Genomic DNA, 72,089 nt, shown 5'->3' with positions numbered 1-72,089 from the left:
TCAGGTGCTAAAGAAGATAAAGTCAAGCACATGTCTTCCATTTTCTCAACTTATCCTTCCTGGATTGAACCCGGATTGTCTTGACATTTGTACAAAACTGCTATCTCGAAATCCAGGTTTAGTATATTGTCTTATCAATTTACATGTATTCTTGCTGAAGCAACGCTTGCAAAGAAAACAATTCATTAATTTACTTCGAACCATATCTACATTTGTCCCTTACAGATTATGCATTGTTTCAGGGCAACGCCTGTCTTTCCATGAATTTTCAAGGCACAAATTCTTGAGATGACAACAATGGGGATTTAAAAGCCATGCAAATTCATATGCGGCATATAGTCTCCATTTAAGACTCTTTTCGAGATTAGCTGACATGGATATTAACAAAAAAGTTTTAAGTGAAAAATGAAAGAAGTGCCATTTTCCACTGCCTTTGCTTCATGTTTATCTAATGGAAGTGACGACATAGTTTTATGTCATTTGGTGACAGGATCTAGCAGATTGTCCTGGAGTTCTGTTGAATTGAGAAAGAGTCCTAACTAACGAAATTCGACTGTAATCTTAGTTTCATGCAATTGTAGATATGGTGATATTAATTTCATCTTCAGCATGGCATCTTAAGAAAACAAAGTATTCCCTACAATAATATTTTCTTATCATGTTTATTTGTAGTATGTAAATTCTGAAGCATTTCTTATGAAAATGGTAACATAAATACTATCGGTCAACTTTTCTGTAGTTGATAAATTGAATATTGGTTTCTAATTCTGTTATACTCGCAATAACTGTGGCATTTCGGAAACAAGTTCTTCAACTTTCTTATCCAATCATTTCAACGAGGAGTTATTTTGTAAAAAGGTTCCAGTATTTCAGGTGTTGAAAAGGAGGATAAAGAAAAAAGTAATTTTGCAGAAAAAAAAATTGGAAAAGATTTTTCCCTTTCAGTAAAATTTTTAATTGTTCTTCCTCATATTTGTTTAGTTTCGTTCAATTTATTTTACAAGTCATATCAATTTACATTTTATTACATTGGGGACGATGTAAGTAGTTGTGCTGTGCTTCCATTAATACCTTTTGCATCACTAAGCTCCCTGGCAATTTAGCAATGGCCCAAAAAAGTTTAACTATGGCCGCTGAGACTACCGATGACCAAAGACAATAACCTTAAAAGTTAGCAAATGGTATAATGGTAATATTTAATTAATTTATTTATTTACCTATACTTAAAAGTATTAAAAAAATATATAAATTAATAATATTTTAATACATATTATTATTAAATAAATAGTAAATCTTTTAATAACTATAATATTATTATTGGATAAAAAAATTATTTTTTTTCTATTTATCCTTTTTATTTTCCTTATTTTGCTTTATGTATAACAAAACTTTACACATAGATATATAAACTCGGTTTAGTATAACAAAACTTTACACATAGATATATAAACTCGGTTTAGTTATTAGCTGATTTAAAATGTACTTGTGTATTTATCCCCCAAAAAATAAATAAATAAATAAATCAACATCTACAGCGTTATATACTAGCTCCGTCTTCGTAAATCAAAATTTTAACTCCCTTAAGTCTAGCAACGGTGCCATTTGGTAGCCTATTCGTTTGTTATTAGGAGTTTTTATATTTTTAATATATTTATGTGTAACCTTCAAATATTTATTAATATTAGTGGTAGCTATGGTTTGTTAGACATTTCGATTAATTAAAAAATTGTGGAGAAAATATTGAGTACAATCTGAAATTGTTGTTTCAAACATTTGAATCAGGCAAATTATATATATATATATATATATATATATATAATTTAATATAAATCCAGCACCTGATACTACTCAATTTCAAATTGTTGTTTCAAACATTTGAGTTAGGCAAATTAATATAAATCCAGCACCTGATCCCTATTATTATTATTATTATTTTTTTTTTTTTTAAATTCGTAGGATATCATCAAATTGACCTTGGGAAGTCATGGAGTTAAGTTTGATTGGCGTCTGTGCTTTTTGAAAAACAAGCTACAATTGGCGCTTGAAAAGCAAAAAATTTATGGAGATGTACTTGTTGTAAAATGTATAAATACGTACTATGTTATTTGTCTGAAGATAAAAGTTTATGAGATACTTCACTATACCTGCACAGCCCGTACGAGAAGGAAAGGAGATCATAATCAATCGAGTGGTTTGTCGGCTATGTTTGGTCATGAGAAAAATAGGAGGAAGGAAATGAATGAATGAAAAAATGAAACAGCATGCTAGATTTATTAAAATATATTTATCAAATGATGTAAAAAATAATATGATATTAATATTTATTTTAATAAATATAATGACAATATGTATTCAATTAGTCTATGTTATTTATTTATTTATTCATTTAAAAGTTTATTGATTTAATTTTGATTATATAAATATGTTAACTAATAATATATTCATAAATATTTTGATGTATCTACTAAAAAAAGATATAAAATAATTTGCTTGAAGATCAATTACATTTTAGTATTCTATAGTTTGGGTAAGTTGCAAATTTCGTAAATAAATTTAAAACATTCTAATTTAAGTATTCAAATTTCAATTTATTACATTTTAATAATAAGTTTTTGGCAAACTATGCTTATGGTTTTGCGATATCAAAAGGCCTTTTTTTTTTTTTTTTTTTTTGGTTTTAAACAGAGAGCCTTAAATTACAATAATTTAACATTATAGGGCTTAAATGTAACAAATTGTATTTTATGATTGATTAAATATAATAAAACCATTAAATACGATAGAAAGCTCGTTTCGGTTAAAAAGATATACATATATATATACACATATTAATTATTATTTTTGTTGTTTCTAAGAAATGAAGAGAGAACAAGAAAAATGGTAGAAGGGGCAAGTGGAGATATAGAGATTAATAATATCAGGATTAAACATATTAAGAGGTATACCAAATACCAAATAATATTTAATTGGTTTATACTTATCACTTTAAGATTTCAATTATCCATAACTAAGTTATAATGATATATTAACTAATAAAATATTAACACATAATATTTGATATAAATTTTGATATATTATTTTGATATCCTTTATATTAGAAGTAGGATAGAAATACAATAAAATAAAACTAATAATCATTATTAGTATTATAAATATGATAATAAAATAACGGTTATAATATATTTTTTTTCAAGAAACACTAATAGTTATTATTATAATTATGATTTTTTTTTTCAGAAATATGATTATTGTTACTGTTGCTGGTTTTCCCTTTTACCGCATGCAATTTCAATAATTTTGTTCGTCTATATTTTGTGGTGCTCTTAGCCATGAAACAAAATAAATATTTCAAGGTAGGTAATTATTAAATGAGTGTATAATTTTTTGGTATACAGTAACTTAATGTGTGATAATTCCCCTCGCGCTGAAAATTATAATATAGATGATATAGACAGGACCAATTAATATCTATTTGTAGCATATATGTGTGTGTGTGTATATATATATGTATGGAGAAAAAAGCTGAAGAGACAGTGAAAGTCTACCTTATAAAATTAAATTTTGAGGGACCTGTTACCATTATCATATATATATTTTTTTTATCATTAAGATTAGTTTAACTCAAATCCTCACATATGAAATGTGGATATTGTGATATTGTTACTAAGCTATCTCAAAAGAAACATTGCCATCAATATTGTTATTAATATTATTTTGTTTTCTAAATAAAAAGAATATAATTTTGCAGAAAAAAAAATGGAAACGAGCTTTCCCTTTCAGCGAAATTTTTAATTGTTCTTCCTCGTATTTGCTTATTTTGGTTGTACAAGTCATATCAATTTACAGTTTATTACATTAGAGACGTCGTAAGTTGTGCTGTGCTTCCAGTAATACCTTTTGCATCGTTAAGCTCCCTGACAATTTAACAATGGTGGCCCGAAAAAGTTAAACAAGCCGGCTAGGATTACCATGGTTAAAATAATAAAATTATAATTTATCAAATTTATTAATTCAAATTCAAATTATAAAACTATATATAAATAAATTTGATGATTATTTTGGTATTTATATATTAATGGACCAAAAAAAATCATTATTTCTATTCTAATTATCCTTAGTAGTTTCTTTGTCTGGCTTTTTATATAACGAAACTCTGCATATAAATATATAAACTCAATTTAGTTATTAGCTATTTAAAATCTACTTGTATATAAATTCAATATATATATATATATATATATATATATATATATATATATATATATATATATATATATATATATCAGCTTGTATATCTTTATATAATAGCTTTAGCATTACAAATCAAATTTTAACTCCCTTAAAACTAGCTATGGTGCCATTTGGTAGCATGTTTGTTTTTTATTTTTGATTTTTGCATTTTTAATCTATTTGTATGTTACCTTCAAATGTTTGCTAGTGTTAGTATTATTAGACATATCAATCAACTATCAAGTTATAGGAGAAAAAATTGAGTACAATTTTAGATTGTTGTTTTAAAAAATTTGAGTTAAGCAAATTACACGTAATTAAATAGAAAAATAAACATAAAACCAGCACCTTACTAAATGATACCTGTGCTTTTATTTTTGGTTTTTGATTTTTTTTTTTTCATTTTTTGAATTCTTAGGATATGATCAAATTGACCTTGGGATGTCATGGAGTCCATACTGATCATTTATCAATCGACAGATATTTAGGTTAAATTTAACTGGCATCTCTGTATTTTTTGAACAATGAGCTACAAGTGGCGCGTGAAAAGCAAAAAAATTATGGGAACTTACTAGCTGCGTAAAATGTATAATTAGGCATGTTATTTGTCTGAAGATAAAAATTTATGCGACACTTCACTGTAGCTGTACAGCCTGTACGAGGGGAGGAGGAGATCACAATCAATCTAGTGGTTTGTACGCCATGCTTACTTGAGAGGACAGTAGGAGGAAGGAAATGGAAGAATGGAAAAATAAACATGTAATGCTAGATTTATCAAAATATATTTATCAAATTTATTTTTTTTAATGACATGGAGGATAAATAATATGTATTTTGATAAATGCAAGACAATATATATTTAATTGGTTTATTTTTTAAATTTATTTACTCATTTAAAAATTAATTTATCCATATTTAAGTTATACCAAATGTTAATTAATGATATTTAGATATATATCATTCATAAATGCTTTTGATAAACATTTTGGTGTCTCTTATAAAATGATCAAAAATAATTTGCTTGTTTAGTATGAAGATCAATTACATTCTAGTATTATATAGTTTGAGTAAGTTGCAATTTTGGCTTTCAAATTTGTAAGGTTTTAATTTAGGCATTCAAATTTCAATTTATCACATTTTAATTCAAGGGATTTTTGGCAAACTGCGGTAAGCGCTTTTGATATATCAAAATGCAATTTTTTTTTTTTCTTAAATAGAGAGCCTATATTTCAAGATTTTAACATCATAGCTTAAAGGTAACAAATTGTATTTTATGATTGATTAAATATGATAAAACTATTAATCACTCCTAGCTGAAAAGTCCAATTTGGTAGAAAATAAATGAAATAGAAGGCTTATTTTAATTAAAGAAAAAGATTATTTATTATGTTGTTGTTTCAAAGAAATAAAGAGAGAATAGAAAATCTGGCAAAAAAGCAAGGGGAAATATAGAGATGAATAATATTAGGGATGCAAAATAAATATTATAAGATGTGTATTAATTATCAGGTGTTAATATTGGATTGATTTACACTTATCTTTTGAGGGTTAACTTATCCATAATTAAAATTTTTATAATATATTAATCAATAAAATATCAAAGCATGAGATTTGATCCAGATTTTGAAATATTAATTTGGTATCCCTAATATTAAAGATAGAAAAGAAAAACAATAAAATAACACTAATAATCATTATTAGTATTATAATTATGATAATAAAATAACGCTAATATATATATATATATATATTTTGAAGAAACACTAATAATCATTATTAGTACTATAATTGTGATTTTTTTTTTCTAGAATTATGATTATTGTTACCGTTGCTGGTTTCCTTTCCATTTTACCGCATGCAATTTTATAATTTTTTTTTTTTAGTAATATTACCTCATGCTCCTAATAATAAACCAAAATAAATATTTCAAGGTACGTAATTGTTAAATGAGTGTATGAATTTTTTGGTATATACGATACAGAGAGGACTAATTAATAACTATTTGGACCGTGTATATATATATATATATAGTCTTTCTATGGTCAGGTCGAATCTAACCAATATGGTGCGATCCAACAACATGAAAAAACAACTAACAATTGGATTTCAACTTATCACACAAACAGCTCAAATTATTCCTTATCACATATGAGAAAAAATTACTTGACAAAAAACAATTCTTCTAACCTTCCCGCTCGCACCACTCTTTCACACAGATCTTATCGTTTACACCACCATCCTAGCCCACCATGAGTACCAACTTGGTTTTTTTCTTACACTTTGTCAACACCTTCTATTCTCAGCCCCTCCAACATATTTCATCCCATGTATACCTGTTGCTCCTCAAGTATACTTAGTTAGTTGGTCTGCTCCAAACCACTGTCAACTACTTATTTAATGTATTATTTATTTATACAAACCCCACGCATTCAATATTCTTTTTCTATTGGCTGGTAGGTGGTTTAAATAAGAAATATGTCATATTTCCTTCTGCTTTTACTTTGCTTACTCTTTCTCTTTGGGCGTCTTTATATTATTAAAGATGTGATTTTTAGGTTTTTATTAATGCAGTTGTACCAGATCTATAAATTGCCTCCAAGTGGTATTGAAGAAATTGACGCTGCGACAAAATTCACGGACTGGCTATTGGATTCGCAAGAACTGTAGCCCCTGCTTCCAGAGAACGTGGAAGCAAACCTAAAAGCATTGGCTCTGGTAAGCCACAGCCGAGGAGGGAAGGTAGCAAAGGAGGGAGTTCATCAAAGCATAGAGAGAAAAAAAATTACTTTGTGAGCAAAGCCGCCGCGTCTACATTGTAAAAGCGTTGGCTTTTGTAAATTTTTTTAATTTTTTAATTTTTTTAATTCCTTCGTAATTTTTTTAATTCCTTTGTAATTTTTTTAATTTTTTAATTTTTTAATTCTTTTGTAATTTTCTTAATTTTTTTTATATTTTTATAAGTATCATTTAAGATAATAAATTTTAAACTCAATAAAAAAAAATAATAATTGAAGGCCAATTAAAAATTACAAAATTAAAAGATAACAAAAGAAAATTTAGAGGCCAAAGCCGATGGTTTTACATTGTACCGTTGGCTTTAGTAAACTTTTTTAATTTTTTATTAGTTTCTTTTTTTGTAATTCTTTTGTAATTTTTTTCTAATTTTTTGGGTACTTTTATAGGCATGATTTAAAATAATAAAATTCAAATTTAACAAAAAAAATTGAGAATAAATTGAAAATTATAAAATTGAAAGATAACAAAAAAAAATTGGAAGCCAAAGCCGACGCTTTTACAAGCATTGGCTTTCGTAAATTTTTAAAATTTTTTTATTATTTTCTTTTTTTTATATAATTTTTGGTACTTTTATAATCATGATTTAAAATAATAAAATTTAAACGTAACCAAAAAAAATTAAAGATCAATTAAAAATTATAAAATTAAAAGATAACAAAACAATAAAAATCATATTTGTAAAAATATTAAAAAAATAATAAAAAGTTAAATAAAATTTACAAAAGTAACGCTTTTACGTTGCATCAGCTTTGAACTATAAAGCTCCAAACAGAGTGAAGACAATGATTAAAATTCATAAACCCATGTATTTATTTTTCTAATAAAAAAATCAAGATATACTAAAAAGGATTGGCTTTTTATACATGTGGCTACGGGAGAAATTAAAACATACTTAATGCATACACGTGGCTAGGAAATAAATACATAGTTTTGGTCTCACAAAAAGCTAAAACCATTAGTTTTTGGATTGAGCGTTTGTGTATATTAACAAAAATAACAAAAATAATAAACAAATAAAAAATTGAGATGTCAAATTCGACGCTTTTACAATGTAAAAGTCGTTGGTTTTTGTTAATTTTTTTATAATTTATTATTATTATTATTATTATTTTGTATTTTTATAAATATCATTCAAAATTATAAAATTCAAACTTAATTTAAAAAAAAAAAAAGACTAGTTGAAAATTACGAAATTGAAAGATAACAAAAAAAATTAAGGGACCAATGTAAAAGCATTGGCTTATGTAAATTTTTTTAATTTTTTATTATTTTTTATTTCTTTTGTAATTTTTTTCTATTTTTTTATATTCTTACAAGCATGATTTTTATTTTTATTATCTTTTAATTTTATAATTTTCAATTGGTTTTCAATTTTTTTGTTAAATTTGAATTTTATTATTTTGAATGATACTTGTAAAAGTATAAAAAAATATATATACAAAGGAATTTGAAAAAAGAAAATAACATAAAATTAAAAAAATTTACAAAACCCAACGCTTTTGCAATGTAGAAGTGTCAGCTTTGCTCACAAAGTAATTTTTTCTCTCTCTCTACTTTGATGAACTCCCTCCTTTGCTTCCTTCCCTCCTCTGTTGTGGCCTACCAGAGCCAATGCTTTCATGTTTGCTTCCATGTTCTCTGGAAGCAGGGGCTACAGTCCTTACGGATCCAACAACCAACCCATGACTTTTGTCACAATGTCGATTTCTTCGATCCCACTTGGAGGCAATTTATAGATCTAGTACAACTGCATTAATAAAAACCTAAAAATCACATCTTTAATAATATATACTCAAAAAGACGGCCAAAGAGAAAGAGTAAGCAAAGTAAAAGCAGAAGGAAATATGAAATATTTCTTATTTAAACCACCAAGCAGCTAGTAGAAAAAGAATATTGAATGCATGGGGTTTGTATAAATAAATAAATAATACATTAAATAAGTAATTGATAGTGATTTGGAGCCAGACCAATTAACCAAGTATACCTGAGGAGCAACAAGTATGTATCCATGGGACGAAATATGTTGGAGGAGCTGAGAATAGAAGTTGTTGAAAAAGTGTAAGGAAAAAAAGCAAGTTGGTACTCATGGTGGGCTGGGATGGTGGTGCGAGTGGTAGATGGTGGATTTGAGAATTTTGAACGATGAGGTCTGCATGAAAGAGTAGTGCGAGCGAGAAGGAAAAGAATAGCGGAAAGGTTAGAAGAATTTTTTTTTGTCAAGTAATTTTTTCTCACGTGTGACAAAAAATAATCTGAGTCATTCATATGATAAGTTGAAATCCAATGGTTGGTTATTTTTTCACATTTTTAGACTATATCATATTGATCAGGTCCTACCTGACCATAGAAAAATTCTAGATATATATATATATATATTAATGCACCTGTACCAAATTATGTATGTGCGTAAATACATATATATAATCTGCCACATTCACATGTGTAATACTACCCGTAGGGCTAGGGCCGCTGAGGGCTCAAATCCACCCAACTTCAAGAAATCAAATTGAGATCCACGTCACACTAATAGGAACTAAATGTGCTATTCATTTGCTGGATCTTATATATTTAATTTTATATATATATATATATATATATATATATATCTATATAATATATAAATGTAGAATAGTTAGTGTGTCATTCTCATTTTTTTATAATTTTTTGTCAAAATCAATAATAAAATATATATATATATATATATTTATTATTATTTATGATCTTATTAAAATATTAATCAATTTTAAATGGAACAATTATTAAAAAGTATAAAAAAATTTTATCTTTTATTAGTTGTATTAAAAATATATATTTTTACTATTATAATATTATATAATTGATTGAAAGATTATAAAATTTTTTAGCTTTTACAAATGTATCCAAAAATATATAAAATTTATTATTATAAAATAATAATAAATATATATTATTATTTATTAATAATAAATAACTATATATTTATTGTTATAATATTGTAAATATAATTACCATGCACGTGAAGAGAGCAACAAGTTGGTCAATTGATTATTATATATCTCAAACGTGAAGTGAAAGAATTAACTATATATTTTTATTACTATAATATTATATATGACACAAATCGTATTTAGATATACATGATTCTCTTAATTAAACGTATTTTAAATGTTTTTATATATAAAAATATGATTATAAAATTATATGTTATATATATTTTATTTTTATATATTATATAGATTGTTGCTAATAATATATATTATATAGTAAAAATTTTGCTGTAATGAATATTGACATGCACATTAAATGTATGTCATAATCAAATCATATATAATATTGAAATAAAATATATACAACACTCCATAAATTATATATAATTTGATATTGATATACATCATAATGTACAAGTTAACATATATGGAAGTGAAACTATATATTGTCAGGATCCGTCTAAAATTCCTCTCCGGAACCCTAGACAAGCCCTGATCCCAAGGAAATACCACCGAACCTTCCAACAAAAAATCCGACAGCACCTCCCCTAAATGTAGGACTAATCAAAAATTTTCTACACAGAAAACACACTCCAATAATATCTCCTTATTCCTCTCACCTTACTACAATTTGTATCCTCAAATTTTCAGCACTTCAAAATAAATTCAGGGAAATAAATGCATAATTTAATAAATACCAGTCCAATTAGTATACAGAGCATTTTGATAAATTCAGTAAATATGAATTTAATACAATAATAGAATAAGAAATGATACAAAGTGGAGAGGAAAGGAGTGAAATGGTTCTTGGGCTTCAGCAACAAATCGAGACGTTGAGTTCGCCCCCGGACGATCAACGTCGACTAGCCAGAACCTAAGGGAACGAAATTTAAAAACGTGAGATGCTAATTATCTCGGTGAGTGACCCTATCTACTGTACAAATATAAAGCAACGATAATTATAGTACATTTGATTAATTAAGAATGAATAAGTAAGTAAATAATAATTAATTGAAAATAATATTTTCTCTTAAAACCCTCACGATTCACTCGGTTGGAAAAGTTTTCCTTTTAAAACATTTTCGCAAAACCCAATATTTTATGTCCCACAAAACAAGTAATAATTAATTTAATAAATAATTAAATAGTCCAAATATGAATAAAATGTAATAAAATATAATAAATAAATTTGGAACACTTGCATTAAAGAAATATAACATAAAGGAAAAACTTTCAATATATCTAATTCATAAAATTTGATTTAATCAATCAAAATAAACAATGTCAAAAATGTAATTTAAATAATTATAATTAGATGGTAACACAAATAAAATACATTTAATTTAAATACGATTTTAAAACTTTTAGGATTTGAAATTTTTGTCTGAAAATTTATACTTGACGCACCACACCATATACCAGTGACGCCCTTCGATACCCAGCGTCCCGAGCACCGTCCGGCGGGAGGTTAAAGAGAGAAACTTGCATACGGTTGCTTCGGCATCCCGACAACACCGCTACTTAAACCGTCATCCCGGCCATGGAGGGGGCGGCTTATGTGCACTATATATAAAACTTGCCTACCATCGGTCCAGTGACAACTCACGGGAGACATTATAACTTGCGCGCTCATCCACATATACAGTACAGAACACCAGTACTGTATGAGTGCGTCTAAAATAAATAACTAAATTTTATTATAAAAAGATTCATAATTTTTTCAAAATTCACCGTGGGAATTATACCATTTTTCGAACTCAACCTCCCACATTTTTCTTTAACATTTCCAGCATAAAATCCACCGATAATAATATACAATTAATTTTTCCCCAAATCATAAAATCAATCAAATAATATTCTAAGGCATAATTATACAATTTGAAACCACTAAACTTAAACCAATATTTTCTTGAAATATTTAAAATCAAATCATATCCAAAAATAATATTAAAACCCAAATACAATTAATTAAATGAAAACACCTTACTCATGCGTAATAAATACAATTAAATCACAATTTCTTTTAATTTCCAAATATATTTTTGACACCCAAACATATATTAAAACAACATACATTGGCAATATAATTTAGATAGAAATTCTCTTAATATCAAATACATAAAACATATTTACCAAATATTTAATTATGAAATATTTTGACAATGAAATTTGATAATAATTACCAAAATCTCAAATTCCTTAAAACCCAAATATTTTATAATGCATAAATATTTAATTTCATTCAATTTTGGCATCAAAATTCCAAATATAACTTTACTAAATATTCAACACATCCAATATATTTTTCAAATAACCAATTAACACAAAATATATATATTTTAACATCCCAAAATAATTTTTAAGGTGGGTCACTCACCTGGAGTATGCAATTAATTCAAGATCCTCCATGGGATCAATTCCACAACGTACACGTGCTCCTAAAACAAAAATATTACACATCTCAAATAAATTAATATTTTATTCGGATAAATAATACTAGGTATCCGGGGGGTTTAACACAAACGTTAACCAAAATTGACGAATAATATATCGAATCGCAGCTGGTGGAACGAGGATCACAGATTAAGGCTTACCTCCCAGAGATCGGACTCGTGGTGGCCGAAATCTCGTTGGAAAACTTTTGGGATTCAATTCCTCGATTCTCTCAATCCGTTGAGATTTGAGGAAAGGGGACACCGGATTTGGGTTCAAAGGGTTAGAACTAGTGGGAAAGGAGGGGTGGTGCAGTCGGAAACTCGCCGGAAAGTCGATTTCCCGGCGAGCCGCCGTGGTCACCGGAATCCGCCACCGCCGGCGGTGCGTCCGGTGGCCACTGGCTGTGATTTTTGGTGGGAAGGTAGATCTGGTGATGGGTAACTCAACAGGACCAGCAGTGAGGCAAACGGTGGCCGGAATAGGAAGAAATCTAGGTTTAAAGAATCGGCACCGCTGCCGGAAAAAGCCTCGATCTGGGCGCATCGACTGTCGGTTGGACGTGATTTTTGGTTGGCCGGCCGGCTTTCAGGTGGGCTTCAAGCTAGGGTGACACATGTACTGTTCTGGTGGCGGGAAGTGGGTGAACGGTGGTGGCCGGTGGGTTTCTCTCTCTATCTCTCTCTCTCTCTCTCTCCTCCTCTTTTTCTCTCCTTTCCCCGCCGGCTCACGCGTTTTGCCAAAATAAAAGCCACCTATGGGTGACACTGTTCACTCACGGGATTGGATGAAATTGTGACACGTGGCACACACCGTTCACTCAAGCCAAATATGTTAAAATAATACTATATTCGGAAACTTTTGCATGTCCATAACTTTCAAACCACATGTCCAAATCGGACGTGCCACTAGTCTACGGACTCGTATTGACGAGTACTTCACAACCATGCATGAGTCAAAGCTCACCTTTGCATGAATAAAAAGTCAACTCGGACATCCCTTGGACAGTTTGGACCTAAACTTGTTTTGCTCATAACTTTCAAACCATAGCTCTGTTTTTGACGTGCTACTAGTATATGAACTCGTCACAATGTGTACTTCATAACGGTACCTCGGTCAATGTGAAATTCCATCAGAAGCAAAAAGTCAACATTTGACCCCTTCTCGATCAACGACGGTCAAACCCGGTCAACTTTGGTCAAATTTTAGAAATTTCTGATGTGCTTTGGGACGGGGTGTTACATATATGTATATAAATATATCTCTTTTTAAATTCAAATTTTTATTAACTAAGTTATAATAATAATAATAATAATAATAATAATAATAAGGATTTAATATAGGGAAATTAATTATTTGTAAAGAATCAAATAATATGTTTGAATTTGAATTTCATAGATAAATTACCTCATAAGATAAAAATATATTTATATGCTAAATAATAATAATAATAATCATTATAATTATTAAATTATATTATAAGAATTTAATATAAGAAAATTAATTATTTGCAAAGAATCAAATAATATATTTTAATTTGAAATTGAAATCCATATATGGAAAATATTATATCAATAAATATAAATTTGAATTTGAATTCTATAGATGAAACATAATCAACAAGGTATAAAAATTGTATATGTATGAGAAAAATTAAAGAGATAAACATTTTTAAATTTGAATTCCATATTTAAATAATATTATATATATATATGTCAAACTTTTAATTTTTGACAAACTTGTACGAGATATATTAATAAAAAATTTAAATTCAAATGTACTTAGTAATAATAATATTTTTAAATAAGTTTTTAAATATGGTCAGACAAATTGATTTTATCAACCAAATTAACGCTAACAAGATATAATGATTGCTCAAAGTTTGAGTCCCAAAATTTTGAGAGGTCCTAAGCTTTGACGGTAAATCAATAATTGATAGTGTTGAAATGGTTTTAATGGATGAACAAGTTTTTTTTTTTTTTTAATTTTTTATTATTATTTGTTTTGTTATATTTAATTTCTACTTATTATTAATTTGTTGTTTTAGATTATTTTTTAATAACAAATAATACATATAATATAATTTAAAAATTTTGTATGTAAACGTGCATGTAATATATAATAACATAAAAGCCTAAATATTATTATTTAATTATTATTTATGATATTATGTATATTATTTATATTATATATAAAAGTAAGATAGTTGATAAAATTTTTTTTCCACATACCATCATTAAATTTAAATATAATTAATTATTATATATTATTTTTTAAATCATTTATTATAATTACTTATGCCCTATATTATATAGGGATTCATGTTAATATATATATGCATATAAAATAATCTAGCTGGAGTTTATTGACTTAAAATTAAATTAATGCTTCTGGCTCCTCATTTAAATATTTATTTGACAGATAGCCCAATCTTAAAAAAACCTTGATAAGATACAGTGATATCAGATCAGGTACCATTTCAAAAGCTATTGTCCAACACACGTTAACAATTCACCGTGTGATCTTTTCAATTAATTATTTTACTTTTTGATATTAAAGTTGTGAAAAAAAAATACAATTGATATTTTTTAATAGTTGATCGATCTATTATAATAAAATTTGTAGAATTTATATTATTAAATATTAGACTTTTTCAGCTTTTCATTTTTTTAATTGTCAAACCTAAAAAAATGTACTTAATCTAAATTTTTCTGGTAGATAAAATAAAATAATATAATTAAATAAAATACATATTTTTCAATACTATTTTTTATTATATATCATTATAGAGGTAATGTTAAAATTTAATATTGACATTAACATTTATCATTACAAAAGACATATCAATATTAAAATTTGAAAATGACAATAACAACATACAATTTGACATTGGAGATTCCCCAAGTTTTTATTTTTATGTTGCTGTGGCTTCCATATACATTTGTACACAAAGATAAAAGATTTGCAATGATTTTTTTTTTTTTTAAATTATGTTTCTATGTTTTCGAAAGGTTAACATTGATGTTTTATTCAATTTGATTCTTATTTTCAGAAAGAAGAAGAAAATGTAGTCCATGAAGCTGGAAAAAAAGAAGAAATGTGCTGCAAAATGCGAACTACATGAAGCTGCAATTCTTTTTGCATGGAGGATGGTTATACTTTTTTGCTTTATTCACTGTGTTTTATTTCTTCGCTTATTCTTGTATATGGAGAAGAAGAAACTGTAGTCCATGGAAGAAGAAAAAAGATGAAGTAATGGGAAGAGATGAAGACCTGGGTTTGTACCGGAAGACGTTCAAGATGACGACGTTCCAATATTTGAATGCAATACTACCGATGGAAGTTGATGACGTGGCAGTGGGCGATATGAAATAAGTTTCGCGTTTCATCGCGTTGATCGATCCGCACCGTTTCATTAATGCTTGTGTGTCATGTTTTGTCCAATAAGGTTTCAGTATTAGTTAATGATCTGTATCATTATGTGTCCTCTTATAGCACTTTTGGGTTTTCTTTCTGGAGTTAGGTTAGCCCATTGAAAAAGCTTAAATGGATCCACATGAACCAAACTCGGTTATTTTCATTGAGCTGGAGTGTCCGAGTGGGCCATTCATTAAGGCTTCACAAAATGCTTCCCCTCACAAACCAAAACCAAAGGAAAGAAAAGATTAAAAATTTTATTTTCCATAAAATAAATTAAAATTTTTCTTCCAACTTTATATTTTTCTCATACCGGCATACTATTTATCCTAGTTAATAATTTCACAAATAATACATATATAATATGTGTAAATATGTATTTTTTTTTTAAATTCCATTTTTTGTATCAATCTCAAACGGTATAGAAAAATACAAGTTTTTTTTTTAAGTGAAAATTTTAAAATATGTATTAAACATATTATCGTATTTTGTAAGTTAAAGAAATATGTATTTTTGAAAAATAAATAATTTTAAGGCCAAAATATATTTTAATATCCTTTACTTTCAAAAAATTACATTTAGAGGACTGTGAAAAAAATATTTAACATCTAATGCCCTTTATAAATCAAACCATTAAATGTTAATATTTTCTGTTAAAAATTGATTAACTGAGTAGCACGTGACCAATATATTGATTTTTCTTTCTTTTTTTTGGGTAATTTCTGAAACTATATTGAGGAAAAAAATTATAAAACGTAAAAAAAAAAAAAAAAAAAAAAAAAAAAAAAAAAAAAAACTCAAACAAACAAATGACAAGAAAGGAAGAAAATGAAGGAGCTGGGCAGATGTCTCCAAACCTTTTCACCTTCTTACCAAATCCCAGTCCAGCTTGCATCGTAATAATCTCCTTTACTATTCACTTGTGAAGTTCTCAAGGATATCAAAGAGATTAAATCTTAACATCTTTAGCTTCTTGTCCATCGTGGTGGCAAGGTGGGTTTGAATAATCCAGGTTGTAACATAATGCCTCCATCGATAAATTTATCATTTTCTGTTAATATTGTCATCAATTTTACCATCAAATTTAATGTCATTTTCTATTGATATTATCTCAAATTTAACCACTGCACTTAGTAATCACACTCAATGTCACTTTCTACTGATATTATCTCAAATTTAATTATCGCATTTGGTATAAAAAAATTTTTATTAGAGTTTCCCAAAAGATCACCCATCTTTGAATTAGTCTTATATGAGCATGCTTAACTTTAAAGTGTTTTTTTCAAATCTTAAAGCCAACAGCTAGGGATGTCAACGGGACGCGGCGGGGCGGGGCCGGTTTTTAAAATCCCGTCTCCGTCCCTGCAGGGAATTTTACATCCCATCCCGTGGTTTTTCCCGTTTCTTTAGGTGCGGGGCGGAATCGGGGATTTTGTGGGGCGGGGATGGGACGGAACAGTTTTCTCCATTTTGTTTTTTAATTGATATTTTTTTTAGAAATTTATATAAAAAAATTATTTTATGATTAAAATATAAAGAAAATGACTACAATGCAATAAAAATATAATAAAATATATCAAGGAACAAATTTACAATTATAATAAAATACATATTTAAAAAAATAAATGAAAAGAAAAGAAGAAAATGATTTTACATAAATGAAATTTTGTAAAAAAAAAAAAATAAATATATATATATCGGGGCGGGTTCGAGACGGAATTATTATTCCCCGTCCCCCGCCCTTCCCCGACTCGATTTTTAGGCATTTGCCTCGAGTCCGTCCCGCATCCCCGAATTTTCGGAGAAAAACCGTCCCATTAGGGGCGGTGCACCTCGGATATCGGACCGTGCGGGGCAAATTGCCATCCCTACCAACAGCTTTGAAAAGACTTTGGCATTATAAAAATGACTATCATTATATTTAAACCATCTTTTAATCCATACCGAACTATATGGGATTGGACAACAAATAATCTGACGTCCAACAACCACCCATACTGTTCATCACATGTCTAGTGATCTTTCATTGCTAAAATGGAATGCCCAATTTGGTAGCAAGCTCAATAACTGCACGATTATTCTTCGAGCAAGTTCTCTTGAAAAAGAAAAAAATTATTCGCTGATTAACAAACAGACCAAAGAGCACAAAGAAAATAATGTGAAATTCAATAGTTTTTAAATGACAAGGAGCTTAAATTGAGAATAGTTTGGATGGTTTCATCATTGATTGATGGATTTGCAAGACGCCATTTGTAGAAACAGGTGGTTACGAGTTTTCGGACTCTTTCAGATGTGGTGATCACTGATGGGAACAGTCTAGGTAAGCTTTCCATGGCTAAAGAACAATTGGTTGAGTTAAGAAGCTCTTTGGACTTGTCCATGGTGTTTGAGTCATCGTTAGAGAGGAGTGCGATTCCAGATTTGAGCATGAAGCTATGGTATGCACCTTTGCTGGAGTTTCCTGGTTTTGGGTTTATGATGAAAGAAGCTGCATTGATCTCAATCAAGCCCCTTGATGTTGAAAAGAAAGGAAACAACCATGGTAATCTCTTGGTAGTTTCAAGTTTTCATTCTTCTTCCTCTCTTGTGTTGAAGCAACTGTAGAAATATTTGTGTCATTCGTTGATAGTAAAACAGTGAGTTTTTGTTTTGTTACATTTTATAATTTTTTTCCTCAATCAGTTTTAGAAATTATCCCCAAAAAAAAAAAAAAAAAAAAAAGCAAACTCAGTTTATTGGTCAAGTACTACTCACATGACTAATTTTCAACTGAAAATGTTAATTTTTATAGAAAGTATTAGATGTTAAATTTGTTTTTAACATCCCCTAAATTTAATTTTGTAAAAATAGGGGTATTCAAGTACATTTTGATATAATTTTAATTACTTTTTCTCTTTTACAAGAACATAAAAAAAAAAATGTATAAAATGATTTTTTTAATTATTTACTATTTTTTATTTTTTTGATATATTAAACTATTATCATCTCACTAATAATTATAATTTTATCATATATATTAAAAACAACTAAATTTAATATATATTTAGTATCGCATTTTTTATTTGTTAATTTGTTAATTTATAATATATTATACACATATTTATCAAATTTATAAATTTCCTATTTATATATATATTTGTTTACTGAATTTTTCTTCATATTTTTAATACAATAATTTATATATTTGCCATATATAACTAACTATGCTATTTATGATTTTTTTTTTTAATTAATGAGGAGGAACCGAGGGCCCAACCCAAAAAAAATTGGCATAAATGAAGTGAAGACCATGTGTTACACGAATCAGATGATTGTTAAAGAAAACCCTTCCTTCTTTTCCTTTATTATTTTGCTTTATGTCCCATAAAACTCAATGATGAATGTTGTGTTTTCCTTTTTCTCCGTTTTCTTATGTTACATTATGATTAATCATTTTTTATGCTTCTAAACAAAAAATAGCTCTGGGTAATATTATAGGCATTAGATCGTAGTCTTATGTTATACGGCATAGAATCATTCAAAATAATAATGGGATTTACTAAAATTTGAATTTTAACTTTCAAATTCACAGAATTGAAGATTGAGTGGCTTCATAGACGTTTGTCCATGCAATTTTACATTCTGGTGCTCCGGACCACTCTCATCTGGGGAACTCGCTAATGATTGAAATGGTACAATCTTTTCGACCAAAAAAGTCACCCACTTAATGAGGATTTCTAAATTTTCGTTTAATATAAAATTTTCTAAATCATAAAAAAAATAGTAAAATATTTCCATCTTTGTAAAACATCAATTTTCTCCACACCAATTTTTACTTATCTTTATCAGTTTGTTAAAAGAATGTGTTATATTAAATTTTTAATAGATAAATAATCGATAAATGAATAATCTTGCTAAATAAATGAATTATCTGGTCTAAATTTGGATCTATGTACCAAATACACAAAGACAATAAAATTTTAAAAAATTCTTTATACCCGATATGTAAATTAATAATTAATTAAACTCATAAAAAATAATATATACATATAAAGACATTTATAATACATATTAATGTGAATTGACCAACAACTTTTTTTTTTGGGGGTTAAATTTAGCTTTTTTTCAAAATATGCATTTGTTCCTTTTTTGTACCTAAATAGTATTGAATCTCATCTTTCATTTTTTGTAATGCATATACCACATTTGACATATTCATTTATTTGTAGTAAATAATTATTTAAATTATAATTAAATAATAATACTTTTTGTGCTTTTGTGAATGTATATTAATATTAACTTTTATTTACATGCACGGTTACTTTTAAGATTTTATATGCATATATTGATTTTTACTACATTTTTTGTATTATTAATAATTTAAAAATATGGTTTACTAAAATAAAAAATACATATATACTTAGTGAAATTATTTCTCTAAAAAATATAAATTCTTTTCAAATTAATAAATATTTATATCTGTCCATAAATTAATAAATTACTCATTTATAAGAAACAAATAACCCCCTTCAAATTAATAAATTTTTGTAGTCCTATAAAAGCTCATTTATAAGGATTTTAGTATAATGAATTTGGTCCAGTGATAAAATGGTTCAGAATACACTCTCAAACCAAAGTTTAGCTAGCTCTCTCTTGCTCTCAGCTTCTCTCCCTGGTTCCTTTTGGGCTGAAACTGTTTCTATTTTGGATTGAATTTGCTTATTCTGATTGTACAAGATTCGTTTGTAGGGTTAGTTCGACTCTAAAAGATGATAATGGGTTATCACAAAAAGAAAGTTGCTTTCATAAAAGGGAGGTCCAACGGATATGTATGGAATATGTCTATGATACTTGGTGTATATATATATATATATATATATATATTATTTCAGAAGCGAAAAGAAAAAAATAAAAAAATAAAATAAATGCAATCAAGAGATATTATACTCTTCCATGAGACTAAGTAACCACAGACGGTTATGACCTGCCCCTGACCTATTTTCCTTAGAAAAGAAAGATCGAAAACCTGCTAAAATGGAACCTAGTTCAAACGCCAGTGTTTCCTTTTGTCAACCATTACAATATGAATCTATTTTTGAATATCAATAATCAATTGCCTTTACATACACCAACATACACCAACTAATAAGAATATACTTATTATCCGTACGATTATTTAAAAAGAAGAAGAGAAAAAAATAAACCAAAAGCTCCCCCCACCTTAGAAACAAACAACTCTCAAAGTAAAAGCAAATCAATTCGTTGCCCAACCCAAATATCAACCAGAATCGTATCACTTAAATGGACTTCTTCTTCAAGAACTTTGGCAAACAAAGAGGCAAAAGATCTAATTTCTTGCACGTTTAAAACCAAACCAATCTCAACCCCTCCATTCCCATTCCTGCTCTCGGATAGACACACTGCTCCTGTTTTATCCATAGAAGCTATCTCCACCTTCCTTAGCCTTCCGAACCCAAAATCTGTACTGTAAACCTCAAACCGAGGTGAGCCTGCAACACTCATCATTCTCTGTTTGCTTTCACTCTGATCCACGGCATCATTGATGACCGAAATCCAAGTTTCTGCACCATTCAGGACTCCATTTTCAAGACCTTTTATGGACTCACTTATTGACTCTACCACATAGCATACCCCATATTTTTCCCTTAACACCTTTTCAGTCTCTGCCACTACAATGCAGCCTGATATGCAGTTCCCAAAATACGTTGGAGGGATTATAGGTTTCAGCCGAGACCTTGCATCGACGCCGAATGCAAGGATGGTATTTTTTTTCTTTTGCCTCTATAGCTCTCTGCAGACATACCAATGTATAGCCGTATACCAGCGAAAACGTCGATATACGTTGAACTTGATGCTTTGATCTATTCTGATCGTCAGACACAAAGTTTCTCAACTTTTGTATTTGCTCTCCACTCAATTCAAAAGTGGCTAGAAACTATACCTGGTTGAACTTGAGCTTTCCTTAACATTAGGCTTCTGTTATTGGGTCCGCCTTGCTTTAGCCACGCGTTCTAGCAAATCATTTCGAGTTCTGCAGGGTCTTTAATGGCTGCTTTGTCATAGAATGGCGTAAGATCCGGGGGCAAGGAAGGCGATGACGGCGGCGAGTCTGCAGATCCTGATCCGCCACTTTTATTGCATATGTAAGCCCATGACTTGACAAAAGAAGTTGAAATTTTACCGTCCAAAACTGCATGATGGGAAGTGATTCCAATGGAAAAGCCAGCGTTCGGAAACAGAGTAATCTGCTGTGCCGCCACAGCAACTTTTTCATGGGACTCTTCCAAGTGGGGAATAAGAGGACGGCATTCTGTGGCTTTGCGAAATCCATTGCTAGATAGATGATAAAAGTCCATGTTGGACTCGGCTATGGTAAGCGAAACTCAATCACCATCAACGTATCTGATGAAGGGTTTGTGAGAGTCTTGTGGCCAAACGAGGTTTCCTGCTAGAGTGAGATAGTGTTGGAGGGTGAGAGACAGAGAGTGTTTGAGTTTTGGAATGATGGAATCGAACAAGGGTGTGTTAGAGGAAGAGAATTCGTAGAAGAATAGACGCTCAACCGGTAGAAATCTTAACCAGATTATATCGAAGAAGGTCAAAGTGAGAGAGTTTGGGGAGGCCAAGTTTAGTATGTCTGGTGGTGGAGCTACTCGACAAACCTCGAGTACTTTCATAGACAAGGGCTCTGCCATGGCAAGCCTGGATTTGGATTTTGTAAAATTACTCAAAAGTGGAGAAAGCTTGTTGGAATTGGTAGCTAGTATATGACCCCTCCCTCTTTTATATTAGATGGAAGTAAAATGCGAGCCACATATTCTGAATTCAAAATCAGAGCCTGCCATCCTTTATGATTGATAGTTCAGCATATCTACTAATAGATATACGCAGGCTCACGTCTTTGTTCATCGTAGTAAATGGCAAAATTGGTTGACAAGTCAAGAGGCCTCGTACTCGCAAGTCTTTTCCCTTAAACAAACAAACCTACCTTCAATACCTTCGTGGATTTCCAGATATCTATATCATATCCTATACTAACAATTTTTATGCAACAGACAAAAGTGTAATAGGAATTGCATAGGACACTATTAATAAAGTTTCATTTTCCATAAAAATTTCAAATTTTTTATCAATTTAATATTTTTTCAGAAACCGTCAAATACTATCTATCGAACTTCCTTCTTTCCTTCCTTCCTCTATTATTCTACTTCATTTTCCATTAAAAAAAAAAAAAAAAAAAACTCAATAATGATGATTATTGTTTTTTTTATTTTTTATTTTCACGTTTTCATGTATAGCATTTAATTACTTGCATTCGTTCTCCGTGCAATAATTGAAATAAAATGCAGGCACTACATTATGGTGCTCTGAACCACTGTCAGCTAGAGAGCTGTCTAATAAATGAAATGGTACAATTTTTTGGTCCAAGGAAATGATCACACTTGATAAAACCTATAGACCAATTCTGGAGAGCTGTGGAGAATTTTATAGTACTGAAACCAAAGCATTTCCAGCAAATTGGGCACTATGAGCTGTTGGAGGAGTTGCTGTCTGCAAGGCCATTCTGTCAAAGACAAACAACAGAGAGGCTTGCCTTCCTCATTAGTATTGCTACTGTCTGGGGTGCCCGTGCTACTTGGTGCTGATGCTTCAGGCACTGATGCAGGTGCAGCTGATTCAGCAGGCTGATTCTCAACTTTCTTAGAAGACACATTTAAGAAATTAGTTGGCACATAAACTTGTGTTGGTCCTAAACTCCCCTTTGGTACATTTACCTATAATTGACATACATTAGATTTTAGAAACCAAATACATAAAAACTCATGGAAACAAAAAAAAGGAGCATTCGTCAACTCACAATTGAGGCATATAACTTTTTTGGAGCATCTTCTAGGGCTGCAGCAGGAGATGATTCGACGTCCACAGTGACATCATTCGCATGAGAATGAGATGTGATTTCTGCAACAGGCTTTTTTTCATTGACTAATTCTCTCTCATGCTCTGATGCATCATAGGCCTTCTCAACAACAATTTGATCTGCATCCTCATGGGCAGTTGCTGGGTCTGGTGCAGGAGGATCAGGAACATGATTTGGTTCTGCAAAAATTTTTTTGGGAACTATATAAGAGTTCAGGGTGAAGTACACAACAAATGACACAAGATAGCAAACCTGCCAGGTTCTGATATCAAGGAGGGTGCTGGGTGGTGCAGCAGCATCAACTCCATTAACCGTACCACTTTCCAACTGCTCTACCTCTTCTACATACCTAAACACATCATTTAAGACGTAATACCCATTGTCTTGAGGGGCAAGAAAAAATGATTGTGCAAATTTCCTTTTCAAGTTATCCTTGCCCGTTAAACATCCAGTTACTAGCACAGTGACCCCTTCCTTGTATGACTTCTGCGCATCTGCAGTCTTTATGTCAACCACGTAGTCCTTATAATCAAAGGAAAGGATCTTTTTGTTAATAACCTGCTCCAAGAAAAAAAAATGTAGCAATATTTTTGAAGTGAGTAATTCTAACTTCTAAGAGTCATTAAAATCACAATATTCAGTCCAATACTTGTTCATGAAACCTTCAAAATGGCGTACTACTATTACCAGTCAATTTCAAAAAAAAAAAAAGAAAAATGGAAAATAGGCATAACGCACTAACAAACTTTAATATTAGTTTATCTTAAGAGATATGACTGAGACCGATAACTAAGAAAGACCCACTTATTCTAGATCATAGCTTAACTGGGTAGATATGAACATTTAAGTATGTTCCAATAGAGTAGAAAAGAAAAGGGGGCCACAGATCAATGCAAACAACAAGTAGAGAAAAGTTCAAGGGCAAAGAAACAGAACTTTTGACATGTTTACGCAGGTTTCTGCAAAATCAAATATCTTCAAAATCAAGCATTAGTTATTTATGTAAATGAAAACATCGCAACTTTTTGCATTTCAATTTATATTTATAAACAAATAAAACAAAAAAAAAAAAAAAAAAAAAAAGAACCCAGAAAAAAACAAAACAATGACAATAACACAACAGTGAATTACTGGCCCAAGAAGCTTACTTGCATGGTAGTCACAGTATGTCATCACACCATTAGAATCAGGACGGCTGATCACACTTGAATCTTGATAAAACCTATAGACCAATTCTGGAGAGTTGTGGAGAATTTAATAATACTGATCAACGAAAGCATTTCCAACAAATTGGGCACTGTGAGCTGTTGGAGAAGTTGCTGTCTGCAAACATTCTGTCAAAAACCAACAACGGAATATTACTATCTCATACCTCCATAACTTTTGAAACCAAAACAAAGTTAGATAAACAAGGTCCAACTAGTAAGAGAGATGGAGAAACTAGCATTAGGCTCATTTAGTTTAACATAGATATCGACAGCATTACCAACCACCAACTTATTTCTAAGAATGATCAAAGTACAGAACCAGGTTGAATTTTAAAACAACATATATAGACGAAAATGTGGACTGTTTTGGATTAGCAAGATGGAAAATGAACAAGACAAGCACTTGCCATATTTTAATTTACCCACATTTTTGTTGAAAAGGGAAACAGCTTGATACATGAATAGCCGCATTCTAAGGAAACCCTAAAAAAAGAATGTTCTTATATCAACAGTGATATATTACTTGGATCTAAAAGGAGCAAAAGCTCAAAATCTAAACCCTAAATCGACCTCAAAACACCAAATGGTCAAAACCCACCAACAAAAAAAAAAATTGAGATATTGATAAATCAAATATAAATTCTGCCCAACATTCGTTCCCAGCAGTCTTAAACAATAAAAACCATAAAGTAAGAGGGAAAAAAAAAAAAAAATCGCAGTAAACCAGTCTAACAACCAGTGCGTTGCCTGATCATACGAATGATATTAAAAATTTGGACATTTATTTATTTACAAAGGACTAGAAGCACTAATGGGTAAATTTAGAAAGGGGATAAAACATAACAGAAGGTGGATCAGTTAAAGCTATCACAATAAATTAATAAAAGAATCCCTGCACCTGGCAATGGGATATATGCATATTAACACTAAACCAGATAATCAATTCTTAATTTTTAAAACAAAACAATATACCATGAGGAACATATCAACTTTATGGCTTTACACCACACTTCGAAGTGGTAAACCAGGATTTGAGTTCAAATATTCTTCCAAGTGTGATTAGAAGATTACTCAATGGTCCTATGACTCCTAACTGGGGTTTTCTTCCACTATGTGGAAGAAAGCTTAGTCTTAAATTTATGCCAAGCCAAAGATCCACAACAAGAAATGCTAGAAAATCTTATCGGTCAAAGGAAAACCTAATATGTCACATTACTATAAAAGATAGTAATACCTATCGGCAAAAGGTGAAAAAAAACCTTTGATAGATCTCCATGACAGGAAAAAATAAAATAAAATAAGAAAGGTGAAAGAGAGAGAAGAGGGGTGCATATAAGATAGAATGAAACAGAGCATTTGCTAAAGTACAATTACCAACAACCCCCATCCCCCCAAGGAAGAGTAAATGTCATTAACCGATAAACTTTCTTCGTAACTAATACAGAATTTTCACTGGTCATCAAATCTATTTTAGACATTCTATCCTTCAAATAGAAAAGTAATATGCTGCTGAAATCAATTTAATAGCCACTATATTTACAAGTGATCCTTCCACTGGATTGCTTCTAGACACATTCTAATGACCATAATCGGGAAAAGGAGCTCCAAAATAAATCAAAACATGTGCATTTGGAGCCTTTTGCTCAGTTATCAAGCTATCAGCAAAGGACAACAAACATGGTTCCCTTGCTTTCTGAAAATGGGTGCATTAGCTGTTGGAGAAAGGCCATGCAGGAAAATTAAAACAGATTTAGATGCATTTTAGTTGCAAATAGAAGGTCCAAACATGAAGATTATCATTCAAGTAGACGGCATTACAAGAATCTGCAGGAAGAAGACAAAAGGAATAAACGAAGATCCCAGAAATAATGAATATATAAATAACATATGGCGCTTTATAGTTGGTGGTTCAAGAAACAAGAGAAGATGGAATGCATTTATTCTATTCCCAGTACTTGCAAATGAAACTTTTAGAGAAACAGAAAGAAAAAATGGAGATACCTGTATGGCACTATTCATGGAGCCCAAAGATTGAAATTCTAAAACACCAGAACAGTATCCTTGTTGCTGCACAGACAGAAATGGAGAGGATGCCATGAAAAATTGTGTCAGAAAATACAGAGATCATGTCACAAATCATTGCCAAAAAAACAAGCAGCAGATTATCTTCTATGCACATTATTTGTCGATAACAAACCTTATTATTTCTGACTTGGATACCTCCTCGCTTTATTGGTCCAAATTTCTTAAATTCTGCACTAAAGGGCAAATTCCGTATGTAAATAGATATAAACCAAAATAAAAATTGGGATAATCGATACAATAACGTTGATATTTAACAATGAGCAAAGTAATGATTTTTTTTTTTTTTTTAATTTTTTACTTGATACAATACTTTAATGTTCAGAATTATTCATGATATACAATGGAAACATGAACATCACCATTTTGGTTTTTGAATGAGACAGTGTCTTTGTGTACCAGAAATTCATAAATTTTCTAGGCCCTGATGAAATAGAAAGCCAAAAAGCTCCATCTCATGCTTCTTCAAAACCAAACCAATTTCAACCCCTCCACTTCCGTCCCTTGATTCCGCCATAGAAAAAGCTCCATTTCTGTCAATGGATGTGATCTCCATCTTCTTAGGCTTTCCCCATCCAAAATCCAGACTGTACAAACCAAACCGATGAGACCCAGATACTCCAATCACTTGAGCTCCTGCTTCCAGCGAACCCCACTTGGATAATCTCTCTTCTGCTCCTTCAAGAACTCCATTTTCCAAACCCTTAATCACTTCGCCGATCTTCTCTGCAACAATGGCCACCCCATCTTGTAATTCCATGCACTCTGCTTCTTCCAAAGCAACTAAATGAGAACCGATACAGTTACCGAAATAGTTCTCGGGAACCGGAGGGTCTAAACGTGCCCTGTAGTCGGCGTTGAGTACCAGATAAATCTTCCTCTTGCTTTCCCTTGAATTTCCTTTCGCTTTAACCAAGCTAACCACAATATAGGCACAAACAAGCACAAATGTGCTCAAATGGAGTTTTGTTGTATTCTCTTGCCGAATTAACACCATCTTCCTGAGTTTTTCAACGTTTCCAAGGCTTAAATCGAAATCTTGTCGGACTAAATTGGATAGCAATTTCAATTCTGACCAAAACTTGAAGCAGCATGAATTGCCTTTATTAGAGCTCACTGTCTTCTCCAACCATCGGTTTAAGTACAAAATGTCGAGCCCAGATGGATCTTTAATGACTGTCCGATCGTAGAAAGGAGATAGATCAGTGGGGAGGATCGAACTTGAATACTTTTCTTCTCTGCTACGTGTGTAGTGCGCCCAAGACTTCAAGAACATGGTCAAAGATGTGCCATCAATAGCAGCGTGATGAAAAGCGATACCAATACAAAACCCAGTGTAGGGAAACAGTGTGATTTGCAATGCCAAAACCGAAGCCTCTGTATCTGATATGGTCAAGCTGGGCAGGAGAGAACGAGTGTCAATGGCTTGGCGCACATGTTTGCTTGAGACATGGTTGAAATCTGCATCGGACTCGGCGAATGTGAGAGAGACTGCATCACCTGGTTTGTAGAGAAGAAAAGGTTTTTGAGAATGGGGAGGCCAAGTGAGGTTTCCAGCCAGAGGAAGGAAACTGAGGAGGGTGAGAGAGAGGGAGTGTTTGAGTGTGGAGAGGACGGAAGTAAAGGTTGATGGATTAGAGTGGGTGAGGGAATAGAAGAAAAGAAACTCTCCTGGATGGAATTTGAGACAGAAGGTATCGAGGAAAGTGAGTTGGAGAATGAATTCGGTGAGTGAGTTGGAAGAAGAATCTTGTAAAGGAGCTACATGGGAGACCTCTACGATTTTCATCAAGTTGGCCATAATCTTTTAACACTAGCAGACTTATCACTCAGACTTGCTAACTGTTTTTTCTGGTAAATAAAAAAAAAAAAAATTATAACAAATTTGTCAAGAGTCAAATCATAATTTTCAAATTGATAGGCTTTCATTTCATGGTTGCTGAGATTTATAGCATTATTAGTTAAACAAAACACCAATTTCATTTACGTTTTTTTTTTTTCTACAGTAACGAAAAAAGTTAAATCCTACTTAATTTTTTTAACAGCCATGCCATTTAATCCAACTTAATTTACGTTTTTCTTTTCTTCTACAATAACAAAAAAAATTAAATCCTACTTAATTTTTTTAACAGCCATGCTATTTAATCTTGTTTACCCATTTTGGATTGTTTCCATAACATGTGTTTTTATTAATTAAGTTAAAATTTGCACTTACGGAATTTCTTTCTGGAATTCTAGAGTTGTAAAACACCAATAGATGGATCCACATGAACCAAATTTAATTATTTTTATTGTATTGGATTGGATTACTAAGGCTTCACAAAATGAATTCACACACGAATATCGAACCAACCTATCTAAGGAACTTCCTTCTTTCCTTCCTTCCTCCATTATTCCACCTCATTTTCCATACAAAAACTCAATAATGATGATTACTCTTTTTTTGCATTTTCACGCATTTAAATACTTGCATTCGTTCTTCGTGCAAAAATTGAAATAAAATGCAGGCACTACATTATGGTGCTCTGAACCACTGTCAGCTGGAGAGCTGTCTAATAAATGAAATGGTACAGTTTTTTGGTCCAGGGAAAATAAAACCTATAGACCAATTCTGGAGAGTTGTAGAGAATTTTACAACACTAATCAACGAAAGTATTTCCAACAAATTGGGCACTGTGAGCTGTTGGAGGAGTTGCTGTCTGCAAGGCCATTCTGTCAAAGACCAACAACAGAGAGGCTTGCCTTCCTCATTAGTATTGCTACTGTCTGGGGTGCCGGTGCTACTTGGTGCTGATGCTTCAGGCACTCATGCAGGCGCTGCTGATTCAGCAGGCTGATTCTCAACTTTCTTAGAAGACACATTTAAGAAATTAGTTGGCACATAAACTTGTGTTGGTCCTAAACTCCCTTTTGGTACATTTACCTATAATTGACATACATTAGATTTTAGAAACCAAATACCTAAACACTCTGCAAACAAAAAATGAGCATTCGTCAACTCACAATTGAGGCATATGACTTTTTTGGAGCATCTTCTAGGGCTGCAGCAGGAGATGAATCGATGTCCACAGTGACATCATTCACATGAGAATAAAATGGGATTTCTGCAACAGGCTTTTTTTCATTGACTAATTCTCTCTCATACTCTGATGCATCATAGGCCTTCTCTACAACAATTTGATCTGCATCCTCATGAGCAGTTGCTGGGTCTGGTGCAGGAGGATCAGCAACATGATTTGGCTCCGCAAAATTTTTTTTCAGGAACTATAAAAGAGTTCAGGGTGAAGTACACAACAAATGACACAAGATAGCAAACCTGCCAGGTTCTGATATCAAGGAGGGTGCTGCAGCAGCATCAACTCCATTAACCGCACCACTTTCCAACTGCTCTACAACTTCTACATACCTAAACACATCCTTTAAGATGTAATACCCATTGTCTTGAGCGGCAAGAAAAAATGATTGTGCAAATTTCCTTTTCAAGTTATCCTTGCCCGTTAAACATCCAGTTACTAGCACAGTGACCCCTTCTTTGTATGACTTCTGCACATCTGCAGTCTTTATGTCAACCATGTAGTCCTTATAATCAAAGGAAAGGATCTTTTTCGTTGATACCCTGCTCCAAGAAAAAACAATGTGGCAATATTTTTGAAGCGAGTAATTCTAACTTCTAAGAGTCATTAAAATCACAATATTCAGTCCAATACTTGTTCATGAAACCTTCAAAATGGCGTACTACTATTACCAGTCAATTTCAAAAGAAAAAAATAAATGGAAAATAGGCATAACGCACTAACAAACTTTAATATTAGTTTATCTTAAGAGGTATGACTGAGACCGATAACTAAGAAAGACCCTCTTGTTCCAGATCATAACTTAACAAGGTAGATATGAACATTTAAGTTACGTATGTTCCAATAGAGTGGAAAAGAATAGGGGGCCACAGATCAATGCAAACAACAAGTAGAGAAAAGTTCAAGGGCAAAGAAACAGAACTTTTGACACGTTTACACAGGTTTCCGCAAAATCAAATATCTTCAAAATTAAGCATTAGTTATTTATGTATATGAAACATTGCAACTTTTTGCACTTCAATTTATATTTATAAACAAAAAGACCAAAAAAAAAGACCAGAAAAAACAAAACAATGACAATAACACAACAGTGAATTACTGGTCCAAGAAGCTTACTTGCATGGTAGTCGCAGTATGTCATCACACCATTAGAATCAGGACAGCTGATCACACTTGAATCTTGATAAAAACTATAGACCAATTCTGGAGAGTTGTGGAGAATTTTATGATGCTTATCAACGAAAGCATTTCCAACAAATTGGTCACTATGAGCTGTTGGAGGAGTTGCTGTCCGCAAGGCCATTCTGTCAAAAACCAACAACAGTATATTACTATCTCATACCTCCATAACTTTTGAAACCAAAACAAAGTTAGATAAACAAGGTCCAACTTGTAAGAGAGATGGACAAACTAGCATTAGGCTCATTTAGTTTAACATAGATATCGCCAGCATTACCAACCACCAACTTATTTCTAAGAGTTATCAAAGTACAGAACCAGGCTGAATTTTAAAACAACATATATAAGCGAAAATGTGGACTGTTTTGGATTAGCAAGATGGAAAACGAACAAGACAAGCACTTGCCATCTTTGAATTTACCCACATTTTTGTTGAAAAAGGAAACAGCTTGATACATGAATAACCACATTCTAAGGAAACCCTAAGAATGTTCTTATATCAACAGTGATATATTACTTGGATCCAAACGGAGCAAAAGCTCGGAATCTAAACCCTAAATCGACCTCAAAACACCAAATGGTCAAAACCCACCCAAAAAAATTTGAGATATTGATGAATCAAATATATATTGTGCCCAACATTCATTCCCAGCAGTCTTAAACAATAAAAACCATAAAGTAAGATGAAATAAAAAACAAAAACCGCAGTAAATCAGTCTAACAACCAGCGCATTGCCTGATCATACGAATAATATTAAAAATATGGACATTTATTTATTTACAAATAGAAAAAAAAAATCGCAAGCTGTTGAGTAAAAAGTGTCAGTCCAGAATCAACTTAAAGGGCTAAACGAAATCAGTAAAAGAAAACAGAATCTGCAATAATCTAAGGAATTAATGGAAAAAGAACCTTTTTTGCGTGGAAATACAAAAGCTTGAAGAAGACAGAGAATGGAAACGCAGAGATGGTACAGTGGCTTAGCCGGAGCAGAGAGAGGGAGCGAGGAAGAGAAACAGTTTTGCGCACGAAAAAAAGGGAAGAGTTAAAAAGCTACCTGTGAACTATAATGTGTTTTCACTCTTGGTCATACGCAAGATTGGGTCAAGTTCCTAAAAGGCCCCAAAAAAAAAAAAAAAAAAAAAACTGTAATTTTTTTTTCCAAGCCTTATTTCTTTTGAAAATTTTTTAAATTTGTACAACATTTTCTTTTTTTTCTAAATGTTGTATCTAATCAGGCTACAAGTATAAAATGATATAAAATTTTTCTTTGTGAGATAAACTATATTTTTTTATAATATATATATATATATAGGGATAAATGTATTTCAATATCCTTTATAATTAAAATTTTTTTAATTAAATCTTATAAAATTAATTTTGATATATTCATATTTTCTAAATAAAAATTTATTTCAATATGATCCAATTATATTTAAATTAACGGACTTGGTCAAATTTAGATCACATGCACTTCACTTAGCCCCCCAAAAATATTTTTTTCCTTTTTTTTTCTCTGAATTTTCATCTCTCTAAACAAAATTATTATTATTTAAAAAAAAGAGAAAAAAGACCAAAATGTCGATGATACACCGTTAATTTAGTACTTCGGACAATTAATTTACCCATTTGTGTTGGATGGACGGAGGCCTTATATCCTCTGTTAATGCATTGATCTCCTGCATATAAAAAAAAGCCACTTAATTGCCGTCGAAGTTGCTCCACAGATAAATTAGGAGCTCGATATCCAGACACTTGATCTGCAACATTTCAGAGGAAGTGAGATTAGTTATGAACTCAGCATACATGTAACAAATTAATGGTGCATAGTATGGTCACCATGATGGATACGAATCACTGCAGCATGCAAAGCATTCATTCCATTGAAGCCACCGCAAGGAGCTGAAGGAAAATGTTGTAAAATGTGTGGTGCAATATCTAGAAAAGCCCCTTCAACAGCAAGAAAAAGTGGAGATTCATTAGCTTCATTCACCAAACCCAACAGCCCTGCATCTTTTTCCATCAGTAGCTTTGCAACAACAAAGTGGCCTTTTTTCACAGCAATATGTAAAGCAGTGTCTCTCTGGTTCAAGTTCTTCTTCCTTAAAAGATTAGCCTGTACTTGGCTTTCAATGTCTTTATTGGAAACTCCTATGAGAAGAAGTTCAACCATTTCTAGGCTCCCAATTTTTGCTGCTATATGCAAAGGAGTGTCGCCATTAGAATTTTCTTGGTAAAGGAGAAATGGACAAAAGCGAAGAACTCCTTTCGAAACTCCCATTCGATTGAAACTCACAGAAATGTGTGTAAATCAAAAATATTAGAATATGCATAATATATGAATATATGTGTGGAATAAAACACAAATAAAGTATGAAAAATTAATAAAATAAATACAAATACAACCTGAAAGTCCTTTAGCTTTGATCTGTGTATGAAGAATAAATTGATCCGAGGCCTGTGTGGTACCACAGTGTCCTTAAGACAATTTCCGTCCCACTGGTGCAGATGTTTTCCCGACGGTTGTCTCACAGGATACAACGGAACCGAAAAACTCTCGGATTTAACACCTCCGAAGCTTTCTCTTCGAACCTTTTAGTGTACTAGATATTTTCCACTCTTCCTATGTAAAATATGCCAGGAAAAAACAATATGCAAGAAAAAACACCTTTTTCTTATTTTTTCTCAAAAAACATCAGGAAGAGTGAGAGGTTTTTCAAAAATTAATTAAAAATGAAAACCCTTTGTTTTCTTTTTCTTTTTCATTTTTTTTTTCAAAACGTAAAAACCACTTAAAACCCATTAACTCCCCAGTAACCCCACTAACCCAAATCATTCAATAAAGAAAATGTTTAAAAACGTTACAATCCCCCACATGAATGATTTGACTAGTAAACAAGACTCTTATGGTAAAGTTCTGCAGTTGGAACTTGCATAGGATAGGTAGATGTTATTCTTTGAACCTTCCCTTGTGAGACTACATTTTCTTTACTGACTAATAGTAGATGCGATATCTCTGAACCATTTTATCGTTTGTGTAAATGACAATATAGTTCACACAGATTCCTTCCTAGTACACTTCAGTTCTCACTGTTGTGTTCATTTTGGCCTTGAACACCTGCCTGATTCTGCGAGAGTTTCTAAAGAATTGCACCCTTAACAATTCTCCTTTGAAGCGGCCACTCTTCTATCTCACATAGGTGATTTCTATTTCCAATGTAATCAACATAACTATGCATAGATTACTAAACACACACTTTTAGGAATCATTAAAAGCATACTTCATGCTTAACCTCTATCTATCACTATTTAATCATAGGAATGGGCAGAGGATTAACCCCCATAGTGATTCATATCAGTCTTTACAATTGCGTTATCCCATTGAACCTAAATCTTGGGATCTCCAGTCAACTAGGTTGGGTTTCCATCGTATCGACATTACTCATGGGCTTCAATCCCATTCCCCTCGATGACTTCTCAACTAGTTCTCTATTTAACCCTTTGGTTCACCGATCCACAATGTTATCCTTTGACTTTACATAGTCTATCGAGATAACTTCAGTTGAGATTAACTGTGTAATAGAATTGTGTCTACGACGAATATGTCTAGACTTTCCATTATACATAATATTCTGTGCCCTGCCAATCGCAGATTGACTATCACAATGTATACTTATAGCTAGCACAGGTTTAGGCCACCTTGGAATGTCCTCTAAGAATTGGCGTAGCCATTCTGGCTCTTCTCCACATTTATCTAATGCGATGAACTCTGATTTCATCATGGATCGAGCTATCACTGTTTGTTTTGAGAATTTCCATGTTACAGCTGCACCCACTAATGTAAATACATAGCCACTAGTGGATTTTGAATCCTTTATATCTGATATCCAGTTAACATCACTGTATCCTTCTAATACAGCAGGATATCTCGTCTAGTGCAGTCCATATTCACGAGTATATCGTAAGTATCTTAGTACTCTAACGATTCCTTTCCAATTTCATCATTTGGATTACTCGTGTATCTACTTAGTTTAATTATAGCATAGGGTAAGTCTGGTCTTGTACAATTTATTAAGTACAACAGACTTCCAATCACCCTTGCATATTGCACTTGAGCTACACTCTCTCCTTTATTCTTAGATAAATGTAAACTCACATCAATGGGTGTTCTGGCTATATTAGTATCATCTTTACTAAAATTAGCCAGTATTTTATCCACATAATGTGTTTGACTAAGAATGATACCATTCGAAGTCCTCGTGATTTTCATCCCTAAAATCACATCTGCAAGCCTTATATCTTTCATATCAAATTTGGATTTCAACATTGCTTTTGTAGTTTGGACCATATTGTCATCACTACCTACTATGAGTATGTCATCTACATACAGACAAAGAATGACATATCCATTCTCTGTATCTTTTACATAGATACACTTATCACACTCATTTATCTTAAATCCATCACTAAGCATGGCACTATCAAATTTTTGATGCTATTGCTTTGGAGCTTGTTTAAGTCCATACAAGGACTTTACCAATCTACAGACTTTCTTTCCTTGTCCTGGTGCGGAGAAATCCTCAGGTTGCTCCATGTAGATCTCTTCATCGAGATCTCCTTTAAGAAAGGCTGTTTTCACATCCATTTGATGTACTTTAAGATTCCACAATGCAGCAATCGCCAGTATCATCCTTATGGAATTTATTCTCGTTACCGGAAAATAAGTATCAAAATAATCAAGGCCTTCTTGTTGCTTGTATCCTTTAATTACAAGTCTTGCCTTGTACTTATCTATTGTTCCATCTGCTTTCATCTTCCTTTTAAATATCCATTTGTAACCTAACGATTTACAACCCAGAAGAAGATCTACTAGTTCCCAGGTATGATTTTGCAAGATGGAATCAATCTCACTTTTTATGGCTTCTTTCTATAAATTTCCTTCAGGAGAACTAATAGCTTCTTGGAAGCTTTGAGGTTCACTTTCTAGCATATAAGTAAGAAAATCCGGACCGTAGGATTTTTCCGTTCTTACTCTTTTGCTTCGTCTTAATTCAATCTTATTCTCAACTTCGGTCTCCTGATCTTGATCACTATCATGATCATCATCACTGATAGCATCATAAGTTCGTTTAGACGTACTCGGTCCTGCTTCAATTTTATACAGAAAAATATGTTCGAAAAATGATGCATTTCTTGATTCCATTATTGTATTCTTGTGTATGTCAAGAATCTCTGACTTATACACGAGAAACCGATATGCACTAATATTTTGTTCATATCCTATGAAGATGCAATCTACTGTCTTGGGACCTATCTTTACCTTTTTAGGAGTAAGTACCACAACTTTGGCAAGACACCCTCACACTCGTAAATATTTATAGGTAGGATGTCTTCCTTTCCAAAGTTCATACGGTGTTTTCACCTGATCTTTAGGGGACACCTTATTTAAAATGTCATTTGCCGACAAAACGGCTTCCCCCCACAAGTTCTAAGGTACTCCAGAACTTAACACCATTGCATTCATCATTTCTTTCAAAGTTCTATTTTTCCGTTCAGCCACACCATTCGATTGCGGCGAATATGGTGGAGTAACTTCATGTATTATGCCATGTTGAGCACAATACTCTCCAAATGGAGTTACATACTCTCCACCACGATCACTTCTGATCACTTTAATTTTGCGGGTGAGTTGATTCTCAACTTCCGTTTTATAGAGAATAAATTTCTCTATAGCCTCATCCTTGCTCTTTAGCAAGTATACATAGCAATATTTCGTGCTATCATCTATAAAGGTGATAAAATACTTATTACCACCTCTAGTCGGTGCAAACTTTAAATCACATACATCACTATGTATTAAATCCAAAGGTTCATTATTTCTTTCAATTGTTTGATATGATAATCTCGTTAATTTTGCTTCTACACAAGTTTCACACTTATATTTGTTATCGATATCAAAAGTGGGAAGATGATTCAAGTTAATTAATCTCCGCAGAGAATTAAAATTAACATGACCTAGTCTACCATGCCATAAAATGGAAGACTCAAGTAAGTAAACAGAAGAAGTACTAGCTTTATTATTCATGTTCTTTGGCTTTACAGTCATTACATTTAATTTGAACATTCCATTGACTACATAGCCCTTTCCCACAAACATTCCACATCTGGACAAGATTACTTTGTCTGACTCAAACACTAAGCGAAAACTATGTTTGCTTAGCAATGATCCAGATACCAAATTCTTGCGAATATCTGGAACATACAATACATTATTAAGAGTCATATCTTTTCCAGATGTCATCTTCAGTACGATCTTGCCCTCCCCCATGAACAACTTCTCCCCATTTGTCTTTGGTTCGAAGGAGGTGAACATGCTCTTATCTGCACATATGTGGCGAGTTGCACCTGTATCTATCCACCACTCTCTTGGATTAGATCCCACCATATTCACCTCAGAGACAACAGGGCTTAGGTCAATCTCATCAACCTCTCTTGTGATGTGCTCCATCATCGTTGCCTCGATGTTCCTCTTTTTCTTTGGCAGCCTACAATCCGCCGCTCTGTGACCCATCTTGTCACAATTGAAACATTTCCCTTAGAACTTAGCCTTCTTGGAGATGCCTCCTTTAGGCCCCACCTTGGAATTTTTTCCAGGTTTCTTCTTGTTCTTGGAGCTACTTCCATGCTCCACAATATTAGCCTTCATCCTGGACTTCATGGCTCTTCTGTCAGACCTCCTATTGTCATCTTCAATTCGAAGCTTTCGGATAAGAGCCTCCATATCCATTTCCTTTCTCTTGTGCTTGAGATAGTTCCTGAAATCTCCCCAACTAGGAGGTAACTTCTCAATCATACAAGCCACTTGAAAGGCTTCATTAATGATCATCCCTTCAGCAAGAAGTTCTTGGATGAGCACTTGCAACTCATGTACCTGACTCATTAGTGGCTTGGTATCCACCATCATATAGTCCAAAAATCTGCCTACCACAAACTTTCCGGATCCAGCATTCTCGATCTTGTACTTCCGGTCTAAAGTTTCCCACATCTCTTTCGCTGATTTCGAGCTACAGTATACTCCATAAAGGGAATCCGATAGGCCATTTAGGATATAATTCCGACATAAATAATCGGAATTCTTCCACACATCCACCGCCATCAGAGTTTCTTTGTCACTCTCTTCACTACTTGGTGGTGCGTCTTCAGTCAGAAACCTTGCAAGGCCCAATGTAGTCAGGTAAAACAACATCTTCTGTTGCCACCTTTAAAAGTTTGCTCCATCAAACTTCTCCGGTCTCTCTGCATGACCTGCCGGAGGAGGCACCTGAAAAACAGGAGTCTGTGAAGGCACTTATGCAGCAGGCACATCTCCACTAGCCATTTCTTAATTGAAAATAACCCAGAAATTCAATTAGCTGTTATATTCAATCTTTAACAAACTAATTATAACCAATTTCCAAAAGGAAAATACACAAAAAATGTGATTTCTGTATACACCACAAATACACTATTCATGGTTACTATTCACCTTTACATTTACTGTTCATCCGTACATTTCCGTACATTTACTGTTCACTACCACGTGTCGTTATATCTGTTTGCCATGTGTCACCACTAACAGGTCGACACGTGGCTCTTTCTTTTTGTGACACACGGTGGCGTCTGAGTCTAACACGTGTCACCTGAATCAGATAGACACGTGGCCTCACTTGCCTGTGACACGTGCCTGTCTCTGGATGAGACACGTGGCAAGCAAAACGGGATGAATTCTCTTGGGCCTTGTTTTGTTTGGGCTTGGGCCTTTCGTGGCAAGTATATGTTCTAACCCGGGCTGGGCAGTGTAGCTGGGCCAGATCCATCAGAATTTAAAATTCAGGCCCACCAACCCAGAAACCTATCCAAACCCGTTTTTCCGACCCAGTAGCCCGTTTTCTGACCCGTATTCAACTTCCAACCGGGTTTTTTCAGCTCGCTTCACTGGTAAACGGGTTTTTTGACCCAGTTTACCATTTTTCTTACTTTCTGCACTGTTCCAGTACCCAAAAAATACCAGAAAAATATCAAAAAATTTAGAAATTCATGGGTAATTCGATTTTAGAAAAAAAAAATAGTTTAAACAATAATAAAGAATTACCCAAGAATTCTCAAACCCATGGGACCAAACAAATATATATATATGTATATAACAATGTATCCAGACCTTGCTGCTGTTTATCATAAAATGTTCAAAAAACAACGAATAATCAATACAGACAACAATCAAGAATCATATGAAGACATAGAAATTGATCTAGATGAAGACGATACCTATCAGTTTGGAGATGAAGAAGATCACAACATCAACAACATATTGGAAGCCTGAAGTCATAATCAACATCAGGAATCTCTGACAGTGCAGAGTTGCTTTCAGAATTCCACTCACAAAAAGCAGATCACGAGAAGTTACTATTCAATCACTGTTCATGATTGTTTCCAATGTGGTTTAAAGGGTGTATCTAATGTGTTTAATTGGTGATCTATGAAATCTGAGGCTGTGGGTGACTGTATTGATTGTGTTTCTTCATCACTGTAACGAGGTTGACTAACCTGTCCAGTGTGGTGAATTGATTTTAATTTGAGATTTTTAAGTTCATTTTCTAATCGTAATTTGTGTAGTTGTTGTTCTAATTCCTGAATTTTAATTCTTTGTAAATCTTTTTCTATTTCTTGATCTCCTCGAGACATACTGTCAGAAGAGATTGACTCTATGATTGGTTTATTAAGGGACCTTCTGGAGGAGGTTTCTCCTAATGGTTGATTAGATCTAGGATTTCTATCAAAAGTGATTCTAACTGATCCATCATCAGATTGTGAGATGAACTCAGTGTTGGTTAAGACATTTTGAATAGGGTTTGGACTGCGGACATCAGTTAATGCCCAATCAGAAGGTAAATTAACATCTGACCATTTGATTAGTTTAGGGATTTTAATATTTAAGTCTTGATTTGACCCTGGATTAACATGGTATGACCTTTGGCATTATGTTGTTCAGCTTTAAAATTCATATTAGTTCCTGAGACTTTATAATGGATTCTGTAAATTAAGGCTAAGGGTTGACGACCTTCGTCGAAGTTATAACCTAAAGTTTTTATATTAAGAGTTAAGACCTTTAATATGCATGGATCTGTTAAACTGACTGGAAAATTTGGATAACAGTCAAAATGAACAGGACCATTATATATCTATATACATTATATACATACATATATATATATATATATATATATATATATATATATATATATATTAAACATAGAACTAAATACAAAATAATTATAAATTAAAAATAAAAACCCATCAACAAAAAGTATACAGGTTTGAAGGTAAAAAGAATAAAAACATGTATATATATATATTTCCATCAACAAGCATCATCAAAACAAAAATATTCAATTATTCCCAATTCCACATATATAAACATATATATTAAACGGGAAAATTGTCTTAAGAATGTAAATAAAAAATATTAGAATATGCATAATATATGAATATATGTGTGGAATAAAACACAAATAAAGTATGAAAAATTAACAAAATAAATACAAATACAACCTGAAAGTCCTTTAGCTTTGATCTGTGTATGAAGAATAAATTGATCCGAGACCTGTGTGGTACCACAGTGTCCTTAAGACAATTTCCGTCCCACCGGTGCAGATGTTTTCCCGACGGTTGTCTCTTAGGATACAACGGAATCGAAAAACTCTCGGATTTAGCACCTCCGAAGCTTTCTCTTCGAACCTTTTAGTGTACTAGATCTTTTCCACTCTTCCTATGTAAAATATGCCAGGAAAAAACAATATGCAAGAAAAAACACCTTTTTCTTATTTTTTCTCAAAAAACATCAGGGAGAGTGAGAGGTTTTCCAAAAATTAATTAAAAAATGAAAATCCTTTGTTTTCTTTTTCTTTTTCATTTTTTTTTTCAAAACGTAAAAACCACTTAAAGCCCATTAACTCCCCACTAACCCAAATCATGCAATAAAGAAAATGTTTAAAAACGTTACAATGTGAAGAATGGTGTTCATAACCTGGGTTGTGACTTGGTGAGGATCAATCTCATGTTCTTCCAGTCCCTGAATAAGGCTTTCATCTCCTAATGTTGCAGCTTCAAACACTGTCTTGTCCATCTTCTTCCTTGCTGTACAAAACGGTGGGTCTTGGACATTTTGGTTTTTTTTTTTTTTTTTTAAATAAGAATAATTTTTTTTTCCTTTTATAGAGACGAAAATTTGGGAAAAAAAATGAAAAAAAATGTTTTGGATTAGGTAAGATGCACGTGACCCAAATTTGACAGAATTTGTTAATTTAAACATAATTAGATTACATTAAAATAAATTTTTATTAAAAAAATATAAATGTGTCAAAATTAATTTTAAAAAATCTAATTAAAAACTTTTTTAGTTATAGAAGATACTAAAATGCATTTAATCATGTATATATATATTAAACTTAATTGACATTCACATTCGAATTGTAAAATTTCAGCGAGGGTTTATATTAAATATTGTAAATATATATTTTTAAAAAAGGTTTATGTCATTATATATGAAATAAAACAAAAGGATATTGAGTTTTTTGTTTTTAAGTTTTTCCTTACAGTTTCAGTTGAATATGCACGATTCCTTCTATTTTGGGATAAATGCTTCCTTTTTATTGTTTACCCAAAAAAAAAAATGCTTCCTTTTTGTATTTTTATTTTCCTTTTTCTTTTTTTTGATAGCGATGTCAGATAAATGCTTTCGAGTTGATCATAGATTTTTCCTTTTCTCTGAGCTGATCATAGTTATATATATACGGAAATTCTATGTTGAGGACGGTCCGCATGAGGACCACAGTATTGGTGACGGTTTTTTATAGTATTAACGACGGTTTCTTAGAAAATCATCACCAATACTATGAAAAACCGTCACTAATACTGTGGTCCGCATGAGGACCGTCCGCACCATAGATCGACTGTATATATATATATTTTGAGTTGATCATAGATTGAGTTCTAAAAACATATTCAGATCAACATGTTGAATTTTTTATTTTTTTAAAGAAAGAGAAAAACGAAATGCTTACTAGTTATTGTAAGATTAACAAAACATATTAATTACTGTGTCAAATACAGGTGTAAAGACAAAACTTGGTCCAGAACAAATGGAGCTAGTAATTTATAAAAAATAAAAAAATAATAAAAAATAAAAAGAAATAAAGAAAGAAAAAGAACAAATGGAGCTAGTAGATTTATTATTGGATATAGTAATTAACATATCATAATTCAGGATCTACTTAGAGCCAGGGGTTAAAAAAAAAAAAAAAAGAAAAAAAATTAGGACCTACATACTCTAGTACAAGGAATAAGGGAGACTACCATGATGTTGATGGACATTTTACTCTCTCTCTCTTTCTTTTTCTTTTTCCTTTTTTTTCCCCCTCCAAAATTATGTACATTTTATTCATTACGACTGTTCAATTGGAGTAAATACTAGTTTTAATTACTGCTCACAAAAGAGCAATTTGTTTTAGAGAATGATAAGACTTTCAGGACTGTTTGGAGCATCAGGTACTCAGAAGAAAGAGGTAGCTTGAAGCAATTTTATTATGGAAATTATTACCATTTCTGAGGGATTTCTACAGAGAAAAAGGCCAATCAATTAGGAACAGACCATAATTTATAACAATAAAAAAAAAAATTATGAACAGATCATCAATATAGTAAGATAATGATTAATAAATTCCGGCAAAAAAAAATAATGATTAATAATAATAATAAAGAATTAAATCTACCATGCTACAAAACTAAAACATAAATGGGCTTTTATAATTAATCAATTATCCTAAAAAGAATGAATAAGTTACCGATATTTGTCTGTAATACTGTAGATGACAATGATGCTATGCCATTATATGAGGTTTTATTTTTTATTTTTGGACATATACATTAAAGTGAATACTATTTATCGCATAAAATTGTTAATTTTTTAAAGATCTAAAATGAATTCTATGCATTACTGATAAATCAACATCCACACACTCCATAGACCCACTTCTACACAAAAAAAAAAAAAAAAAACACAAAAAAAGAACCTCCATACATCCATAATTCCAAACACCCCGTATTTGGACCTAACACATATATTAGTTTAATCAAAATTTAATTCTAGATATAAACCAAATTAAAAATTAGGATAATAGATAAAATAACATTGATATTTTAACAATGAGCAAAGTAATGATTTTTTATTTATTTTTAATTGATACAATACTTTAAAGTTCAGAATTATTCATGATATACAACAAAAACATGAAGATCACCATTTTGGTTTTTGAACGAGATACTTTGTGTATCAAAAATTCATAAATTTTCTAGGTCCTAATGAAACAGAGAGTCAAATAGCTCCATCTCATGCTTCTTCAAAACCAAACCAATTTAAACCCCTCACTTCCATCACTTGATTCCGCCATGGAAAAAGCTCCATTTATGTCAATGGATGTGATCTACATCTTCTTAGGCTTTCCCCATCCAAAATCCAAACTGTACAAACCAAACTGATGAGACCTAGATACTCCAATCACTTGAGCACTAGCTTCCAGCGAACCCCACTTGGATAGTCTCTCCTTTGCTCCTTCAAGAACTTCATTTTCCAATCCTTTAATCACTTCTCCAATCTTCTCTGCAACAATGGCCACCCCATCTTACAATTTCATCCACTTTGCTTCTTCCAAAGCAACTAAATGAGAATTGATACAGTTACTGAAATGGTTCTCGAGAACCGGAGGGTCTAAATGTGCCTTGTAGTCAGCGTTGAGTACCAGATAAATCTTCCTCTTGCATTCCCTTGAATTTCCTTTCGCTTTAACCAAGCAAACCACAATATATACACAAACAAGCACAAATTGCTCAATTGGAGTTTGGTTGTATTCTCTTGTTGAATCAACACAATCATCTTAAGTAATTCTATGTTTCCAAGGCTCAAATCGAAATCTTGTCGGACTAAATTGGATGGCCATTTCAATTCTGACCAAAACTTGAAGTAGCATGAATTGCCTTTATTAGAGCTCACTATCTTCTCCAACCATCGGTTCAAGTACAAAATGTCGAGCCTAAATGGATCTTTAATGGCCGTCTCGTCATAGAAAGGAGATAGATCGGTGGGGAGGATCAATGTTGAATACTTTTCTACTCTGCTACGTGTGTAGTGGGCCTAGACTTCATGAACATGGTCAAAGATGTGCTATCAGTAGTAGCATGATGAAAAGCGATACCAATACAAAACCCAATGCAGGGAAACACAGTGATTTGCAATGCCATAACGGAATCCTCTGCATCTGATATGGTCAAGCTGGGCAGTGTCAATGGCTTGCTGCACATGTTTACTTGAGACATGGTTGAAATCGGTATCAGATTCGGCCAATGTGAGAGAGATTGCATCACCTGGTTTGTAAAGAAGAAAAGGTTTCTGAGAATAGGGAGGCCGAATAAGGTTTCCAGCAAGAGGAAGGAAATTGAGGAGGATGAAAGAGAGGGAGTGTTTGAGTGTGGAGAGGACAGAAGCAAAGGATGATGGATTAGAGTTTATGAAGGAGTAGAAGACAAGAAACTCTCCAAGATGGAATTTAAGGTAGAAGGTATCGAGGAAAGTGAGTTGGAAAGTGAATTCGATGAGTGAGTTGGAAGAAGAATCTTGTAAAGGAGCTACATGGGAGACCTCTACGATTTTCATTGAGTTGGCCATAATTCCTTAACACTATCAGACTTATCATTCAGACTTGTTAACTGTTTGTTTTTTTTTTTTTTGGTAAATAAAAAAAAGTTTATAACAAAATTGTCAAGAGTCGAATCACAATTTTCAAATTGAAAAGCATTCATTTCATGGTTACTGAGATTTATAACAGTATTAGTTAAACAAAATGCCAACTTAATTTACGTTTTTCTTTTCTCCTATAATAACAAAAAAAGTTAAAGTCCTACTTTATTTTTTTTCACAGCCATGCCATTTAATCCTGTTTACTGTTTTTTGGTTTATTTCCGTAACATGTGTGTTTTATTAATTAATTTGTTAATAAACAAGGACATGAAATTTGCACTTATGGTTTTTCTCTTTGGAATTCTGTAGTTAGGGTTGGACCATTGAAAAACACCACTTGATGGATCCACATGAACCAAACTTAATTATTTTCACTATGTTAGGTTAGGCTATGCAGGCTTCACGAAATGGATCCACATGCGAATGTTGAACCAAACTCAAAAAAAGATTAAAATTTTCTTTTCCATAAAAATTTAAAATTTTTCATCAATTGAATATTTTTTGCGAAACCCTCAATACTATTTATCAAACTTCCTTCTTAATTCTTTCATTCCTTCCTTTATTATTCTACTTCATTTTCCATAAAAAAAACTCAATAATGATGACTATTGTTTTTTTATATTCACGTTTTCATGTATAGCATTTAATTATTTGCATTCACTCTCCTTGCATTAATTGAAATAAAATGCAAGTATTACATTATAGTGCTCAATAATGATGAGTATTGTTTTTTTATATTCACGTTTTCATGTATAGCATTTAATTATTGGCATTCGTTCTCCTTGAAATAATTGAAATAAAATGCAGGTATTACATTATGGCGCTGTGCATGACTTTCATCTTGGGAATTGTCTAATAAATGAAATGGTACAATTTTTGGTCTGAGAAAATCAAATGCATGGAAGTAATTTTCTGTGGGACAAATGTACTATGGGTCTCATGCACATGAGGGAATCACCCACAAGTCAAAGGCACACATAAGTCAGTCAGTAGTGCGTGGTAAATTTTTTCTACTTTTCTTGATGATTTCTAAATTTTTGTTTAAAATAAAATTTTCAAAACCATAAGAAATGATTAAAAAAAATTTACAGTCTTTGTAAATCATCAATTTTCACCCTGAACAATTTTTCCTTTTTCTTCTATCAATTTTGTTAAAAATATTGACATTTCTAATCTATACTGATGAGGTTTTTAAAATTTTCAATCAACCATCACAATATGAATCTAATTTTGAAAATCAATCACCAATTGCCTTTTCATACACAGACAAATAAGGACAAACTTATGTTATCCCAGGGATTATTTGAAAGTTGAAAAAAAACAATTCTCGAAGTCAATAGAAAATAAAAATCTACTACCCCACATATAAACCAACCAAAATCACATAACTTCAATGGACTTCTTCTTCAAGTACTTTGGAAAATAAAAAGGCAAAAGATCTCATTTGTTGCACGTTTAAAACCAGATCAATCTCAAGTCATCCACTCCCATCCTTACTCTCAGACAGACACACTGCTCCTGTTTTACCAATAGAAATTATCTCCACCTTCCTTGGCCTTTCGAACCCAAAATCCATACTGTAAACCTCAAACGGAGGTGAGCCTACAACACTCATCATTCTCTATTTGCTTTCACTCTGATCCATGGCCTGATTAATGACTGAAACCTAAGTTTCCGCACCATCAGGACTCCATTTTCAACACCTTTTATAGATTCACTTATTGCCTCTGCTACATAGCATACCCCATATTTTTCCTTTAACACCTTTTCAGTCTCTACAATTACTATGCAAGCTGATATGCAGTTTCCAAAATACATTAGAGGGACTGTAGGCTTAAGCCTCGATCTTGCATCGATGCCAAATGCAAGGATGATATTTTTTTCTTTTGCCTCTATAGCTCTCTGTAGACATACCAATGTGTAGCCTAACATCAGTGAAAATGTTGATGTATGTCGAACTTGATGCTTTGATCTGTTCTGATCAATAGACACAAAGTTTCTAAACTTTTGTATTTGCTCTCCACTCAATTGGAAAGTGGCTTAGACTAAACCTGGTTGAACTTGATTTTTCCTTAATACTAGGCTTCTGTTATTAGGTCTGCCTTACTTTAGCCACCCTTCAAGTAAATCACTTCGAGTTCTGCAGGCTTGTTAATGGTTGTTCTATCATAGAATGGTGTAAGATCTGGTGGCCATTTTTAATAGCATATGTAAGCCCATGACTTGACAAATGAAGTTGAAGTTTTACTGTCCAAAACTGCATGGTGGGAAGTGATTCCAATGCAAAAGCCGCTTTAATCAAAATTTAATTCTAGATATAAACCAAATTAAAAATTGGGATAATAGATAAAATAACGTTGATATTTAACAATGAGCAAAGTAATCATTTTTTTTTTTACTTGATACAATACTTTAATGTTCAGAATTATTCGTGATATACAACGGAAACATGAAGATCACCATTTTGGCTTTTAAACGAGACACTTTACGTACCAGAAATTCATAAATTTTCTAGGCCCTAATGAAACAGAGAGCCAAATAGCTCCATCTCATGCTTCTTCAAAACCAAACCAATTTCAATCCCTCCACTTCCATCCTTTGATTTCGCCAGAGAAAAAGCTCCATTTCTGTCAATGGATGTGATCTCCATCTTCTTAGGCTTTCCCCATCCAAAATACAGACTATACAAACCAAACCGATGATATTGAAACACTCCAACCACTTGAGCTCCCACTTCTAGCGAACCCCACTTGGATAATCTCTCCTCTGCTCCTTGAAGAACTCCATTTTCCAATCCCTTAATCACTTCTCCAATCTTCTCTGCAACAATGGCCACCCCATCTTGCAATCTCATCCACTATGCTTCTTCCAAAGCAACTAAATGAGAACCGATATAGTTATCGAAATAATTCTTAGGAACTGGAAGGTCTAAACGTGCCCTGTAGTCAGCATTAAGTACCAAATTAATCTTCCTCTTGCGTTCCCTTGAATTTCCTTTCGCTTTAACCAAGCAAACCATAATATATGCACAAATTGCTCAATTGGAGTTTAGTTGTATTCTCTTGCCAAGTTAACATAATCTTCCTAAGTTTTTCTATGGTTTCCAAGGCTTAAATATAAATCCTGTAGAACTAAATTGGATGGCCATTTCAATTCTGACCAAAACTTGAAGTAGCATGAATTGCCTTTATTAGAGCTCACTATCTTCTCCAACCATCTGTTCAAGTACAAAATGCCGAGCTCAAAATGGATCTTTAATGATCGTTGCGTCATAGAAAGGAGATAGATTGGTGGGGAGGATCAATGTTGAATACTTTCCTTCTCTGCTACGTGTGTAGTAGGCCCAGGACTTCATGAACATGGTCAAAGATGTGCTATCAGTAGTAGCATGATGAAAAGCGATACCAATGCAAAACCCAATGCAGGGAAACACAGTGATTTGCAATGCCATAACGGAAGCCTCTGCATTTGATATGGTCAAGCTAAGCAGTGTCAATGGCTTGGCGCACATGTTTGCATGAGACATGGTCTAAATCGGCATCGGACTCGGCCAATTTGAGGGAGACTGCATCACCTGGTTTGTAGAGAAAAAAAAGGTTTTTGAGAATGGGGAGGCCAAGTGAGGTTTCCAGCGAGAGGAAGGAAATTGAGGAGGATGAGAGAGAGGGAGTGTTTGAGTGTGGAGAGGACGGAAGTAAAGGATGATGGATTACAGTCGATAAAGGATTATAAGAAGAGGAACTCTCCAAGATGGAATTTAAGAAGAAGGTATCGAGGTAAGTAGGTTGGAGAGTAAATTCGGTGAGAAAGTTGGAAGAAGAATCTTGTGAAGAAGATACATGGAAGACCTCCACGATTTTCACTGAGTTGGCCATAATTCTTTTAATAGTACTAGACTTTATCAATTAGACTTGTTAACTATTTTTACTTTTGGTAAACAAGAAAAACATTTATAACAAATTTTCAAGAGTCGAATCACAATTTTCAAATTGACAAGCTTTCATTTCATGGCTACTGAGATTTATAATAGTATTTGTAAAACAAAATGCCATCTTAATCTACGTTTTTCTTTTCTCCTACAGTAACAAAAAAAGTTAAAGTCCTACTTGATTTTTTTAACAGCCATGCCGTTTAATCTTGTTTACTTTTTTTGGTTTATTTCCGTAACATGTGTGTTTTATTAATTAATTTGTTAATAAATACGACATGAAATTTGCACTTTTGGGTTTTCTCTATGGAATTCTAGAGTTGGGTTTGGGCCATTGAAAAACACCACTTGATGGATCCACATGAACCAAACTTAATTATTTTTACTATCTTGGGTTGGGTTATGAAGGCTTCACGAAATGGATCTACATGCGAATGTCGAACCAAACTCAAAGAATGGGGCGGCCAAGTGAGGTTTCCAGCGAGAGGAGAGACATTGAGGAGGGTAAGAGAGAGGGAGTTTTTGAGTGTGGAGAGGATGGAAGCAAAGAATGATGGATTAGAGTGGGTGAGGGAATAGAAGAAGAGAAACTCTCCAGGATGGAATTTGTGGCAGAAGGTATTGAGGAAAATGAGTTGGAGAGTAAATTTGGTGAGTGAGTTGGAAGAAAAATTTTGTAAAGGAGCTACATGGGAAACCTCCATGATTTTCACTGAGTTGGCCATAATTCCTCTAACAGTACCAGACTTATCAGTCAAACTTAGTACTTTTTTTTTTTTGGGTAAATAAAACAAGGTTTATAATGGAATTTGTCAAGACTCCGATCACAATTTTTGAAGTCTTAGGTGTGGTGTTGGATCAGCTTCCATTCTCATGGTCACTTAGGATTTATAACCTAGTAATTAAACAAAACGCCAATTTTACTTTACGTTTTCTTTTCTCCTACAAAAATAAAAAAAGTTAAGTCCTACTTAATTAATTAACAGCCATGCCATTTAATGGTGTTTATAGTTTTTGGTTTGTTTGCGTAATTTGTGTGTTTTGTTACTTAATTTGTTAATAAAAAACAAGGATATGAAATTTGCACTTATGAGTTTTCTCTCTATAATTATGGAGTTGGGGATGGGCCATTAACATTACTGGATGGATCCACATGAACCAAACTTAATTATTTTCATCGAGTTGGATTGTGTTATGAAGGCTTCATGAAGTAGATCCACACACGAATGTCGAACCAAACTCAAAAAAGAAAGAAAAAGTATATATAGTTTTAATATATATATTTTTGATACGGATCTTTTGTCCTGTCTCCAATTCTGTCCCATCAATAGAAAATATACTTCTCATTTCAAATGCTAATTAATATATTTTCACACACTCTCTCTTTCAGGCTTAACTTTCACTCTCCATTAACTATATATTAATGGGCCAAGCTTTCCATGTGAATGCAAAACATCAATCGGCCACACCAATGCAAAACATCAATCGGCCACACCTCATTAAAATTTTAAAAGAAACCCTATACCATTCTTCTATTTTGTCTTTTGTTTTTTTATTTCTCTTGCAATTCCCTTGCCGTTCTTCTCTCATACAACCCGTAGCTTTTATATTTTTTAATCATTTATTTTTTTCTACTGTATGGAACTGCATTAAAGCTTCTTACTCTATTATGGTCAAGCTGGAGACGAGAGGATGAGTGTTAATGGCTTGGTGTATGTTTTTGCTTGAGATATTGTCGAAATCGATGAATGTGAGAGAGACTACATCACCTAGTTTGTAAAGAAGAAAAGGTTTCTGGGAATGGGGAGGCTAAGAGGTTTCCAGTGAGAGGAAAGATATTGAAGAGGGTGAGAGAGAGGGAGTGTTTGAGTATGGAAGGGACGGCAGCAAAGGATGATGGATTAGAGTGGGTGAGGGAATAGAAGAAGAGAAATTCTCCAGGATGGACTTTGTGGCAAAAGGTATTGAGGAAAATGAGTTGGAGAGTGAATTAGGTGAGTGATTTGGAAGAAGAATTTTGTAAAGGAGCTACATGGGAGACCTCCACGATTTTCACTGAGTTGGCCATAATTCTTTTAACAGTACCAGATTTATCAGTCAAACTTAATACATTTTTTTTTTGGGTAAACAAAACAAGGTTTATAATGGAATTTTTCAAGACTCCGATCACAATTTTTTAAGTCTTAGGTGTGGTGTTGGATCAGCTTCCATTCTCATGGTCACTTGGGATTTATAACCTAGTAATTAAACAAAATGCCAATTTTAGTTTACGTTTTCTTTTCTCCTATAGTAACAAAAAAAGTTGAGTCCTACTTAATTTATTAATAGCCATGCCATTTATTGCTGTTTACAGTTTTTGGTTTGTTTGCGTAATTTGTGTGTTTTGTTTATTAATATGTTAATAAACATTATGAGTTTTCTCTTTGGAAATTTGGAGTTGGGAATGGGCCATTAACACCACTGGATGGATCCACATAAACCAAACTTAATTATTTTCATTGAGTTGGATTATGTTATGAAGGCTTCACGAAATGGATCCACACACGAATGTCGAACCAAACTAAAAAAAGAAAGAAAAAAGTATATATAGTTTTAATATATATGTTTTTGATACAGATCTTTTGTCCTCACAATCCTGTCTTCAATCTTGTCCCATCAATAAAAAATAGACACCTCCTTTCAAATGCCAATTAATATATTTTCACACATTCTCTCTTTCAGGCTTAACTTTCACTCTCCATTAACTATATATTAACAGGCTGAGCTTTCCATGTGAATGCAAAACATCAATCGGCCCCACCTCATTAACATTTTAAAAGAAACCCTATACCATTCTTCTTCTTTTTTTCTTTTATTTATTTATTTTTTTATTTCTCTTGGAATTCCTTTGTCGTTCTTCTCTCACACAACCTGTAACTTTTATATTTTTTAATTATTATTCTTTTTCTATTGTATGGCACTACACCATTAGAGCTTCTTTCTCTATTATGGTCAAGCTGGGGATGAGAGAACGAGTGTCAATGGCTTGGCATACGTTTTTGCTTGAGACATGGTCGAAATCGACATCGGACTCAGTGAATCTGAGAGAGATTGCATCATTTGGTTTGTAGAGAAGAAAAGGTTTTTGAGGATGGGGAGGCCAAGTGAGGTTTCCAACGAGAGGAAAGATATTGAGGAGGGGGAGAGAGAGGGAGTGTTTTAGTGTGGAGAGGATGGAAGCAAAGGATGATGGATTAGAGTGGTGAGGGAATGGAAGAAGAGAAACTCTCCAGGATGGAATTTGAGGCAGAAGCTATCGAGTAAAGTGAGTTGGACAGTGAATTCAATGTGTGAGTTGGAAGAAGAATTTTATAAAGGAGCTACATGGGAGACCTCCACAATTTTCACTGAATTGGCCATAATTCTTTTAACAGTACCAGACTTATCAGTCAAACTTAGTACAATTTGTTTTTCTTTGGTAAATAAAACAAGGTTTATAATGGAATTTGTAGAGACTTCGATCATAATTTTTTAAGTCTTAGGTATGGTGTTAGATCAGCTTCTATTTTCAAGGTCACTTGGGATTTATAACCTAGTAATTAAACAAAACGCCAATTTTAGTTTACATTTTTTTTTCTCCTATAGTAATGAAAAAAGTTATGTCCTACTTGATTAATTAACAGCCATGCGATTTAAAGCTATTTATAGTTTTTGGTTTCTTTGCATAATTTGTGTGTTTTGTTAATAAACAAGGATATCAAATTTGCACTTATGAGTTTTCTCTCTGGAATTATTAAGTTGGGGTTGGGCCATTAACACGATTGGATGGATCCACATGAACCAAACTTGATTAGTTTCACTGAGTTGGGTTGGGTTATGAAGGTTTCATGAAATGGATCCACACACAAATGTCGAACAAAACTCAAAAAAGAAAGAAAAGAATATAGTTTTATTTTGCATAAAAATTTAAAATGTTCATCAATTTAATATATATTTTTTTGATATGAATATTTTTTCCTCAAAATCCTATTTCCAATCCTGTCCCATCAATAAAAAATAGATACCTCATTTAAAATGCCAACTAATATATTTTCACACACTCTCTCTTTCAGGATTAACTTTCACTCTCCATTAACTATATATTAATGGGCCAAGCTTTCCATGTAAATGCAAAATATTAATTGGCCCCATCTCATTAAAATTTTAATAGAAACCCCTGCACCATTCTTCTTCGTCTTCTTTTTTTTTTTTTAATATATTTCTTATGCCATTCCCTTGCCGTTCTTCTCTCATACAACCCATAAATTTTATATTTTTTAATTACTATTTTTTTCTACTGTATGGCACTGCACCATTAGAGTTTCTTTCTCTATTATGGTCAAGCTGAGGACAAGAGGATGAACGTCAATGGCTTGGCGTACCTTTTTTTCTTGAGACATGGTTGAAATCGGCATCAAACTTGGTAAATGTGAGAGAGACTACATCACCTTGTTTGTAGAGAAGAAAAGGTTTCTGAGAATGTGGAGGCCAAGTGAGATTTCCATTGAGAGGAAAGACACTGAGGAGAGTGAGAGAGAGGGAGTGTTTGAGTGTGGAGAGGACAGAAGCAAAGGATGATGGATTAGAGTGGGTGAGGGAATAGAAGAAGCGAAACTCTCCAGGATGGAACTATGGCAAAAGGTATCGAGGAAGGTGAGTTGGAGAGTGAATTTGGTGAGTGAGTTGGAAGAAAATTTTTTTAAAGGAGCTACATAGGAGACCTCCATGATTTTTACTAAGTTGGCCATAATTCTTTTTAACAGTACCAAACTTATCAGTCAAACTTAGTACAAATTTTTTTTTTTTGGGTAAATAAAGCAAGGTTTATAATGGAATTTGTCAAGACTCCGATCTCAATTTTTGAAGTCTTAGGCGTGATGTTGGATCAACTTCCATTCTCACGGACGTTTGGGATATATAACTTAGTAATTAAACAAAACACCAATTTTAGTTTACGTTTTCTTTTCTCCTACAATAACAAAAAAATTTAAGTCCTACTTGATTAATTAATAGCCATGCCATTTAATAGTGTTTATAGTTTTTGGTTTGTTTGCGTAATTTGTGTGTTTTGTTAATTAATTTGTTAATAAACAAGGATATGAAATTTTCACTTAAGAGTTTTCTCTCTAGAATTCTGGAGTTGGGGTTAGGCCATTAACACCATTGGATGGATCTTCATAAACCAAACTTAATTGTTTTCACTAAGTTGGATTGGGTTATGAAGGCTTCACGAAATGGATCCACACATCAGTGTCGAAACAAACTCAAAAAAGAAAGAAAAAGGGTATAGTTTTATTTTCCATAAAAATTTAAAATTTTCATCAATTTAATATATATATTTTTTATACGGATCTTTTGTCCTCAAAATTCTATCTCCATCAATAAAAAAATGACATCTCATTTAAAATGCCAACTAATATATTTTCACACACTCTCTCTTTCAGGCTTAACTTTCATTCTCCGTTTACTATATATTAATGGGCCAAGCTTTCCATGTGAATGCAAAACATCAATTGGCCCCATCTCATTAAAATTTTAATAGAAACCCCTACACCATTCTTCTTCTTTTTTTAATTTTTTTTTTCTTGTGCAATTCCCTTGCCGTTCTTCTCTCATACAACCCATAACTTTTATAGTTTTTTAATTATTATTTTTTCTATTGTATGGCACTACACCATTAAAGCTTCTTTCTCTATTTTTCTTTCTACTATATTGTACTGCAGTAACTTCTTTCTCTATTTTTCTTTCTATTGTGCGGCATTACAGCAGCCTCTCCTATAGTGCAATCATTTTAACGCTATGTTATATACAATGAAATGCTCCACACAAACTTTTATGGTTTGTAAGAGTGGTGTAGTATATTATATATAATGAAATATTAATTTATAATTTCAACAAAACACATCTATAACCAAATATAAAGGAGTACTTTTTTTAACTCTAAAGAAACATAATAGATGTTTCTAACGTACATTAAATAGTAAAAACCAATAAAATAAAACTTCATCTCAATGTTTCTATGTCCCTCTATCAAACTTTTATATATTCTTGTTATTATCAATGATATGATTGCCATTAAATCCAAATCCTTGATATTCTTGGGGGATTGCATGCACCTATGAAAGACACACAAATACATGTCATTTTCTATAAAAATAATGCAGACTTTAAAATAAAAAATAAAAACTATGTGTTTAATAATTTTTTGCAATATCCGTTCTAATAAATTCAACATGTATTCTGAATCAAATTTGTTGAAACATCATGACTATGAACCTAGTATATATAATTTTTTAATCTATATATAAAAAAAAAAAAAACATATGATAAGAAAATAAAATAATATTGATAATATTTACTATTAAAGAAAAATAAAATATGAATCACAAAGATGAAATGTAAATAAAAAAATACAGTATTTCTTGATCACTATGATATTCAGGTGCAATGTTGAATGGTAAGTTTAATGGATCTTGTCTATTAAAATTAGATGAAACCTACAAGTGAAAATATATGCAAATATATTAAATATTAATGTAATTAACACAGACAAAATTTTGGTTAATAATAATTATACCTATATAGATTGGAATATTGAAATAATAAAGTTCGTTGAATTGACCTTAAATTTTTACATCATTCTATGGTATTTCACTAGCACATGACTGTTGTTGAGACAGTTCTCCAAGTGCAACATTTTTCTTCTTTAAAACCCATTCAAGAGCATTTCTTGGCCTTGTACATTTTCCACATACTCTTTCCTTATTTTTAATTCCTTTAATTTTCTCACTAGTACTTGGCATGGTTGTAGCCTCTTTGATAGTAGAAATGGATTTCCTAATATAATTGTCTTTTAAATATGCATCCACATGTTCTAAAATCTTAGCAAGAGCAATCCCTGCACTTTTATATGTTTCTTCTGTTTTTATTGCCTCCGTTGCCTCTTGAGTTTGCAATCTACAAAGACACTCATAACGTCTTGCCAAACTTACCTTAGAGTCTTCATTTGTTGTATTAGCAAATACAAATTCAGAATTTCCTAACTTTGTAGAGTTTGTCCATCGTTTCAATATATATTGTACAAGAATTTTCTTTATATCCCTTGAAGAAAGAACTTTAAAAGCATGGGAGCCAGCAGTACAAATAGGGGATATTGTTCTAGTTTGTCCTTGGCTTTATAATAGATATGCATTTCATTGTGGCAAAGAGAACACTTACTCTTTTATTTTCAATAATAGAGAAGTGGTGTTGAAATCTATGACAGTAGCTGAGATGGATAAATATAAGGTGGAAAAGTAATGTAAGGTCTCAAACAACTCACAAGAGTCACAGGACATTCTTTCCAATAAATAATTTGAAGAGAAAAGTGAGAAAAAAAAAGTTTATTATGACTCAGGTTCTTCAACTATCAAATGTTACAAAGGATTTTAAAGTGGTATGTGAAACATCAAATGAGGAAATTAAGGATACACTTACTCAAGAAGGACATCCTATTGATTTTAAACATGAATCCTTAATTCAACCTTTACCTACACCTATACCATCTACCACCTTACCCAAATCCCTACTTGAACCCTTACCTATACAACCTGTCATCTTGCTTAGACCACTACCTATACAACGTAAATGTATCAAGTTGGACTCAAATCATTGGAATGAATGGCTTTTGTTGACCTAGGATGTTCCTAAATTTGCTAGTCATATAGTCCTCTTCATCAAGTTTGAGCTTATGCCGTTGATGCTATCATTCTTGAAGTTTCACTTACACTTATTGCTTTATGATTACAGCAAATCAACCATCTAATCAGCTCACGAAGTCCAAGGAATCTACTTTTGATATATCTCATTTTAGATAAAATGGTCACAAGTGTTTAAAGTGTGAACAACCTAGTCATATGGCATACAATTGTCAGAAGAGAACTTTACATCTTGGTATAAAACATGAAGAAAAACCATATCAACAAAAAGAAGAGGATGAAAAGAAGTTCGACTATGGCATCTATAATCTAGATGATTTGGAAGAAGAAGATGGAATAAATGCTTCATTAATTACTGTTGTTAGACCTATTCTTTCAATTCTAAAAGATGGGAAGGTAGATCGGAAACACACATCTATTTTTCAAATGCTAGTTCGATGTGGGAATCAAGCACAAAAGCTTACCATTGATGGTGTTAGTAGCATGATTGTTCTTTCGACCTCTATCGTAAAGCGATTAAAGCTTCCTATTGAACCACATTCACATCCATACAAGGTAGCATGGATTGACAACACTTCAATTCCTTTAACTCAAACCTGTGTTATTTCTTTTTCATGTATAGTTTATAGTAATTCTATTTGGTGTGATGTGATTCCAATGAAAGTAACACATATTCTTCTTGGTCGTCCTTGGCTTTATGATAGAGATGCATTTCATTGTAGGAGAGAGAACACTTAATCTTTCATTTTCAATAATAGAGAAGTGGTGTTAAAACCTATGACAGTAGCTGAGATGGATAAATATAAGGTGGAACAACAAAGTAAGGTCTCAAAGAACTCATAAGTGTCGCAAGACATTCTTTCCAATAGATAATTTGAAGAGAAAAGTGAGAAAAAGTTTATTAAGGCTTAGATTCTTCAACTACCAGATTTTACAAAGGATTTTAAAGTGGTATGTGAAGCATCAAATAAGGAAATTAGGGATACAATTACTCAAGAAGGACATCCTACTGATTTTAAACCTAAATCCTTAATTGAACTTTTACCTACACCTACGCCACCTACCACCTTACTCAAATCCCTACTTGAACCCTTGCCTATACAACCTATCATCTTGCTTAGACCACTACCTACACAACCTAAATGTATCAAGTTTGACTCAGATCATTTGAATGAAAGGCTTTTGTTGACCTTGGTTGTTCCTAAATTTGCTAGTCATGTAGTCCTCTTCATCAAGTTCAAGCTTATGTTGCTGATGCTATCATTATTGAAGTTTTGCTTGTTTCTTTATGATTTCAACTTTAAACTCGTCGGAGTCTCGTTCTCTAAGAGAGGGAGAATGATGGAGATTATATAGGATTATAATTTTGGGTTTTAATATTATTATGTTTATTTGATTTCTAAGATTTTAATATTATTATGTTTATGAGGTTTCTTATTATTATTTTAGTTTCCATAAGTTTTTAGGAAGGTTTATTATTTGGTTTTCTTATTTAATTAGGTTTCTTATTATTTGAGTTTCATACTGTTATTAGGCGGTTTTATTATAAATAGGGGTTTTTGTAACTCTTTAGAGGAAATTAATTAATAATACAAGTATTTTTTCTGAGAGTTATTTATCTGATTTTGCATGATGCAATCCAAAATTAGGTGTGAAGCCTAGAGATTTTGGATGTGATTCCTAAAATTGTTATAGTATGATACTAGAATTTATCTTTTAATTTTCAATTTTCTTTCCTTCCCCACCGATCCTACATCACTATGTAATGCTATCTATCATCCTTTATTATTTTAGACCAAAATGTTTTCATTAGATTTTATAATTCTATATATGCAATACCAATAAAAAGGGATCTTATATGGGAATGCGATGGAGGAGCAAGTTCTTAGAATCATGTGTTCTCACTTTGTTTCAGTGCTACCTTAACTTTGCTTGATGCAAAATGCTAAGGTTTAAGTTCCTTTCCATATTTGAAGCTATAATTTCACAGTTTACCTAGCAATTGATTACATGTATAATAAGTGATTGTTTTGGGTTTTAATTGCTATATGTAATTCTTGCTTTTGTTTTGTCTTTTTGTTTTTTTTTTCTTATTTCCTTCACTTTTTTATACGTTATTTTATTTATTTCTTGCAAAATGTTTCTGTTTGTGGTAGTCTTTTTACTCTTGATATATGTTAATGAAAAGTTTCAGATTTATTAGGTGGTAAATATAGTGAATCCATTATATCTTTCTAATTTTGCTCCGAAGTGTTAGCCATTTCTCGTATTTGCTGTTGTTCTGATGTGTATTACTATATCAAAAACTTTTATTATCTATGTTAAATTTTATTGAATTTCCTTTCTAGTCTTGTTCACTTTGGTAGTGGAAAAGTTATTAAGTTTGCTGAAGTGCTTGAAACTGAAGAAAAAGAAGCTTCTAAAAAAGCTCACACCATACAATTACTAACTGCTTACAAGAGTAAGCATGGCTTAAATATTGATCCACAGCTTAAATTTGAGTAAACTTAGATAAATAAATTAATGATAGAAATGCTCATTAGTCAAATTCATAGATAGCCTATCAATGCAAAAAAAAATTGAGTTGAAACCCACTTTAATTACAATGGTAAACAAAACCAATTAGGTGGTTTTGCTAGTGAAGATCCAAATACTTATCTTACTATATTTTTACAAGTTGCGGGTAAGATTATGATGAATAATGTTAGAGATGACGCAATTTGGTTGAGACTATTTCCTTTTCCTTTGAGAGAAAGCTCTTAATTGGTTATATACTTTATAATTGGGTTCTTTCCACCTTCCTTGCCTTCATGAATGCAGAGTGAAATTAACCAATTCAAGTAACAAGATTGTGAGCCATTGCATGGAACATGGTAAATATTCAAAGATTTGTTGAGATGATATCCATAATATGGTTAAGAAGATCAGGTGCTTAATGATATTTTTTATAATGGATTACATGGTCAAACTAAATCCATTGTTGATAGCTAAAGTGGTGGCATTTTTATAAAGAAGATGGCAAAGGAAACTATCACGTTGTTGGAAGAATTATCTTCTAATTGGTTGACAGAGAGACAATTGAAGAAGCCTTGTGTATTTAAGTTAGATTCCTTCAATAGTTTGGTGCCTAAAGTGGATGCATTGTTACATCAACTAGCTCCTTTTAATTAAGTTTGTAAGCCAATGGAGAATGTTTCTCAAGTTTTTAGTCTACCAAATAAAGCAACAATTGAGCAATGCCAATTTCTAGTAAATTAAAATAGAACTATGTTTTTAGGTCTACTAATAATTTACCTAATTACTATAACCCTAACTTAAGGAGCCATGAGAACTTTTTTGGGTCTAACTAAAGGAATGTTGCTAATCCACCACTAGATTTTTCTAAGCCTAAGGAGGAAAAGTTATCGCTTAAGGACTTGTTTGATTCATTTTTTGTAGAGACGAGGGGAATATTTAACAAGAATGAAGCATGAATAGATGCTAGTGAGGCCTATTGTTCTAATTTGAATGTATCAATGAAGAATCTAAAGCATCAAGTGGGGCAACTAGCCAAGGAAAGGAAGTCAATTGGTACTTTTCCTAGTGATAAGGAGCCTAAGGAGCCTAATCTTAACTGATTCTTATCTATTTAGTTAAAAGATGGAAAAGTTTTTAATGTTCCCCAAGTTAGAGGAGGTAAGTTTTTTTTTGTAAATCACTCATCAGTGAAATTTCATCTAATGGAGAAAATTTATTAAAAAGAGGAATTTTGTTAAGGAAAGTTGTATTGTTGTAGTTGGTAAAAACTTTGTTGCTTTTAAGGGAGGTGTTTATGTTGAAAATCTTTATGTTGTTGATTCTAAGTCTATTGATTTTGAAAAGAATTCTTGTGATGATCCTAAGTCTTTGAAAGATGATGCTATTAACTTTGTTGAGAAAAAAGTCTTTAAATGATATTAAACAAAGTGGTAATGTTGTTTTTAAGGAGACTGTAGTTGAGAAAGAGAAGGCTAAGGATAATAGTTCTTTGAAACCTAATTCTAAGGCTGATCTAGATTATATTTCTTTTCTTTTAAACCTCTTGTTACTTCAACTTTACATTATTCCCAATGATTGTTTAAAAAGAAGTTTGATGGCCAATTTTCCAAAGTTTTTGAATGTTTTTAGGAAGAATCAAGTCAATGTACTTATGATTGAGGTGTTGCAAAGGATGCCTAATTGTGCCAAGTTTTTTAAGTATCTGATGTAGAATTCCATATCGCATAAGAGTATATTAGAGGATGATTCAAATATAATAACAGTCATTCATATAACACTGAGGTCTTTTCAAAGCCGTTAGCTTCAGGGTTTAAAAGAACTCTAAAGTTAAGTGTGTTTAGGTGAGAGAGCAACTTAGGATGGGTTACCTTTTGGAAGCTCTAAATAAACAAAACCCCATATACAAATGGTGGCTAAATTGGGGACAATATCGGCAAAGAGTGATAGGTCATTTAATGGAGGTAAGGTGTAACACCCCGTCCCGAACCATGTCGGAATTTTTGCACGTTGACCGAGGTTGACTGTTGACCGTTGACCGAAGGGGTCAAAAGTTGACTTTTTGATCCAATTGGAATTCTAGGTTGACTGAGGTACCGTTACGAAGTACACGTTGGCACGAGTTCATAGACTAGTAGCACATTGAAAACAGAGCTACGGTTTGAAAGTTATGAGCAAAACAAGTTGAGGTCCAAACTGTCCAAGGGGTGTCGGAGTTGACTTTTTATTCATGCAAGGTTGAGCTTTGACTCATGCATGGTTGTGAAGTGCTCATCGATACGAGTCCGTAGACTAGCGGCACGTCCTATTTGGACATGTGGTTTGAAAGTTATGGATCTGTAGAGTTTTTCAAATATTGTATTATTTTAATATTATTTTTAAACGCGTAACGATGTGCCACGTGTGACTTAATGAAGGTGACCATGTGTCACCATGTTGAGAAGCCACATGTCAACCATGTGTAATATCAAATTATTTTTATTATTATTTTAAATAATAATATTTTTATTTAATTATTTAATTATTTTTATTTTCCTTTTTCTTTTTCTTTTTCTTTTCTTTTTCTTTTTCTTTTTCTTTTCTTTTCCCCACGTGGGAAAACACCTCCTTCTCCTTTCTTTTCCCTTCCTTCCCTTCTTCTTCCCCGAGCCCGACAGAGACGAATAAAACACACAGCAAAGACCTCTCTCTCTCTCTCTCATTTAACTCTCTCCCTCTCTCTCTTTGACCGGCTGTTTGGCCGGATTTCAGTCGCCGGAATGCCACACATGCCGGCCACCGGTGTAGCCCATCTCCTCGCAACCTCGGCCCTCAAATTTCCCGGCCAGTCGCCGCCGGACGCGCCCAGATCGGGCCCGTGAAGCCGGCGGCGGCCGGTTAAGTTTTTCCGGCGATTCTCAACAATTCCGACCAACCCAGCCCGACCCATACCTCTATTCCACCATTTTCGACCCCTCTGAGTCCATTTCCGGGGTTAGATTGCCCAAAATCCCCACCGTTTGAGAGATCCCTCAAGTTTAAATCCGGCCGAAACTTTCCAGCCACCTCCGGCGGAATTGGGGTCGATGGAGACCGGATTTGTAATCCTCGTCGCTCAAGCTTCAATTCGGTATATTATTCGACTATTTTGGTTAACGTTTGCATTTAACCCCCCCGGATACCGGGTATTATTTATCCGATTAAAATATTAATTTATTTGACTGTGTGTGAATTGTATTCTAGGAGCACGGGTGAGTCATGGAATTGATCCCATAATGGATCGTGGGTTAATTGCGTGCTCCAGGTGAGTGACCCACCTTCAAATTTATTTCAGGAATTAAATTGGTGAATATTATGTGTGATTGGAATATTTGGAATTTAAATTCTATGTGCCAAATATTTATTTGATTTATTGTGGAATTATTGGTGAATTTATTGGATTAAAGAAATTGTGCATTCTATAAATTTATGCCATGTGAAAATTATTTCATGGTCTTGAGAATTTTGAAATTCTTGTGGTTTTAACATTAAATCGGGCATGATTTGATTTTCAAATATTTCAAGGAAAATATTTGTTTATGTTGGTGACTCCAATTTTTATAAAATACGCCCATGGAATATTATGTGATTTAATTATTATATTTCGAGAAATTATTTATGCTATTGGGAAAATGTGAGTATTTGAATTGGTGGATTTGGGAGTTGGTGGATTTGAAAATCATGGAATTTATGGTGTTGATTATAAAGAAATTGTGGAGAATTTCCGGGTTCAAGCGGATGGAATAAACCCGCTATGTCTATGCAAAATGTGAAATTTGATATATAAATTAAATATATGGATTTTATGATTTTTAGATGCACCGTGCACGTACTGGTGTTCTATTTATATGTGATATGGATATTGTGCACACGGATGTGATTAGCACGCAGGAGGGTGTGAGTAGCGCGCAGGTGATATTATGAGGTTGTCCTATGGTTGCCATCGGATGAGGGTAGGACACCCTTCCATGGCCGGGACACCAGGTTAGCAGCGGCGCAGTGGGACGCCACGCGACCGTATGCCGGTTTCTTTCTATAACCTCCTGTCTGGCGGTACCTTGGGACGCTGGGTACTGTTGGCGCCACTGGTATATAGTGGGTGCATCAATTGATTTTCAGAATTTGGATTTTAAAATAAATATTTTGAAACTGTATTGGAATTAAAATATAATTATTATCGTTTCTGGTATTTATTTGATGTCTTGGTTTTCGGGGATTACGAACAAAGGTTTTGTGAAAAGGTTTTAAAAGGGGAACTTTTCCAACTGAGAGAATTGTAAGGGTTTTAAGAGAAATTATTATTTTCAATTAATTATTATTTATCTACTTATTACCGTGGTATTATATTGTATAGTAGATAGGGTCACTCACTGAGATGATTAGCATCTTACACTCTTAAATTCCGTTCCTCTAGGTACCAGGTTGTCGGTGTTCATTTGGAGCGGACTTGATCTTCATCCCTGTTTTAGTTCGTGAAGCACCCTGTTCTTCTTTTATTGCAGTTGTAATATTTCTTTCACTCTTGCTGTATTCTATACTTAGTAGTACTTCATGAAGCTCTGTATACTGTATGGGACACTTATGTATTTATTATGCACTGGATTACTGTGTTTATTTTGAAGTGCTGAAATTTGTGGAACCAACTTGTAGTATTGTGGGAGGAATAAGGGGGACGTTATAGAAGTGTGTTTTCAGTGCAGGAAATTGTGGTAAGTCCATCCCTTAGGGGAGGTTCTGCCGGATTTTCCATAGGAGGGTCCGGTAGGGTTTCCCTGGGATCAGGGCTTATCTAGGGTTCCGGTGAGGAACTTTGGACGGGTCCTGACATAAGGTGTTATAAATGGTATCAGAGCTTGTACCCAGTTGGAAGTATGCCAATAAAGATACCAAGCCTCAAAGAGGGTGGATTTTGATGACCATTGTGGTTTGCATGTGGGGCACTGATAGACTACTTGGTGTAAGTCGGGAGATGATTCAAATGTAATAATAATAACTTTTATTATGCAAAGGTCTTTTCAAAGCGGTTGGCTTCAAGGTTTAAAAGAACTCTGAAGTTAAGTAGGCTTGGATAAGAGCAATCTTAGGATGAATGACCTCTTGGAAAATACTGAACAAAAAATCCTATATTAAATGCGGTGGCTAAATTAAGGATAATATAGGCAGAGGCCTTTTTAAATATGGTGACTAGTGTAGGTGGGTGTAGGTCATTGGCAGGCTATGCCATGTGCAATCCCACATCATTCGGGTATAGATTAGGAGATGATTCGAATATAATAATAGTAATTTTTATAAGGTTGAGACCTTTTCAAAGTAGTTGGCTTTAGAGTTCAAAAGAACTCTAAAGTTAAGCGTGCTCAAACGAAGTTTTGAATATAAAAAACCTATACCAAGTACAGTGGCTAAATTAGGACAATAAAAATAGAGAGTGACAAGTCTAACAAAGGAAACAGGATGCTACAAATGGTATCAAAGCCTGTACTCGATCGGAAGTGTGCCAACAAGGACACTAGGCCCCAAGAAGGATGGACTGTGATGATAGTGTGGGCAAGTATGAGGCACTAGTAGACTATCAGGTGTCTAATCCAACATCACCCAAGTATAGATCAAAGGATAATTCAAATGTAATAATATTCACTCTCATAATGCTGAGGCTTTTTCATAGCGATTGGCTTCAAGGTTCAAAGAATTCTGAAGTTAAGCATGCTCAGGTAAGTGCAATTCTAGGATGGATGACTCTTAATAAAAAATCTCATACCGAGTCGGTGGTGAAATTGGAGGCAATATCAGTAGAGAGTGACAAGTTCGCTAATGGAGATGGGGTGTTACACTAATCTTTTGTCACTCTTTATCTTTAACAAGCTCAGTTTTAGGAATGTGAAGCCAACAAATATTACTCTTCAAATGATAGATCAATCTCTTTCTATGAATACGGTGTTGTTAACAATGTATTGGGGGAAGTTAGAAAATTTATCTTCCCACTTGATTTGGTTGTCTTGGATATGAAGACTAATAAAGATGTGCATATTATCTTAGGTATACCATTTTTAGCCACAGGTAAAACTTTGATTAATATTCATAGTGGAAATCTTACTTTGAGGATTGATAATGATGAAATGAAGTTTGATTTTAAGCATAATATGAATTTTTCAAAGAAAGTGCAATATTGTAATAAGATTGAGGTTGTAAATGCTTTGAAGAGGCCGATTTTCATAAGATGAGCCCTAGTGAGACCGTTTAAAAAGCTTTGGATGAATATATTATGGAATTGTGTCACAAGAAGTTTCCTAATTACAAGTTCAAGATTTTTCATGGAGTTTTGCTTAAAAATAGAATATGCAAGAGAAAGAAATAGAAGAAGAAGAAGAAGAAGAGCTTGAATCCTAAGTTTTCTTCATGTTTAAAATTTTGAGTCATTAGTGATTCGGGAGCAATTTTGGAGAGCTTTGTGGTCAAGAATGTGTTTTCTTTGTGATATTTAAAGCTCGAAGGCCACAATGATGGTTTAATTCTTATTTTGGCTAAGAAAATTAAAGACAATGGTTAACAAATGTTGACTTAGATTTTTAGCAAGCATGGAGTTTTCTTTGGTTTCGAAACCATTGCTCGAATAAGTCTAGCTAGAAATATTAAATCAAGCACTTCTTGGAAGGTAAATTAAATTTCTTAATCTTTATTATCTATTTTTTGGTCATTTCTTTGATTTTGGTTTAGGTTTGAGAGTTTCTTTTAGCTTAAGTAATGTTTGCATTTTGATTTTTTTTTTAAGTAGTTTTGAGTTTATCGCATAATGTCATTTTTCTTTGTTTGTAGTTTTAATAATTCAGAAGCTATTTCAATGAATTTTTGAAAGATTCTAAGATTATGGGAGTGGAAATTTGCTAAGAAAAAAATGTTTTTAAGTTTTAAAAGCTTGTTTAAGAAGTTGAGCAAATACAAGTGCAAAAAGAGTTGTTTTGATCAAGTTTGTGCAAAAAAGAGAGTTAAAACACTTAAATTTTTGTTTCAAGGAGCTGGAAATTCAGTTTGTATGGCACGTGCACCCATACCAAAGAGGTGCATATGTCAATTTGGTCCAATTTCTAGCTTGTAAACCAATTTTGAGACATGCCCACCCTTTCTTTTTTCTTTTTTTGTTTTTCGGCCCACACCATTTTGAGAGTGCATCAGACCTTGGAGGGCTTGAAGATATGTCCACCAACCAAAAATAGGTGCCTATGCCATTTTCTTGTTCTAGAAAGCCAAACTGCCACTTATACTCTCTCATTCTCTCTTTGCTTCATTTCATTATTCTTTTATTCTAACTTTTGTTTCGACCATTCTCTATGTCTAAATATCATTACCTTTTTCATACTTGATTTTAACTTTCTAAATGAAATTTATTTGCCTTATATTCAAGGAATTCAAGATTAATTCAAAATTTTCCAAGAATTGCAAGCATTTATCAAGTTTTCATCAAATTTTTTCTAGCTTGGAGATTTCATCATTTCTACTTTGATAATCTTTGGGTAATCATAATTATGGGACTTTTGAAGATTCTTGAAGTTTAAATTATGAAATCAGTGATTCTTTTCAAGCCTTGAGTTGATTAACTTGAAGATGAAATTGGTTTTTGGTTGAATTTTAAAGTTCTTGGGAGTAGATGCCAACTTTGCTATGTTAACATGGAGAATTTGATTTTGTTGGTTAATTTTGATTGGATGTTAGTTATTTGTGTTGATTTTGGAGTTTGTTTATGCTTTAGTTTCATTTCTCTACCTTTAATTTTCGTTTTTAACCTATCTTTAATGTTGAAATTGCTCTGTTGAAGTGGTTAAAAATTATGCCTAGGAGGTGTTTTATAAATGTTTAAAGAGAATTTGTTGGTTGAATTTCTTGTGTTAGATTTAATTTCTTGAAGTATTTAGGAATATTTGGGTTCATTTGTTGGTCTTTGAAGTGAAGGAGTATTTTATGGTTAGTTTGCTTTGTTCTTGATAATGGTTAAGAAAGATAGTTCAAGTAAGCAACCAGGTGATCCTTAAACTAAGAAGAGCAAAGATAGTCCAAATATTCCAATTCATATTAAGAAATACAATAAGAAGCTTATTCGTATTAAAGTATAAGAGAAGTACAATTCATTTTTGTTACCCAAGAAGAAGCCTATGGTTATGGAGAAGGCATTGAAGACTTTTGATGAATTAAAAAGAAATATTAATAACATGATCTTACATAGATGTTGGGAACAGCTAACTCAAGATTTGGAGACAAAGGATGCCTTGTTGATTAGAGAATTTTATGCTAATGCGATTGAGCAAAAAGATCATAAAGTGAAAGTTAAGGGAGGAACTGTCTCTTTTTCTAGTGATGCCATTAATCACTACTAGAAGATTACACCAACAAAAATTGAGGGATTCTTTGATTTTGATCCAAGATGTGTGTTCCCAAAACCAAATTTACAAATGTTGAAAATCAAAGTTATCGAAAGAAAATTTTTCTGGAGAATAGATATGTTAAGGCATGGAACAAATTCATTTGTTTAAATCTTCTACCTACAGCCCCTGAGAATGAAATAACAATGTCATAAGTCGAGCTTCTCTATTCTATTTTTTTGGGCATGAGCATTGATGTTAGGAAGGTTATTTGTGATTCTATTCTTGCTTGCGTTAAGAAGTATAAGATTCTTAGCCTTATTCATCTATCTTTGATAATGGATTCGTGTCATCATGCTGAAGTCAGGGTTGATCCAATTAAAAAGGCCCTTGAGAAGAAGGCATTGATTAATGTCATCACCATTAGAAATTGCAAGATGTAGAAAGGTGGTGAGCATGAAGCCTTGGGTATGGGTTTTATTAATCCAGACATGAATGTGCCTTTATATCATGATCTTTGTTGAAGGAGGAGGTTGCCAAAAGATATGAAGATTGGAATAAACTTGAAGCAATCCAAGCAATTTCACATTTGAAAGGCCAAAAACAAAGTTTTCATGAAAAAGTTGTTTCCAATGAGATCTCTTGAGTTTGATTCTTCTCAAGCTCAAAGGAGTTGTTTTTCTAAAGATGACATGAAAAGATTTTTGACAAAACAACATAAGATAATGATGGGGATGGAAATTGCTATTATGGAGATGCAAAATCAATTTCTAGAGGTTAATGCTTATCAAACAAATTTTCTTAATAATATTGAAAATCAAGTGTAAAGTTTAGCTAGAAAGCAAGCTAAAAACAACTCTATTTTATCTAATCCAAATAGTTTGCTCACCATTCCCACCATTACATAGAAGTGAGCAAGGAGATTTGATAAATGATCAAGGAAAGAATGTTGTTGAAGAAAATGATGTTGATAATGATATTTGCTTCATCCATTCCCACCACTACATAGAGATAACAAGGAGATTTGAGCAATGATTAAGGAAAGAATGTTGTTGATAATGATGATAGTGGCTCATATGAATACTACTATTATGGCAAAGAAGATGAAAGTAAGGATGATGATGATTCCAAACAAGTATGAGTATATTATCTAGAACTTTGTATCCTCGTACTACATGTCAAGCCCTCTATATAAAAGGGGTGAACCCTCATTTGTAAATCAATATTCCTCACCCCTAGTAAGCTTTCTATCCCTTTTGCTCTATATTTTATTTGGAACATTGGGGACAATGTTCAAAGTTAAGTTTGGGAGAAGAATTTGCTTATTTGGAGTTGGTTTGTAATGTTAACTTTCATTTATCTTGTTCTTTGCTATTTAACTTTCTATTTCATTTACCTCTTTACTTTGTCTTTACATGATTTATAGACTTTGGTTCTGGATATTTCAATATGATGAATTATGTTGATGATTGATGTTGGTGTTCATTGATGATTGATTTTGCTGTTGGTTAAAATTGTTTTTGTGGTTTAATGGAAGTTTCCATTCGATTTTGATGTTAGCCTTGTTCTTTTTTGCTTAAAATTTTTTGTTTATAAGTTTTTAGTTTCAAAAATTTTTTAAAAATCAAAAGGGTTAACTTTATACACCTCCCTTAAAGTTTGATCTAAAATACGAATTAATCCTTATAGTTTCAAAAGTATCATCACCCCTTTAGGTTTCAAAAAATTATCACATTTTCTCCTATTGTTTCATTAATGAATCTCAAAATAATATTATTAGCACACCCTTAAAGGTGCTAATTATAGTTTTCAAAATCTAAAGTATTAAATTGTAATTAATGTAAAGCTTGCTGGTCTAGATATAACATTCAAAAATCAAAAAGCCTTTTTCTTATGCTTTTGAAAAAAATCATAAAAATCTAAAAAATAGAAAATAAAGAAAACTATTTTATATAGTTTGTTGGTTTGTTTCCTTTGTTTTTGAAAAATTCTAAAATTCCAAAAATGTTATGTTTTTCACAGTAGTCATAAGCTGTTTCCTTTTTTTGAAGATAGTATGATTGGCCAATCATAAAAGTATGAGATGATACTCATGATTTCTTTGATAATGGAATTGTGTTTATTTGATTCAAAAATCAAAAATACATCTGATGTTTTTGTTTTCATAATTTTTTAGCGCATAACAAAATTTGTATGATTTTGATTACTTTCTGAAAAAGATTTACTTAGTTAGAATATATTATTTTGGTTTGAGATCTAGAACTTACATAATCGATATTTGAGGCAAAATCTCTAGACATAATTTATTGATGAAATGATTTAAGCTATTTTTGTCGATATGTTTGAGGCTATCCTTGATTTATATACCCCTAGCATCTATTTTGAGCAATTTTATGATGTATTTAATTGCATGTTTAGGGCTTTTTTTTTTTTTTTTGGGTTAACTTAATTTCCCTTGCCTTTATGAAATTTAAATATTTATTTTGTCATACCTTAACATGTGTTTAAGAAAACTTTTTATTAAAGTCTTATGAATATATGCTTGTGATATACTTGGTTGGATGGAGTTTAAAGTAAGTTTGGGGGAGGAAGTTTAGGTTGATTATTAGTGTAACACTTCACCTCCTCAGAAAGATCTGTCACTCTCTTTTGATATTAACGTCCCATCTCTACTAGTAGATTTGTCACTCTCTGTTGATATTGTCCCGATTTAGCCACAACTTTTGGTTTGTGGTTTTTTATTCAAAACTTCCCAAAAGAACACACATCCTAGGATGGCTCTCATCTGAGCAAGCTAAACTTCATAATTCTTTCGAACCTTGAAGTCAATTACTCTTAAAAAGCCTCGATGTTATCAGAGTGACTATCATTACATTTGAATCATCCCTCAATCTAGAACAGAGTCATGTGGGGTTGGGCACCAGTTAACCTACCAGTACCCTACACCTGCCCACACTGGTTGTCATAATCCACACCTTTTAAGGCCTAGTGTCCTCGCTAGTACACTTTCGGTCAGATACAGGTTGTGATATCATTTGTAACACCCTATCTCTATTGGCGGATATATTATTCTCTATCGATATGGTCCCAAATTTAGCCATCGCATTTTGGTATGGATTTTTTGTTTAAAGCTTGATAGGAGGTTACCCATGCTATGATTGCTTTCACCTGAGCAAGCTTAACTTCAAACTTCTTTCAAATCTTGAAGTCAATCGCTCTAAAAAGGCATCAATGTTATATAAGTAACTACCATTAGATTTTAATTATCCTGTGATCTATATCTACATAATGTGGGATTGGATACCAAGTAGTCTATCAACCCGTATCTTACCACGCTAGTCATCACTTTTAGGCTTTAGTTTGCAACTTTGTATGTTTTGGTGTTAATTGAAAAATATTCAAATTGGGTAAGTGGTGCTAAATGTATTTTTGTGTGGTTCGTGAGTAAAGAAAGTCTTATCCAATGACATTCATTTAAAAAAAAGGGAAAAAAGAAAAGAAAAAAAAAAGCTTTGTTTTTTTTTTTTTTAAAAAAAACAGTTTTTGGATTTGTTATCCAGAGAAGCACATGAATTTTGTGAGGATATTGTTGAGAGTTTTGCTAAAAAAGATGCAAAATCATAGCTTTTTAAAGTTTGAGTGGAAGCTTAAGTAAGAGAGTTTGTTAAAAAAAAAAAGTTAGTTAAGAATGCAATAAATAGGAATGAGAGTGAGAAAAATACATCGCATTTGAACATATGACCATAGATTTTTAATTTTAAGTTTTTGTCTAGTATTTATTTTCCTATCATTTTTATTTCTTTTAAATCTCTCTATCTTTCATGCATATACATTACAAGCCAAAAAGATCTATTGATTCAAGGCATTACATATAGTCTACATTAGTAGATATTATTAGATTATGTGAGCATAAGAAGTTCAAATTGAATGGAAGATAGATATTGGATTGCAATCCTACTTTAATATTATTTCTTAGATGGCAATTTATAGAAAGATAAAATTTTGAAGCCACTATGTTACATTATTTACTTGTCTTTAAAGTTTTAAAAGCTCGAATAAAATGTTTTAATGCTGTTTTTAAGTTTTAATTTTTTAGTTTTTGCCTTAATAGTTTAGTTATTTTTGAAGTTGAATAAGTGGTTGTTTTCATAAGGATAAGCAAATGTTTAAGTATGAGGTGTGTTTAGTGAGCATTTTACTCACTCATCTAGCATATACAAGCTTAATTATTTGTTTGATTTTTCAAGCATTTGGTTATTTTTTATATGTTTTGTTCTCTTTTTGTAAGAAAAGCTTCAGTTGTGGCTTCTGAAGACTAATTGCTAAATATTGAAGTTTTTAGGCTTATTTGGAATGATTTCTTAAAAGTTAAGCTAAAGGTATGAGAAAAAGCCTTACGGAAGCTAACTTGGCATGCCTACTTGATTTGAAAGGGTA

General features: G+C 32.4%; 4 protein-coding genes and 2 pseudogenes across 10 annotated transcripts in view; 1 reads left to right on the top strand and 5 right to left on the bottom strand.

Moving 5' to 3' along the window:
• Positions 1 to 752, top strand: part of LOC107409122 (serine/threonine-protein kinase ATG1t) — a 4,503-nt gene extending 3,751 nt beyond the window's left edge. The window contains exons 7-8 of the mRNA XM_060819009.1: positions 5 to 116; positions 243 to 752. Of these exons, the coding sequence (XP_060674992.1) occupies positions 5 to 116; positions 243 to 292 (162 nt within the window). The 3' untranslated portion in view covers positions 293 to 752. The remainder of the gene's footprint in view (positions 1 to 4; positions 117 to 242) is intronic.
• A 20,023-nt stretch (positions 753 to 20,775) lies between these two features.
• Positions 20,776 to 22,963, bottom strand: LOC107403663 (phenolic glucoside malonyltransferase 1-like; annotated as a pseudogene).
• A 118-nt stretch (positions 22,964 to 23,081) lies between these two features.
• LOC112489581 (nuclear transport factor 2) lies at positions 23,082 to 28,927 on the bottom strand. Of its 7 annotated transcripts, none has more exons than XM_048479304.2 (6): positions 27,413 to 27,431; positions 27,166 to 27,221; positions 26,970 to 27,035; positions 24,909 to 25,094; positions 23,701 to 24,318; positions 23,082 to 23,617 (listed from the first exon to the last, which is right to left on the bottom strand). In XM_048479304.2, exons 4-6 carry the CDS (start codon positions 24,912 to 24,914, stop codon positions 23,279 to 23,281), a joined length of 963 nt encoding a protein of 320 aa, XP_048335261.2. In that variant the 5' UTR covers positions 24,915 to 25,094; positions 26,970 to 27,035; positions 27,166 to 27,221; positions 27,413 to 27,431; the 3' UTR covers positions 23,082 to 23,278. The 7 variants fall into 7 exon arrangements, 2 of the variants coding, with proteins under 2 accessions (XP_048335261.2, XP_048335262.2); XM_048479305.2 differs by having other exon boundaries at positions 23,701 to 24,282; XR_007242540.2 differs by lacking the exons at positions 23,082 to 23,617; positions 23,701 to 24,318; positions 27,413 to 27,431 and adding an exon at positions 27,450 to 28,927 and having other exon boundaries at positions 24,913 to 25,094; positions 27,166 to 27,226.
• Positions 28,928 to 29,393: 466 nt separating this feature from the next.
• On the bottom strand, positions 29,394 to 30,623 carry LOC125423768 (nuclear transport factor 2-like; annotated as a pseudogene).
• A 13,196-nt stretch (positions 30,624 to 43,819) lies between these two features.
• LOC125423767 (anthocyanin 5-aromatic acyltransferase-like) lies at positions 43,820 to 45,057 on the bottom strand. The gene is made up of 3 exons (XM_060818901.1): positions 44,616 to 45,057; positions 44,071 to 44,175; positions 43,820 to 44,016 (listed from the first exon to the last, which is right to left on the bottom strand). The coding sequence occupies exons 1-3, from the start codon at positions 45,055 to 45,057 to the stop codon at positions 43,820 to 43,822; spliced, it is 744 nt and encodes a 247-aa protein (XP_060674884.1).
• A 1,686-nt stretch (positions 45,058 to 46,743) lies between these two features.
• LOC125423766 (phenolic glucoside malonyltransferase 1-like) lies at positions 46,744 to 52,456 on the bottom strand. The gene is made up of 4 exons (XM_060818900.1): positions 52,418 to 52,456; positions 48,546 to 48,658; positions 47,336 to 47,421; positions 46,744 to 47,054 (listed from the first exon to the last, which is right to left on the bottom strand). Exons 1-4 carry the CDS (start codon positions 52,454 to 52,456, stop codon positions 46,744 to 46,746), a joined length of 549 nt encoding a protein of 182 aa, XP_060674883.1.
• Between the last annotated feature and the right edge of the window lie 19,633 nt (positions 52,457 to 72,089).

Source organism: Ziziphus jujuba, chromosome 7 (genome assembly GCF_031755915.1).
Source record: "Ziziphus jujuba cultivar Dongzao chromosome 7, ASM3175591v1".
NCBI lineage: Eukaryota > Viridiplantae > Streptophyta > Magnoliopsida > Rosales > Rhamnaceae > Ziziphus > Ziziphus jujuba.
Note: the sequence above shows the minus strand (reverse complement) of the source record. Positions and strands in the feature narration are given on the sequence as shown.

What these genes read in the sequence shown, in the direction of transcription:
- LOC125423766 (XM_060818900.1), bottom strand. Translation starts at nt 52,456, where the DNA reads ATGGCCAATTCAGTGAAAATTGTGGAGGTCTCCCATGTA. An exon ending in TTGTGGAGGTCTCCCATGTA is followed by an intron (nt 48,659 to 52,417) that starts GCTCCTTTATAA and finishes ATGCCGATTTAG; the next exon opens with ACCATGTCTCATGCAAACAT. An exon ending in ACTGTGTTTCCCTGCATTGG is followed by an intron (nt 47,422 to 48,545) that starts GTTTTGCATTGG and finishes TTTTGATTAAAG; the next exon opens with CGGCTTTTGCATTGGAATCA.
- LOC125423767 (XM_060818901.1), bottom strand. Translation starts at nt 45,057, where the DNA reads ATGGCCAACTCAATGAAAATCGTAGAGGTCTCCCATGTAGCTCCTTTA. An exon ending in TTATGGCATTGCAAATCACT is followed by an intron (nt 44,176 to 44,615) that starts GTGTTTCCCTGC and finishes GCTTGGTTAAAG; the next exon opens with CGAAAGGAAATTCAAGGGAA. An exon ending in CGAGAACCATTTCAGTAACT is followed by an intron (nt 44,017 to 44,070) that starts GTATCAATTCTC and finishes TGAAATTGTAAG; the next exon opens with ATGGGGTGGCCATTGTTGCA.
- LOC112489581 (XM_048479304.2), bottom strand. An exon ending in AAAAGTTATATGCCTCAATT is followed by an intron (nt 23,618 to 23,700) that starts GTGAGTTGACGA and finishes TGTCAATTATAG; the next exon opens with GTAAATGTACCAAAGGGGAG.